A 72,089-nucleotide genomic window follows, 5' to 3' on the forward strand; every position below is an offset into this window, starting at 1 on the left:
GTGCTTCACTTCAGGTTTACTGTATCCCTTGGACCTTCTTATTGACGATGAAACACAGAAATTGCATCGGAATTAAATAGAAAAAGCACAATGCCGACTTAAGTACAAGAAGACTGACTCTTCCCACTGTCTATGTTTTGAACCATTCCTGTGACACTAGTTATAGATTCCGATGCTTCACTTCAGGTTTACTGGATCGCTTGGACCGTCCTATTGACGATGAAACACTGAAATTGCATCGGAATTAAATACGAAAGGCACAGTGCCGACTTAAGTACAAGAAGACTGACTCTTCCTACAGTCTATGTTTTGAACCATTCCTGTGTCACTAGTTATAGAGTCCGATGCTTCACCCTAGGTTTACTGTATCCCTTGGACCAGCTTATTGACGATGAAACACAGAAATTGCATCGGAATTCAATACAAAAGGCACAATGCCGACTTAACTACAAGAAGACTGACTCTTCCTACTGTCTATGTTTTGAACCATTCCTGTGAAACTAATTTTGGATTCCGATGCTTCACTTCGGGTTTGCTGTATCCCTCTGACCTTCTTATTGACGATGAAACACAGAAATTGCATCGGAATTAAATAGAAAAGGCACAATGCCGACTTAAGTACAAGAAGACTGACTCTTCCTACTGTCTATGCTTTGAACCATTCCTGTGACACTAGTTATGGATTCCGATGCTTCACTTCAGGTTTACTGTATCCCTTGGACCTGCTTATCGACGCTGAAACACAGAAATTGCCTCGGAATTAAATACAAAATGCACAATGCCGACTTAAGTACAAGAACACTGACTCTTCCTACCGTCTATGTTTTGAACCATTCCTGTGACACCAGTTTTAGATTCCGATGCTTCACTTCAGGTTTGCTGTATCCCTCTGACCTTCTTATTGACGATGAAACACAGAAATAGCGTCGGAATTAAATAGAAAAGGCACAATGTCGACTTAAGTACAAGGAGACTGACTCTTCTTACTGTCTATTTTTTGAACCATTGCTGTGACACTAGTTACAGATTCCAATGCTTCACTCCAGGTTTACTGTATCCCTTGGACCTGCTTATTCACGATGAAGCACAGAAATTGCATCGGAATTAAATACAAAAGGCACAATGCCAACTTAAGTACATGAAGACCGACTCTTCCTACTGACGATGTTTTGAACCATTCCTGTGACACTAGTTATAGATTCCGATGCTTCACTTGAGGTTTACTGTATCCCTTGGACCTTCTTATTGACGATGAAACACAGAAGTTGCATCGGAATTAAATACAAAAGGCACAACGCCGACTTAAGGACAAGAAGACTGACTCTTATTAATACTGACTACTATTTTGAACCATTCCTGTGACACTAGCTATAGATTCCGATGCTTCACTTCAGGTTTACTGTATCCCCTGGACATTCTTATTGACGATGAAACACAGAAATTGCATCGGAATTAAATACAAAAGGCAAATTGCCGACTTAAGTACACGAAGTCTGACGCTTCTTACATTCTATGATTTGAACCATTCCTGTGACACTAGTTATAGACTCCTATGCTACACTCCAGGTTTACTGTATCCCATGGACCTTCTTATTGACGATGAAAAACAGAAATTGCATCGGAATTAAATACAAAAGGCACAATGCCGACTTAAGCATAAGAAGACTGGCTCTTCTTACTGACTTTGTTTTGAACCATTCCTGTGACACTAGTTATAGATTCCGATGCTTCACTTGAGGTTTACTGTATCCCTTGGACCTTCTTATTGACGACGAAACACAGAAATTGCATCGGAATTAAATGCAAAAAGCACAATGCCGACTTAAGTACAAGAAGACTGACTCTTCTTACTGTCTATGTTTTGAACCACTCCTGTGACACTAGTTATAGATTCCGATGCTTCACTCCAGGTTTACTGTATCCCTTGGACCTTCTTATTGACGATGAAACACAGAAATTGCATCGGAATTAAATACAAAAGGCACAACGCCGACTTAAGGACAAGAAGACTGACTCTTATTACTGACTATGTTTTGAACCATTCCTGTGACAATAGTTAAAGATTCCGATGCTTCACCTCAGGTTTACTGTATCCCTTGGATCTTCTTATTGACGATGAACCACAGAAATTGCATCGGAAATAAATAGAAAATGCACAATGAAGACATAAGTACAAGAAGACTGACTCTTCTTACTGACTATGTTTTGAACCATTCCTGTGACACTAGTTATAGATTCCGATGCTTCACTTCAGGTTTACTGTATACCTTGGACCTTCTTATTGACGATGAAACACAGAAATTGCATCGGAATGAAATACAAAAGGCACAATGCCGACTTAAGTACGAAAAGACTGACTCTTCCTACTGTCTATGTTTTGAACCATTCCTGTGTCACTAGTTATAGATTCCGATGCTTCACTTAAGGTTTACTGTATCCCTCTGACCGTATTGCCGATGAAACACAGAAATTGCATCGGAATTAAATACAAAAGGCACAATGCCGACTTAAGGACAAGAAGACTGACTCTTCTTGCTGACTATGCTTTGAACCAATCCTGTGACACTAGTTATAGATTCCGATGCTTCACTTTAGGTTTACTGTATCCCTCTGACCTTCCTATTGACGATGAAACACAGAAATTGCATCGGAATTATATACAAAAGGCACAATGCAAACTTAAGTACAAGTAGACTGACTCTTCTTACTGACTATGTTTTGAACCATTCCTGTGACAGTAGTTATAGATTCCGATGCTTCACTTCAGGTTTACTGTATCCCTTGGACCTACTTATTGACGATGAAACACAGAAATTGCATCGGAATTCAATACAAATGGCACAATGCCGACTTTCGCACAAGAAGACTGACTCTTTTTACTGACTATGCTTTGAACCATTCCTGTGACACTAGTTATAGATTCCGATGCTTCACTTCAGGTTTACTGTAACCCCTTGGACCTTCTTATTGACGATGAAACACAGAAATTGCATCGGAATTAAATACAAAAGGCACAATGCCGACTTAAGTACAAGAACACTGACTCTTCTTACTGACTATGTTTTGAACCATTCTTGTGACGCAAGTTACGGATTCCGATGCTTCACATCAGGTTTACTGTATCCTTCTGACCTTCTTATTGACGATGAAATACAGAAATTGCATCGGAATTAAATACAAAAGGCACAATGCCGAATTAAGTACAAGAAGACTGACTCTTCTTACTGTCTATTTTTGAACCAGTCCTGTGACACTAGTTATAGACTCCGATGCTTCACTCCAGGTTTACTGTATCCCGTGGACCTTCTTATGGGCGATGAAACACAGATATTGCATCGGAATTAAATACAAAAGGCACAATGCCGACTTAAGTAAAAGAAGTCTGACTCTTCTTACTGTCTATGATTTGAACCATTCCTGTGACACTAGTTATAGATTCCGATGCTTCACTCCAGGTTTACTGTATCCCTTGGACCTTCTTATTGACGATGAAACACAGAAATTGCATCGGAATCAAATAGAATATGCACAATGATGACTTCAGTGCAAGAAGACTTACTATTCTTACTGACTATGTTTTGAACCATTCCTGTGACACTAGTTATAGATTCCGATGCTTCACTTCAGGATTACTGTGTACCTCTGACCTTCTTATTGACGATGAAACACAGAAATTGAATCGGAATGAAATACAAAAGGCACAATGCCGACTTAAGTACAAGAAGACTGACTCTTCTTACTATGTTTTGAACCTTTCCTGTGACACTAGTTTTAAATTCCGATGCTTCACAACAGGTTTACTGTATCCCTTGGACCTTCTTATTGACGATGAAACACAGAAATTGCACCGGAATTAAATACAAAAGGCACAATGCAGAATTAAGTACAAGAAGACTGACTCTTCTTATTGTCTATGTTTTGAACCATTCCTGTGACTCTAGTTATAGATTCCGATGCTTCACTCCAGGTTTACTGTATCCCTTGGACCTTCTTATTGACGATGAAACACAGAAATTGCATCGGAATTAAATAGAAAAGGTACAATGCCGACTTAACTACAAGAAGACTGACTCTTATTACTGACTATGTTTTGAACCATTCCTGTGACAATAGTTATAGATTCCGATGCTTCACCTCAGGTTTACTGTATCCCTTGGATCTTCTTATTGACGATGAACCATAGAAATTTCATCGGAGTTAAATACAACAGGCAAAATGCCGACTTAAGTACACGAGGACTGACTCTTCTTACTGTCTATGATTTGAACCATTCCTGTGTCACTAGTTATAGATTCCCATGCTACACTCCAGGTTTACTGTATCCCTCTGACCTTCTTATTGACGATGAAACACAGAAATTGCATCGGAATTAAATACAAAAGGCACAATACCGATTTAAGGACATGAAGACTGACTCTTCTTACTGGCTTTGTTTTGAACCATTCCTGTGACACTAGTTATAAATTCAGATGCTTCACTTCAGGTTTATTGTGTCCCTCTGACCTTCTTATTGACGATGAAACACAGAAATTCCATCGGAATTAAATAGAAATGGCACAATGACGACTTAAGTACAAGAAGACTGACTCTTCTTACTGTCTATGTTTTGAACCATTCCTGTGACACCAGTTATAGAATCCGATGCTTCACTACAGGTTGACTGTATCCCTTGGACCAGCTTATTGACGATGAAACACAGAGATTGCATCGGAATTCAATACAAAAGGAACAATGCCGACTTAGCTACAAGAAGACTGACTCTTCCTACTGTCTATGTTTTGAACCATTCGTGTGACACTAGTTTTGGATTCCGATGCTTCACTTCAGGTTTACTGTATCCCTCTGACCTTCTTATTGACGATGAAACATAGAAATTGCATCGGAATTAAATAGAAAAGGCACAATGTCGACTTACGTACAAGAAGACTGACTCTTCTTACTGTCTATTCTTTGAACCATTCCTGTGACACTAGTTATAGATTCCAATGCTTCACTCCAGGTTTACTGTATCCCTTGGACCTGCTTATTGACGATGAAACACAGAAATTGCATCGGAATTAAATACAAAAGGCACAACTCCGACTTAAGGACAAGAAGACTGACTCTTATTACTGACTATACTTTGAACCATTCCTGTGACACTAGCTATAGATTCCGATGCTTCACTTCATGTTTACTGTATCCCCTGGACCTTCTTATTGACGATGAAACACAGAAATTGCATCGTAATTAAATACAAAAGGCACAATGCCGACATAAGTACATGAAGACCAACTCTTCCTACTGACTATGTTTGAACCGTTCCTGTGACACTAGTTATAGATTCCGATGCGTCACTTCAGGTTTACTGTATCCACTGGACCTCCTTATTGACGGTGAAACACAGAAATTGCATCGGAATTAAAAAGGCACAATGCCGACTTAAGGATAAGAAGACTGGCTCATCTTACTGACTTAGTTTTGAACCATTCCTGTGACACTAGTTATAGATTCCGATGCTTCACTTCAGGTTTACTGTATCCCTTGGACCTTCTTATTGACGATGAATCACAGAAATTCCATCGGAATTAAATACAAAACGCACAACGCCGTCTTAAGTACAAGAACACTGACCCTTCTTACTGTCTATGTTTTGAACCATTCCTGTGACACTAGTTATAGATTCCGATGCGTTATTTCAGGTTTACTGTATCCCTTGGACCTGCTTATTTACGATGAAATACAGAAATTGCATCGGAATTAAACACAAAATGCACAATGCCGACTTAAGTACAAAAAGAAGGACTCCTCTTACTGACTATGATTTGAACCATTCCTGTGACACTAGTTATAGATTCCGTTGCTTCACTTCAGGTTTACTGTATCCCTCTGACCTTCTTTTTGACGATGAAACACAGAAATTGCATCGGAATTAAATAGAAAAGGCACAATGCCGACTTAAGTACAAGAAAACTGACCCTTCCCACTGTCTATGTTTTGAACCATTCCTGTGACACTAGTTATAGATTCCGATGCTTCACTTGGGGTTTACTGTATCCCTTGGACCTTTTTATTGACGATGAAACACAGAAATTGCATCGGAATTAAATAGAAAAAGCACAATGCCGACTTAAGTACAAGAAAACTGACTCTTCCCACTGTCTATGTTTTGAACCATTCTTGTGACACTAGTCATAGATTCCGATGCTTCACTTGAGGTTTACTGTATCCCCTGGACCTTCGTATTGACGATGAAACACAGAAATTGCATCGTAATTAAATACAAAAGGCACAATGCCGACATAAGTACATGAAGACCAACTCTTCCTACTGACTATGTTTGAACCGTTCCTGTGACACTAGTTATAGATTCCGATGCTTCACTTGAGGTTAACTGTATCCCTTGGACCTTCTTATTGACGATGAAACACAGAAATTGCATCGGAATTAAATACAAAAGGCACAATGCCAACTTAAGTACAAGAAGACTGACTCTTATACTGTCAATGTTTTGAACCATTTCTGTGACACTAGTTATTGAGTCCGGTGGTTCACTTCAGGTTTACTGTATCCCTTGGACCTTCTTATTGACGAAGAAACAGAGATATTGCATCGGAATTAAATAGAAAAGGCACAATGCCGACTTAAGTACAAGAAGACTGACTCTTCCCACTGTCTATGTTTTGAACCATTCCTGTGACACTAGTTATAAATTCCGATGCTTCACTTCAGGTTTACTGTATCGCTTGGACCGTCCTATTGACGATGAAACACTGAAATTGCATCGGAATTAAAAACAAAAGGCACAGTGCCGACTTAAGTACAAGAAGACTGACTCTTCCTACAGTCTATGTTTTGAACCATTCCTGTGTCACTAGTTATAGAATCCGATGCTTCACCCTAGGTTTACTGTATCCCTTGGACCAGCTTATTGACGATGAAACACAGAAATTGCATCGGAATTCAATACAAAAGGCACAATGCCGACTTAACTACAAGAAGACTGACTCTTCCTACTGTCTATGATTGAACCATTCCTGTGAAACTAGTTTTGGATTCCGATGCTTCACTTCAGGTTTGCTGTATCACTCTGACCTTCTTATTGAAGATGAAACACAGAAATTGCATCGGAATTAAATAGAAAAGGCACAATGCCGACTTAAGTACAAGAAGACTGACTCTTCCTACTGTCTATGATTTGAACCATACCTGTGACACTAGTTATAGATTCCGATGCTTCACTTCAGGTTTACTGTATCCCTTGGACCTGCTTATTGACGATGAAACACAGAAATTGCCTCGGAATTAAATACAAAATGCACAATGCCGACTTAAGTACAAGAAGACTGACTCTTCTTACTGTCTATTTTTTGAACCATTCCTGTGACACTAGTTACAGATTCCAATGCTTCACTCCAGGTTTACTGTATCCCTTGGACCTGCTTATTGACGATGAAGCACAGAAATTGCATCGGAATTAAATACAAAAGGCACAATGCCAACTTAAGTACATGAAGACCGACTCTTCCTACTGACGATGTTTTGAACCATTCCTGTGACACTAGTTATAGATTCCGATGCTTCACTTGAGGTTTACTGTATCCCTTGGACCTTCTTATTGACGATGAGACAGAGAAATTGCATCGGAATTAAATGCATAAGGCACAATGCCGACTTAAGTACAAGAAGACTGACTCTTCTTACTGTCTATGTTTTGAACCACTCCTGTGACACTAGTTATAGATTCCGATGCTTCACTCCAGGTTTACTGTATCCCTTGGACCTTCTTATTGACGATGAAACACAGAAATTGCATCGGCATTTAATACAAAACGCACAACGCCGACTTAAGGACAAGAAGACTGACTCTTATTACTGACTATATTTTGAACCATTCCTGTGACACTAGCTATAGATTCCGATGCTTCACTTCAGGTTTACTGTATCCCCTGGACCTTCTTATTGACGATGAAACACAGAAATTGCATCGGAATTAAATACAAAAGGCACAATGCCGACTTAAGGGTAAGAAGACTGGCTCTTCTTACTGACTTTGTTTTGAACCATTCCTGTGACACTAGTTATACATTCCGATGCTTCACTTCAGGTTTACTGTATTCCTCTGACCTTATTGCCGATGAAACACAGAAATTGCATCGGAATTAAATAAAAAGGCACAATGCCGACTTAAGGACAAGAAGACTGACCCTTCTTACTGACTCTGTTTTGAACCATTCCTGAGACTCCAGTTATAGATTCCGATGCTTCACTTCAGGTTTACTGTATCCCTTGGACCTTCTTATTGACGATGAAACACAGAAATTGCATCGGAATTAAATACAAAGGACACAATGCCGACTTCAGTACAAGAAGACTGACTCTTCTTACTCTCTATGCTTTGAACCATTCCTGTGACACTAGTTATAGATTCCGATGCTTCACTTCAGGTTTACTGTAGCCCTTGGACCTTCTTATTGACGATGAAACTCAGAAATTGCATCGGAATTAAATACAAAAGACACAATGCCTACTTCAGTACAAGAATACTGACTCATCTTACTGTCTATGTTTTGAACCGTCCCTGTGACACTAGTTATAGATTCCGATGCTTCACTCCAGGTTTACTGTATCCCTTGGTCCTTCGTATTGACGACGAAACACAGAAATAGCTTCGGAATTAAATACAAAAGGCACAATGCCGACTTAAGTACAAGAAGACTGACTCTTCTTACTATGTTTTGAACCTTTCCTGTGAAACTAGTTATAAATTCCGATGCTTCACGTCAGGTTTGCTGTATCCCTAGGACCTTCATATTGACGATGAAACACAGAAATTGAATCGGAATTAAATACAAAAGGCACAATGCAGAATTAAGTACAAGAAGACTGACTCTTCTTACTGACTATGTTTTGAACCATTCCTGTGACTCTAGTTGTAGATTCCGATGCTTCACTCCTGGTTTACTGTATCCCTTGGACCTTCTTATTGACGATGAAACACAGAAATTGCATCGGAATTAAATACAAAAGGCACAACGCCGACTTAAGTACAAGATGACTGACTCTTATTACTGACTATGATTTGAACCATTCCTGTGACAATTGTTATAGATTCCGATGCTTCACCTCAGTTTTACTGTATCCCTTGGATCTTCTTATTGACGATGAACCACAGAAATTGCATCGGAATTAAATACAAAAGGCAAAATGCCGACTTAAGTACACGAGGACTGACTCTTCTTACTGTCTATGATTCGAACCATTCATGTGACACTAGTTATAGATTCCGATGCTACACTCCAGGTTTACTGTATCCCTCTGACCTTCTTATTGACGATGAAAAACAGAAATTGCGTCAGAATTAAATACAAAGGGCACAATGCCGACTTAAGGGCAAGAAGACTGACTCTTCTTACTGGCTTTTTTTTGAACCATTCCTGTGACACTAGTTATAGATCCCGATGCTTCACTTCAGGTTTATTGTATCCCTCTGACCTTCTTATTGACGATGAAACACAGAAATAGCATCGGAATTAAATAGAAAAGGCACAATGCCGACTTAAGTACAAGAAGACTGACACTTCCTACTGTCTATGTTTTGAACCATTCCTGTGACACTAGTTATGGATTCCGATGCGTCATTTCAGGTTTACTGTATCCCTTGGACCTTCTTATGTACGATGAAACACAGAAATTGCATCGGAATTAAATAGAAAAGGCACAATGCCGACTTAAGTACAAGAAGACTGACCCTTCCCACTGTCTATGTTTTGAACCATTCCTGTGACACTAGTTGTAGATTCCGATGCTTCACTTGAGGTTTACTGTATCCCTTGGGCCTTCTTAGTGACGATGAATCACAGAAATTGCATCGGAATTAAATACAAAAGGCACAATGCCGACTTAAGTACATGAAGACTGACTCTTCTTACTGTCTATGTTTTGAACCATTCCATTGACACTAGTTATAGATTACGATGCTTCACTCCAGGTTTACTGTATCCCTTGGACCTTGTTATTGACGATGAAACACAGAAATTGCATCGGAATTAAATACAAAAGTCACAATGCCGACATAAGTACATGAAGACCAACTCTTCCTACTGAATATGTTTGAACCGTTCCTGTGACACTAGTTATGGATTCCGATGCTTCACTTGAGGTTTACTGTATCCCTTGGACCTTCTTATTGACAATGAAACACAGAAATTGCATCGGAATTAAATAGAAAAAGCACAATGCCGACTTAAGTAAAAGAAGACTGACTCATCCCACTGTCTATGTTTTGAACCATTCTTGTGACACTAGTTATAGATTCCGATGCTTCACTTGAGGTTTACTGTATCCCCTGGACCTTCTTATTGACGATGAAACACAGAAATTGCATCGTTATTAAATACAAAATGCACAATGCCGACATAAGTACATGAAGACCAACTCTTCCTACAGACTATGTTTGATCCGTTCCTGTGACACTAGTTATAGATTCCGATGCTTCACTTGAGGTTTACTGTATCCCTTGGACCTTCTTATTGACGATGAAACACAGAAATTGCATCGGAATTAAATACAAAAGGCACAATGCCGACTTAAGTACAAGACGACTGACTCTTCTACTGTCAATGTTTTGAACCATTTCTGTGACACTAGTTATAGAGTCCGATGCTTCACTTCAGGTTTCCTGTATCCCTTGGGCCTTCTTAGTGACGATGAATCACAGAAATTGCATCGGAATTAAATACAAAAGGCACAATGCCGACTTAAGTACAAGAAGACTGACTCTTCTTACAGTCTATATTTTGAACCATTCCTGTGACACTAGTAATCGATTCCGATGCTTCACTGCAGGTCTACTGTATCCCTTGGGTCTTCTTTTTGACGATGAAACACAGAAATTGCATTTGAATTAAATACAAAAGGCACAATGCCGACTTAAGTACAAGACGTCTGACTCTTCTTACTGTCTATGTTTTGAACCATTACTGTGACACTAGTTATAGATACCGATGCTTCACTCCAGGTTTACTGTAACCCCTTGGACCTTCTTATTGACGATGAAACATAGAAATTGCATCGGAATTAAATACAAAAGGAAGAATGCCGACTTAAGTACAAGAAGACTGACTCTTCTTACTGTCTATGTTTTGAACCATTCCATTGACACTAGTTATAGATTCCGATGCTTCACTCCAGGTTTACTGTATCCCTTGGACCTTGTTATTGACGATGAAACACAGAAATTGCATCGGAATTAAATACAAAAGACACAATGCCTACTTCAGTACAAGAATACTGACTCATCTTACTGTCTATGTTTTGAACCGTCCCTGTGACACTAGTTATAGATTCCGATGCTTCACTCCAGGTTTACTGTATCCCTTGGTCCTTCTTATTGACGACGAAACACAGAAATAGCTTCGGAATTAAATACAAAAGGCACAATGCCGACTTAAGTACAAGATGACTGACCTTACTGACTATGTTTTGACCATTCCTGTGACACTAGTTATAGATTCCGATGCTTCACTTGAGGTTTACTGTGTCCCTCTGTCCTTCTTAATGACGATGAAACACAGAAATTGCATCGTAATTAAATACAAAAGGCACAATGCCGACATAAGTACATGAAGACCAACCCTTCCTACTGACTATGTTTGAACCGTTCCTGTGACACTAGTTATAGACCCCGATGCTTCACTTGAGGTTTACTGTATCCCTTGGACCTTCTTATTGACGATGAAACACAGAAATTGCGTCGGAATTAAATAGAAAAAGCACAATGCCGACTTAAGTACAAGAAGACTGACTCTTCCTACTGTCTATGTTTTGAACCATTCTTGTGACACTAGTTATCGATTCCGATGCTTCACTTGAGGTTTACTGTATCCCCTGGACCTTCTTATTGACGATGAAATACAGAAATTGCATCGTAATTAAATACAAAAGGCACAACGCCGACATAAGTACATGAAGACCAACTCTTCCTACTGATTATGTTTGAACCGTTCCTGTGACACTAGTTATAGATTCCGATGCTTCACGTGAGGTTTACTGTATCCCTTGGACCTTCTTATTGACGATGAAACACAGAAATTGCGTCGGAATTAAATACAAAAGGCACTATGCCGACATAAGTACAAGAAGACTGACTCTTATACTGTCAATGTTTTGAACCATTTCTGTGACACTAGTTATAGAGTCCGATGCTTTACTTCAGGTTTACTGTATCCCTTGGGCCTTCTTAGTGACGATGATTCACAGAAATTGCATCGGAATTAAATACAAAAGGCACAATGCCGACGTAGGTACAAGAAGACTGACTCTTCTTACTGTCAATATTTTGAACCATTCCTGTGACACTAGTAATCGATTCCGATGCTTCACTGCAGGTCTACTGTATCCCTTGGGTCTTCTTTTTGACGATGAAACACAGAAATTGCATTAGAATTAAATACAAAAGGCACAATGCCGACTTAAGTACAAGACGTCTGACTCTTCTTACTGTCTATGTTTTGAACCATTACTGTGACACTAGTTATAGATTCCGATGCTTCACTGCAGGTTTACTGTAACCCCTTGGACCTTCTTAATGACGATGAAACACAGAAATTGCATCAAATTAAATACAAAAGGAAGAATGCCGACTTAATTACAAGAAGACTGACTCTTCTTACTGTCTATGTTTTGAACCATTCCATTGACACTAGTTATAGATTCCGATGCTTCACTCCAGGTTTACTGTATCCCTTGGACCTTGTTATTGACGATGAAGCACAGAAATTGCATCGGAATTAAATAGAAAAGGCACAATGCCGACTTAAGTACAAGAAGACTGACTCTTCTTACTGACTATGTTTTGACCATTCCTGTGACACTAGTTATAGATTCCGATGCTTCACTTCAGTTTTACTGTATCCCCTGGACCTTCTTATTGACGATGAAACACAGAAAATGCATCGGAATTAAATACAAAAGGCACAATGCAGACTTAAGGTCAGAAGACTGGCTCTTCTTACTGACTTTGCTTTGAACCATTCCTGTGACACTAGTTATAGATTCCGATGCTTCACTTCAGGTTTACTGTATCGCGTGGACCGTCCAATTGACGATGAAACACAGAAATTGCATCGGAATTAAATACAAAAGGCACAGTGCCGACATAAGTACATGAAGACAAACTCTTCCTACTGACTATGTTTTAACCGTTCCTGTCACACTAGTTATAGATTCTGATGCTTCACTTCAGGTTTACTGTATCCCTTGGACCAGCTTATTGACGATGAAACACAGAAATTGCATCGGAATTCAATACAAAAGGCACAATGCCGACTCAAGTACAAGAAGACTGACTCTTCCTACTGTCTATGTTTTGAACCATTCCTGTAACACTAGTTATAGATTCCGATGCTTCACTTCAGGTTTACTGTATCCCTTGGACCTGCTTATTGACGATGAAACACAGATATTGCCTCGGAATTATATACAAAAGGCACAATGCCGACTTAAGTACAAGAACACTGACTCTTGCTACTGTCTATGATTTGAACCATTCCTGTGACACTAGTTTTAGATTCCGATGCTTCACTCCAGGTTTGCTGTATCCCTCTGACCTTCCTATTGACGATGAAGCACAGAAATTGCATCGGAATTAAATAGAAAAGGCACAATGTCGACTTAAGTACAAGAAGACTGACTCTTCTTACTGTCTATTTTTTGAACCATTCCTGTGACACTACTTACAGATTCCAATGCTTCACTTGAGGTTTACTGTATCCCTTGGACCTTCTTATTGACGATGAGACACAGAAATTGCATCGGAATTAAATAGAAAAGGCACAATGCCGACTTAAGTACATGAAGACAGACTCTTCCTACTGACGATGTTTTGAACCATTCCTGTGACACTAGTTATAGATTCCGATGCTTCACTTGAGGTTTACTGTATCCCTTGGACCTTCTTATTGACGATGAGACACAGAAATTGCATCGGAATTAAATACAAAAGGCACAACGCCGACTTAAGGATAAGAAGACTGACTCTTATTACTGACTATATTTTGAACCATTCCTGTGACACTAGCTATAGATTCCGATGCTTCACTTCAGGTTTACTGTATCCCCTGGACCTTCTTATTGACGATGAAACACAGAAATTGCATCGGAATTAAATACAAAAGGCACAATGCCGACTTAAGTACAAGACGACTGACTCTTCTACTGTCAATGTTTTGAACCATTTCTGTGACACTAGTTATAGAGTCCGATGCTTCACTTCAGGTTTCCTGTATCCCTTGGGCCTTCTTAGTGACGATGAATCACAGAAATTGCATCGGAATTAAATACAAAAGGCACAATGCCGACTTAAGTACAAGAAGACTGACTCTTCTTACTGTCTATATTTTGAACCAATCCTGTGACACTAGTAATCGATTCCGATGCTTCACTGCAGGTCTACTGTATCCCTTGGGTCTTCTTTTTGACGATGAAACACAGAAATTGCATTTGAATTAAATACAAAAGGCACAATGCCGACTTAAGTACAAGACGTCTGACTCTTCTTACTGTCTATGTTTTGAACCATTACTGTGACACTAGTTATAGATACCGATGCTTCACTCCAGGTTTACTGTAACCCCTTGGACCTTCTTATTGACGATGAAACATAGAAATTGCATCGGAATTAAATACAAAAGGAAGAATGCCGACTTAAGTACAAGAAGACTGACTCTTCTTACTGTCTATGTTTTGAACCATTCCATTGACACTAGTTATAGATTCCGATGCTTCACTCCAGGTTTACTGTATCCCTTGGACCTTGTTATTGACGATGAAACACAGAAATTGCATCGGAATTAAATACAAAAGACACAATGCCTACTTCAGTACAAGAATACTGACTCATCTTACTGTCTATGTTTTGAACCGTCCCTGTGACACTAGTTATAGATTCCGATGCTTCACTCCAGGTTTACTGTATCCCTTGGTCCTTCTTATTGACGACGAAACACAGAAATAGCTTCGGAATTAAATACAAAAGGCACAATGCCGACTTAAGTACAAGATGACTGACTATTCTTACTGACTATGTTTTGACCATTCCTGTGACACTAGTTATAGATTCCGAAGCTTCACTTGAGGTTTACTGTGTCCCTCTGTCCTTCTTAATGACGATGAAACACAGAAATTGCATCGTAATTAAATACAAAAGGCACAATGCCGACATAAGGACATGAAGACCATCCCTTCCTACTGACTATGTTTGAACCGTTCCTGTGACACTAGTTATAGACCCCGATGCTTCACTTGAGGTTTACTGTATCCCTTGGACCTTCTTATTGACGATGAAACACAGAAATTGCGTCGGAATTAAATAGAAAAAGCACAATGCCGACTTAAGTACAAGAAGACTGACTCTTCCTACTGTCTATGTTTTGAACCATTCTTGTGACACTAGTTATCGATTCCGATGCTTCACTTGAGGTTTACTGTATCCCCTGGACCTTCTTATTGACGATGAAATACAGAAATTGCATCGTAATTAAATACAAAAGGCACAACGCCGACATAAGTACATGAAGACCAACTCTTCCTACTGATTATGTTTGAACCGTTCCTGTGACACTAGTTATAGATTCCGATGCTTCACGTGAGGTTTACTGTATCCCTTGGACCTTCTTATTGACGATGAAACACAGAAATTGCGTCGGAATTAAATACAAAAGGCACAATGCCGACATAAGTACAAGAAGACTGACTCTTATACTGTCAATGTTTTGAACCATTTCTGTGACACTAGTTATAGAGTCCGATGCTTTACTTCAGGTTTACTGTATCCCTTGGGCCTTCTTAGTGACGATGATTCACAGAAATTGCATCGGAATTAAATACAAAAGGCAGAATGCCGACGTAGGTACAAGAAGACTGACTCTTCTTACTGTCAATATTTTGAACCATTCCTGTGACACTAGTAATCGATTCCGATGCTTCACTGCAGGTCTACTGTATCCCTTGGGTCTTCTTTTTGACGATGAAACACAGAAATTGCATTAGAATTAAATACAAAAGGCACAATGCCGACTTAAGTACAAGACGTCTGACTCTTCTTACTGTCTATGTTTTGAACCATTACTGTGACACTAGTTATAGATTCCGATGCTTCACTCCAGGTTTACTGTAACCCCTTGGACCTTCTTAATGACGATGAAACACAGAAATTGCATCGGAATTAAATACAAAAGGAAGAATGCCGACTTAAGTACAAGAAGACTGACTCTTCTTACTGTCTATGTTTTGAACCATTCCATTGACACTAGTTATAGATTCCGATGCTTCACTCCAGGTTTACTGTATCCCTTGGACCTTGTTATTGACGATGAAGCACAGAAATTGCATCGGAATTAAATAGAAAAGGCACAATGCCGACTTAAGTACAAGAAGACTGACTCTTCGTACTGACTATGTTTTGACCATTCCTGTGACACTAGTTATAGATTCCGATGCTTCACTTCAGTTTTACTGTATCCCCTGGACCTTCTTATTGACGATGAAACACAGAAAATGCATCGGAATTAAATACAAAAGGCACAATGCAGACTTAAGGTCAGAAGACTGGCTCTTCTTACTGACTTTGGTTTGAACCATTCCTGTGACACTAGTTATAGATTCCGATGCTTCACTTCAGGTTTACTGTATCGCGTGGACCGTCCAATTGACGATGAAACACAGAAATTCCATCGGAATTAAATACAAAAGGCACAGTGCCGACATAAGTACATGAAGACAAACTCTTCCTACTGACTATGTTTTAACCGTTCCTGTCACACTAGTTATAGATTCTGATGCTTCACTTCAGGTTTACTGTATCCCTTGGACCAGCTTATTGACGATGAAACACAGAAATTGCATCGGAATTCAATACAAAAGGCACAATGCCGACTCAAGTACAAGAAGACTGACTCTTCCTACTGTCTATGTTTTGAACCATTCCTGTAACACTAGTTATAGATTCCGATGCTTCACTTCAGGTTTACTGTATCCCTTGGACCTGCTTATTGACGATGAAACACAGATATTGCCTCGGAATTATATACAAAAGGCACAATGCCGACTTAAGTACAAGAACACTGACTCTTGCTACTGTCTATGATTTGAACCATTCCTGTGACACTAGTTTTAGATTCCGATGCTTCACTCCAGGTTTGCTTTATCCCTCTGACCTTCCTATTGACGATGAAGCACAGAAATTGCATCGGAATTAAATAGAAAAGGCACAATGTCGACTTAAGTACAAGAAGACTGACTCTTCTTACTGTCTATTTTTTGAACCATTCCTGTGACACTACTTACAGATTCCAATGCTTCACTTGAGGTTTACTGTATCCCTTGGACCTTCTTATTGACGATGAGACACAGAAATTGCATCGGAATTAAATAGAAAAGGCACAATGCCGACTTAAGTACATGAAGACAGACTCTTCCTACTGACGATGTTTTGAACCATTCCTGTGACACTAGTTATAGATTCCGATGCTTCACTTGAGGTTTACTGTATCCCTTGGACCTTCTTATTGACGATGAGACACAGAAATTGCATCGGAATTAAATACAAAAGGCACAACGCCGACTTAAGGATAAGAAGACTGACTCTTATTACTGACTATATTTTGAACCATTCCTGTGACACTAGCTATAGATTCCGATGCTTCACTTCAGGTTTACTGTATCCCCTGGACCTTCTTATTGACGATGAAACACAGAAATTGCATCGGAATAAAATACAAAAGGCAAAATGCCGACTTAAGTACACGAAGACTGACTTTTCTTACATTCTATGATTTGAACCATTCCTGTGACACTAGTTATAGACTCCGATGCTACACTCCAGGTTTAGTGTATCCCATGGACCTTCTTATTGACGATGAAACACAGAAATTGCATCGGAATTAAATACAAAAGGCACAATGCCAACTAAGGGACAAGAAGACTGACTCTTCTTACTGACTATGTTTTGAACCATTCCTGAGACACTAGTTATAGATTGCGATGCTTCACTTCAGGTTTACTGTATCCCTCTGACCTTCTTATTGGTGTGAAACACAGAAATTGCATCGGAATTTAATACGAAAGGCACAATGCAAACTTAAGAACAAGTAGACTGACTCTTCTTACTGACTATGTTTTGAACCATTCCTGTGACAGTAGTTATAGATTCCGATGCTTCACTTCAGGTTTACTGTATCCCTCTGACCTTATTGACGATGAAACACAGAAATTGCATCAGAATTAAATAGAAAAGGCACAATGCCGACTTAAGTACAAGAAGACTGACTCTTCTTACTGTCTATGTTTTGAACCATTCCTGAGACACTAGTTGTAGATTCCGATGCTTCACTTCAGGTTTACTGATCCCTTGGACCTTTTTATTGACGATGAAACACAGAAATTGCATCGGAATTAAATACAAATGACACAATGCTGACTTAAGTACAAGAAGACTGACTCTTCTTACTGTCTATGCTTTGAACCATTCCTGTGACACTAGATATAGATTCCGATGCTTCACTTCAGGTTTACTGTTTCCCTTGGACCTACTTATTGACGATGAAACACAGAAATTGCATCGGAATTCAATACAAAAGGCACAATGCCGACTTAAGCACAAGAAGACTGACTCTTCTTACTGAGTACGCTTTGAACCATTCCTGTGACACTAGTTATAGATTCCGATGCTTAACTTCAGGATTACTGTATCCCTCTGACCTTCTTAGTGACGATGAAACACAGAAATTGCATCGGAAATAAATACAAAAAGCACAACGCCGACTTAAGTACAAGAATACCGACTCATCTTACGGTCTATGTTTTGAAACGTCCCTGTGACACTAGTTACAGATTCCGATGCTTCACTCCAGGTTTACTGTATCCCTTGGACCTTCTTTTAGACGATGAAACACAGAAATTGCATCGGAATTAAATACAAAAGGCACAATGCCGACTTAAGTACAAGAAGTCTGACTCTTCTTACTGACTATGTTTTGAACCATTCTTGTGACACAAGTTACGGATTCCGATGCTTCACTTCAGGTTTACTGTATCCTTCTGACCTTCTTATTGACGATGAAACATAGATATTGCATCGGAATTAAATACAAAAGGCACAATGCCGAATTAAGTATAAGAAGACTGACTCTTCTTACTGTCTATTTTTGAACCAGTCCTGTGACACTAGTTATAGACTCCGATGCTTCACTCCAGGTTTACTGTATCCCGTGGAAATTCTTATTGGCGATGAAACACAGAAATTGCATCGGAATTAAATACAAAAGGCACAATGCCGACTTAAGTAAAAGAAGTCTGACTCTTCTTACTGTCTACGATTTGAACCATTCCTGTGACACTTGTTATAGATTCCGATGCATCACTCCAGGTTTACTGTATCCCTTGGACCTTCTTATTGACGATGAAACACAGAATTTGCATCAGAATAAAATAGAATATGCACAATGATGACTTTAGTGCAAGAAGACTTACTATTCTTACTGACTATGTTTTGAACCATTCCTGTGACACTAGTTATAGATTCCGATGCTTCACTTCAGGATTACTGTATTCCTCTGACCTTCTTATTGACGATGAAACACAGAAATTGAATCGGAGTTAAATACAAAAGGCACAATGCCGACTTAAGTACAAGAAGACTGACTCTTCTTACTGTCTATGTTTTGAACCATCCCTGTGACACTAGTTATAGATTCCGATGCTTCACTTCAGGTTTACTGTATCCCTCTGACCTTCTTATTGACGAAAAAACCCAGAAATTGCATCGGAATTAAATACAAAAATCACAATGCCGACTTAAGTACAAGAAGACTGACTCTTCTTACTGTCTATGTTTTGAACCATTCCATTGACACTAGTTATAGATTCTGATGCTTCACTCCAGGTTTACTGTATCCCTTGGACCTTGTTATTGACGATGAAACATAGAAATCGCATCGGAATTAAATAGAAAAGGTACAATGCCGACTTAAGTACAAGAAGACTGACTCTTATTACTGACTATGTTTTGAACCATTCCTGGGACAATAGTTATGGATTCCGATGCTTCACCTCAGGTTTACTGTATCCCTTGGATCTTCTTATTTACGATGAACCACAGAAATTGCATCGGAATTAAATACAAAATGCAAAATGCCGACTTAAGTACGCGAGGACTGTCTCTTCTTACTGTCTATGATTTGAACAATTCCTGTGACACTAGTTATAGATTCCGATGCTACACTCCAGGTTTACTGTATCCCTCTGACCTTCTTATTGACGATGAAACACAGAAATTGCATCGGAATTAAACACAAAGAGCAAATTGCTGACTTAAGGACAAGAAGACTGACACTTCTTACTGGCTTTTTTTTGAACCATTCCTGTGACACTAGTTATAGATCCCGATGCTTCACTTCAGGTTTATTGTGTCCCTCTGACCTTCTTATTGACGATGAAACACAGAAATTCCATCGGAATTAAACGGAAATGGCACAATGTCGACTTAAGTACAAGAAGACTGACTCTTCTTACTGTCTATGATTTGAACCATTCCTGTGACACTATTTATAGAATCCGATGCTTCACTCCAGGTTTACTGTATCCCTTGGACCAGCTTATTGACGATGATACACAGAAATTTCATCGGAATTCAATACAAAAGGAACAATGCCGACTTAACTACATGAAGACTGACTCTTCCTACTGTCTATGATTTGAACCATTCGTGTGACACTAGTTTTGGATTCCGATGCTTCACTTCAGGTTTACTGTATCCCTCTGACATTCTTATTGACGATGAAACACAGAAATTGCATCGCAATTTAATAGAAAAACACAATGCCGACTTAAGTACAAGAAGACTGACACTTCATACTGTCTATGTTTTGAACCATTCCTGTGACACTAGTTATAGATTACGATGCTTCACTTCAGGTTTACTGTATCCCTTGGACCTTTTTATTGACCATGAAACACAGAAATTGCATCGGAATTAAATACAAAAGGCACAATGCCGACTTAAGTACAAGAAGACTGACTCTTCTTACTGTCTATTTTTTGAACCATTCCTGTGACACTACTTACAGATTCCAATGCTTCACTTGAGGTTTACTGTATCCCTTGGACCTTCTTATTGACGATGAGACACAGAAATTGCATCGGAATTAAATAGAAAAGGCACAATGCCGACTTAAGTACATGAAGACAGACTCTTCCTACTGACGATGTTTTGAACCATTCCTGTGACACTAGTTATAGATTCCGATGCTTCACTTGAGGTTTACTGTATCCCTTGGACCTTCTTATTGGCGATGAGACACAGAAATTGCATCGGAATTAAATACAAAAGGCACAATGCCGACTTAAGTAAAAGAAGTCTGACCCTTCTTACTGTCTATGATTTTAACCATTCCTGTGACACTAGTTATAGATTCCGATGCATCACTCCAGGTTTACTGTATCCCTTGGACCTTCTTATTGACGATGAAACACAGAATTTGCATCAGAATCGAATAGAATATGCACAATGATGACTTTAGTGCAACAAGACTTACTATTCTTACTGACTATGTTTTGAACCATTCCTGTGACACTAGTTATAGATTCCGATGCTTCACTTCAGGATTACTGTATTCCTCTGACCTTCTTATTGACGATGAAACACAGAAATTGAATCGGAATTAAATACAAAATTCACAATGCCGATTTAAGTACAAGAAGACTGACTCTTCTTACTGTCTATGTTTTGAACCATTCCATTGACACTAGTTATAGATTCTGATTCTTCACTACAGGTTTACTGTATCCCTTGGACCTTGTTATTGACGATGAAACATAGAAATCGCATCGGAATTAAATAGAAAAGGTACAATGCCGACTTAAGTACAAGAAGACTGACTCTTATTACTGACTATGTTTTGAACCATTCCTGTGACAATAGTTATGGATTCCGATGCTTCACCTGAGGTTTACTGTATCCCTTGGATCTTCTTATTGACGATGAACCACAGAAATTGCATCGGAATTAAATACAAAATGCAAAATGCCGACTTAAGTACACGAGGACTGACTCTTCTTACTGTCTATGATTTGAACAATTCCTGTGACACTAGTTATAGATTCCGATGCTACACTCCAGGTTTACTGTATCCCTCTGACCTTCTTATTGACGATGAAACACAGAAATTGCATCGGAATTAAATACAAAGAGCACAATGCCGACTTAAGGACAAGAAGACTGACTCTTCTTACTGGCTTTTATTTGAACCATTCCTGTGACACTAGTTATACATTCCGATGCTTCACTCCAGGTTTACTGTATCCCTTGGACCAGCTTATTGACGATGATACACAGAAATTTCATCGGAATTCAATACAAAAGCAACAATGCCGACTTAACTACAAGAAGACTGACTCTTCGTACTGTCTATGATTTGAACCATTCGTGTGACACTAGTTTTGGATTCCGATGCTTCACTTCAGGTTTACTCTGTCCCTCTGACCTTCTTATTGACGATGAAACACAGAAATTGCATCGGAATTTAATAGAAAAGGCACAATGCCGACTTAAGTACAAGAAGACTGACACTTCATACTGTCTATGTTTTGAACCATTCCTGTGACACTAGTTATAGATTACGATGCTTCACTTCAGGTTTACTGTATCCCTTGGACCTGCTTATTGACGATGAAACACAGAAATTGCATCGGAATTAAATACAAAACGCACAATGCCGACTTAAGTACATGAAGACCGACTCTTCCTACTGACAATGCTTTGAACCATTCCTGTGACACTAGTTTTAGATTCCGATGCTTCACTTTAGGTTTGCTGTATCCCTCTGACCTTCTTATTGACGATGAAAAACAGAAATTGCATCGGAATTAAATAGAAAAGGCACAATGTCGACTTCCGTACAAGAAGACTGACTCTTCTTACTGTCTATTATTTGAACCAATCCTGTGACACTAGTTATAGATTCCGATGCTACACTCCAGGTTTACTGTATCCCTCTGACCTTCTTATTGACGATGAAACACAGAAATTGCATCGGAATTAAACACAAAGAGCAAATTGCTGACTTAAGGACAAGAAGACTGACACTTCTTACTGGCTTTTTTTTGAACCATTCCTGTGACACTAGTTATAGATCCCGATGCTTCACTTCAGGTTTATTGTGTCCCTCTGACCTTCTTATTGACGATGAAACACAGAAATTCCATCGGAATTAAACGGAAATGGCACAATGTCGACTTAAGTACAAGAAGACTGACTCTTCTTACTGTCTATGATTTGAACCATTCCTGTGACACTAGTTATAGAATCCGATGCTTCACTCCAGGTTTACTGTATCCCTTGGACCAGCTTATTGACGATGATACACAGAAATTTCATCGGAATTCAATACAAAAGGAACAATGCCGACTTAACTACATGAAGACTGACTCTTCCTACTGTCTATGATTTGAACCATTCGTGTGACACTAGTTTTGGATTCCGATGCTTCACTTCAGGTTTACTGTATCCCTCTGACATTCTTATTGACGATGAAACACAGAAATTGCATCGCAATTTAATAGAAAAACACAATGCCGACTTAAGTACAAGAAGACTGACACTTCATACTGTCTATGTTTTGAACCATTCCTGTGACACTAGTTATAGATTACGATGCTTCACTTCAGGTTTACTGTATCCCTTGGACCTTTTTATTGACCATGAAACACAGAAATTGCATCGGAATTAAATACAAAAGGCACAATGCCGACTTAAGTACAAGAAGACTGACTCTTCTTACTGTCTATTTTTTGAACCATTCCTGTGACACTACTTACAGATTCCAATGCTTCACTTGAGGTTTACTGCATCCCTTGGACCTTCTTATTGACGATGAGACACAGAAATTGCATCGGAATTAAATAGAAAAGGCACAATGCCGACTTAAGTACATGAAGACAGACTCTTCCTACTGACGATGTTTTGAACCATTCCTGTGACACTAGTTATAGATTCCGATGCTTCACTTGAGGTTTACTGTATCCCTTGGACCTTCTTATTGGCGATGAGACACAGAAATTGCATCGGAATTAAATACAAAAGGCACAATGCCGACTTAAGTAAAAGAAGTCTGACCCTTCTTACTGTCTATGATTTGAACCATTCCTGTGACACTAGTTATAGATTCCGATGCATCACTCCAGGTTTACTGTATCCCTTGGACCTTCTTATTGACGATGAAACACAGAATTTGCATCAGAATCGAATAGAATATGCACAATGATGACTTTAGTGCAACAAGACTTACTATTCTTACTGACTATGTTTTGAACCATTCCTGTGACACTAGTTATAGATTCCGATGCTTCACTTCAGGATTACTGTATTCCTCTGACCTTCTTATTGACGATGAAACACAGAAATTGAATCGGAATTAAATACAAAATTCACAATGCCGATTTAAGTACAAGAAGACTGACTCTTCTTACTGTCTATGTTTTGAACCATTCCATTGACACTAGTTATAGATTCTGATTCTTCACTACAGGTTTACTGTATCCCTTGGACCTTGTTATTGACGATGAAACATAGAAATCGCATCGGAATTAAATAGAAAAGGTACAATGCCGACTTAAGTACAAGAAGACTGACTCTTATTACTGACTATGTTTTGAACCATTCCTGTGACAATAGTTATGGATTCCGATGCTTCACCTGAGGTTTACTGTATCCCTTGGATCTTCTTATTGACGATGAACCACAGAAATTGCATCGGAATTAAATACAAAATGCAAAATGCCGACTTAAGTACACGAGGACTGACTCTTCTTACTGTCTATGATTTGAACAATTCCTGTGACACTAGTTATAGATTCCGATGCTACACTCCAGGTTTACTGTATCCCTCTGACCTTCTTATTGACGATGAAACACAGAAATTGCATCGGAATTAAATACAAAGAGCACAATGCCGACTTAAGGACAAGAAGACTGACTCTTCTTACTGGCTTTTATTTGAACCATTCCTGTGACACTAGTTATACATTCCGATGCTTCACTCCAGGTTTACTGTATCCCTTGGACCAGCTTATTGACGATGATACACAGAAATTTCATCGGAATTCAATACAAAAGCAACAATGCCGACTTAACTACAAGAAGACTGACTCTTCGTACTGTCTATGATTTGAACCATTCGTGTGACACTAGTTTTGGATTCCGATGCTTCACTTCAGGTTTACTCTGTCCCTCTGACCTTCTTATTGACGATGAAACACAGAAATTGCATCGGAATTTAATAGAAAAGGCACAATGCCGACTTAAGTACAAGAAGACTGACACTTCATACTGTCTATGTTTTGAACCATTCCTGTGACACTAGTTATAGATTACGATGCTTCACTTCAGGTTTACTGTATCCCTTGGACCTGCTTATTGACGATGAAACACAGAAATTGCATCGGAATTAAATACAAAACGCACAATGCCGACTTAAGTACATGAAGACCGACTCTTCCTACTGACAATGCTTTGAACCATTCCTGTGACACTAGTTTTAGATTCCGATGCTTCACTTTAGGTTTGCTGTATCCCTCTGACCTTCTTATTGACGATGAAAAACAGAAATTGCATCGGAATTAAATAGAAAAGGCACAATGTCGACTTCCGTACAAGAAGACTGACTCTTCTTACTGTCTATTATTTGAACCAATCCTGTGACACTAGTTATAGATTCCAATGCTTCACTCCAGGTTTACTCTATCCCTTGGACCTGCTTATTGACGATGAAGCACAAAATTTGCATCGGAATTAAATACAAAAGGCACAATGCCGACTTAAGTACATGAAGACCGACTCTTCCTACTGACGATGCTTTGAACCATTCCTGTGACACTAGTTATAGATTCCGATGCTTCACTTGAGGTTTACTGTATCCCTTGGACCTTCTTATTGACGATGAGACACAAAATTGCATCGGAATTAAATACAAAAGGCACAATGCCGACTTAAGTACAAGAAGACTGACTCTTCTTACTGACTATGTTTTGATCCATTCTTGTGACACAAGTTACGGATTCCGATGCTTCACTTCAGGTTTACTGTATCCTTCTGACCTTCTTATTGACGATGAAACACAGAAATTGCATCGGAATTAAATACAAAAGGCACAACGCCGACTTAAGGACAAGAAGACTGACTCTCATTACTGACTATACTTTGAACCATTCCTGTGACACTAGTTATAGATCCCGATGCTTCACTTCAGGTTTATTGTGTCCCTCTGACCTTCTTATTGACGATGAAACACAGAAATTCCATCGGAATTAAACGGAAATGGCACAATGTCGACTTAAGTACAAGAAGACTGACTCTTCTTACTGTCTATGATTTGAACCATTCCTGTGACACTAGTTATAGAATCCGATGCTTCACTCCAGGTTTACTGTATCCCTTGGACCAGCTTATTGACGATGATACACAGAAATTTCATCGGAATTCAATACAAAAGGAACAATGCCGACTTAACTACATGAAGACTGACTCTTCCTACTGTCTATGATTTGAACCATTCGTGTGACACTAGTTTTGGATTCCGATGCTTCACTTCAGGTTTACTGTATCCCTCTGACATTCTTATTGACGATGAAACACAGAAATTGCATCGCAATTTAATAGAAAAACACAATGCCGACTTAAGTACAAGAAGACTGACACTTCATACTGTCTATGTTTTGAACCATTCCTGTGACACTAGTTATAGATTACGATGCTTCACTTCAGGTTTACTGTATCCCTTGGACCTTTTTATTGACCATGAAACACAGAAATTGCATCGGAATTAAATACAAAAGGCACAATGCCGACTTAAGTACAAGAAGACTGACTCTTCTTACTGTCTATTTTTTGAACCATTCCTGTGACACTACTTACAGATTCCAATGCTTCACTTGAGGTTTACTGTATCCCTTGGACCTTCTTATTGACGATGAGACACAGAAATTGCATCGGAATTAAATAGAAAAGGCACAATGCCGACTTAAGTACATGAAGACAGACTCTTCCTACTGACGATGTTTTGAACCATTCCTGTGACACTAGTTATAGATTCCGATGCTTCACTTGAGGTTTACTGTATCCCTTGGACCTTCTTATTGGCGATGAGACACAGAAATTGCATCGGAATTAAATACAAAAGGCACAATGCCGACTTAAGTAAAAGAAGTCTGACCCTTCTTACTGTCTATGATTTGAACCATTCCTGTGACACTAGTTATAGATTCCGATGCATCACTCCAGGTTTACTGTATCCCTTGGACCTTCTTATTGACGATGAAACACAGAATTTGCATCAGAATCGAATAGAATATGCACAATGATGACTTTAGTGCAACAAGACTTACTATTCTTACTGACTATGTTTTGAACCATTCCTGTGACACTAGTTATAGATTCCGATGCTTCACTTCAGGATTACTGTATTCCTCTGACCTTCTTATTGACGATGAAACACAGAAATTGAATCGGAATTAAATACAAAATTCACAATGCCGATTTAAGTACAAGAAGACTGACTCTTCTTACTGTCTATGTTTTGAACCATTCCATTGACACTAGTTATAGATTCTGATTCTTCACTACAGGTTTACTGTATCCCTTGGACCTTGTTATTGACGATGAAACATAGAAATCGCATCGGAATTAAATAGAAAAGGTACAATGCCGACTTAAGTACAAGAAGACTGACTCTTATTACTGACTATGTTTTGAACCATTCCTGTGACAATAGTTATGGATTCCGATGCTTCACCTGAGGTTTACTGTATCCCTTGGATCTTCTTATTGACGATGAACCACAGAAATTGCATCGGAATTAAATACAAAATGCAAAATGCCGACTTAAGTACACGAGGACTGACTCTTCTTACTGTCTATGATTTGAACAATTCCTGTGACACTAGTTATAGATTCCGATGCTACACTCCAGGTTTACTGTATCCCTCTGACCTTCTTATTGACGATGAAACACAGAAATTGCATCGGAATTAAATACAAAGAGCACAATGCCGACTTAAGGACAAGAAGACTGACTCTTCTTACTGGCTTTTATTTGAACCATTCCTGTGACACTAGTTATACATTCCGATGCTTCACTCCAGGTTTACTGTATCCCTTGGACCAGCTTATTGACGATGATACACAGAAATTTCATCGGAATTCAATACAAAAGCAACAATGCCGACTTAACTACAAGAAGACTGACTCTTCGTACTGTCTATGATTTGAACCATTCGTGTGACACTAGTTTTGGATTCCGATGCTTCACTTCAGGTTTACTCTGTCCCTCTGACCTTCTTATTGACGATGAAACACAGAAATTGCATCGGAATTTAATAGAAAAGGCACAAAGCCGACTTAAGTACAAGAAGACTGACACTTCATACTGTCTATGTTTTGAACCATTCCTGTGACACTAGTTATAGATTACGATGCTTCACTTCAGGTTTACTGTATCCCTTGGACCTGCTTATTGACGATGAAACACAGAAATTGCATCGGAATTAAATACAAAACGCACAATGCCGACTTAAGTACATGAAGACCGACTCTTCCTACTGACAATGCTTTGAACCATTCCTGTGACACTAGTTTTAGATTCCGATGCTTCACTTTAGGTTTGCTGTATCCCTCTGACATTCTTATTGACGATGAAACACAGAAATTGCATCGCAATTTAATAGAAAAACACAATGCCGACTTAAGTACAAGAAGACTGACACTTCATACTGTCTATGTTTTGAACCATTCCTGTGACACTAGTTATAGATTACGATGCTTCACTTCAGGTTTACTGTATCCCTTGGACCTTTTTATTGACCATGAAACACAGAAATTGCATCGGAATTAAATACAAAAGGCACAATGCCGACTTAAGTACAAGAAGACTGACTCTTCTTACTGTCTATTTTTTGAACCATTCCTGTGACACTACTTACAGATTCCAATGCTTCACTTGAGGTTTACTGTATCCCTTGGACCTTCTTATTGACGATGAGACACAGAAATTGCATCGGAATTAAATAGAAAAGGCACAATGCCGACTTAAGTACATGAAGACAGACTCTTCCTACTGACGATGTTTTGAACCATTCCTGTGACACTAGTTATAGATTCCGATGCTTCACTTGAGGTTTACTGTATCCCTTGGACCTTCTTATTGGCGATGAGACACAGAAATTGCATCGGAATTAAATACAAAAGGCACAATGCCGACTTAAGTAAAAGAAGTCTGACCCTTCTTACTGTCTATGATTTGAACCATTCCTGTGACACTAGTTATAGATTCCGATGCATCACTCCAGGTTTACTGTATCCCTTGGACCTTCTTATTGACGATGAAACACAGAATTTGCATCAGAATCGAATAGAATATGCACAATGATGACTTTAGTGCAACAAGACTTACTATTCTTACTGACTATGTTTTGAACCATTCCTGTGACACTAGTTATAGATTCCGATGCTTCACTTCAGGATTACTGTATTCCTCTGACCTTCTTATTGACGATGAAACACAGAAATTGAATCGGAATTAAATACAAAATTCACAATGCCGATTTAAGTACAAGAAGACTGACTCTTCTTACTGTCTATGTTTTGAACCATTCCATTGACACTAGTTATAGATTCTGATTCTTCACTACAGGTTTACTGTATCCCTTGGACCTTGTTATTGACGATGAAACATAGAAATCGCATCGGAATTAAATAGAAAAGGTACAATGCCGACTTAAGTACAAGAAGACTGACTCTTATTACTGACTATGTTTTGAACCATTCCTGTGACAATAGTTATGGATTCCGATGCTTCACCTGAGGTTTACTGTATCCCTTGGATCTTCTTATTGACGATGAACCACAGAAATTGCATCGGAATTAAATACAAAATGCAAAATGCCGACTTAAGTACACGAGGACTGACTCTTCTTACTGTCTATGATTTGAACAATTCCTGTGACACTAGTTATAGATTCCGATGCTACACTCCAGGTTTACTGTATCCCTCTGACCTTCTTATTGACGATGAAACACAGAAATTGCATCGGAATTAAATACAAAGAGCACAATGCCGACTTAAGGACAAGAAGACTGACTCTTCTTACTGGCTTTTATTTGAACCATTCCTGTGACACTAGTTATACATTCCGATGCTTCACTCCAGGTTTACTGTATCCCTTGGACCAGCTTATTGACGATGATACACAGAAATTTCATCGGAATTCAATACAAAAGCAACAATGCCGACTTAACTACAAGAAGACTGACTCTTCGTACTGTCTATGATTTGAACCATTCGTGTGACACTAGTTTTGGATTCCGATGCTTCACTTCAGGTTTACTCTGTCCCTCTGACCTTCTTATTGACGATGAAACACAGAAATTGCATCGGAATTTAATAGAAAAGGCACAATGCCGACTTAAGTACAAGAAGACTGACACTTCATACTGTCTATGTTTTGAACCATTCCTGTGACACTAGTTATAGATTACGATGCTTCACTTCAGGTTTACTGTATCCCTTGGACCTGCTTATTGACGATGAAACACAGAAATTGCATCGGAATTAAATACAAAACGCACAATGCCGACTTAAGTACATGAAGACCGACTCTTCCTACTGACAATGCTTTGAACCATTCCTGTGACACTAGTTTTAGATTCCGATGCTTCACTTTAGGTTTGCTGTATCCCTCTGACCTTCTTATTGACGATGAAAAACAGAAATTGCATCGGAATTAAATAGAAAAGGCACAATGTCGACTTCCGTACAAGAAGACTGACTCTTCTTACTGTCTATTATTTGAACCAATCCTGTGACACTAGTTATAGATTCCAATGCTTCACTCCAGGTTTACTCTATCCCTTGGACCTGCTTATTGACGATGAAGCACAAAATTTGCATCGGAATTAAATACAAAAGGCACAATGCCGACTTAAGTACATGAAGACCGACTCTTCCTACTGACGATGCTTTGAACCATTCCTGTGACACTAGTTATAGATTCCGATGCTTCACTTGAGGTTTACTGTATCCCTTGGACCTTCTTATTGACGATGAGACACAAAATTGCATCGGAATTAAATACAAAAGGCACAATGCCGACTTAAGTACAAGAAGACTGACTCTTCTTACTGACTATGTTTTGATCCATTCTTGTGACACAAGTTACGGATTCCGATGCTTCACTTCAGGTTTACTGTATCCTTCTGACCTTCTTATTGACGATGAAACACAGAAATTGCATCGGAATTAAATACAAAAGGCACAACGCCGACTTAAGGACAAGAAGACTGACTCTCATTACTGACTATACTTTGAACCATTCCTGTGACACTAGCTATAGATTCCGATGCTTTACTTCATGTTTACTGTATCCCCTGGACCTTCTTATTGACGATGAAACACAGAAATTGCATCGGAATTAAATACAAAAGGCACAATGCCGACATAAGTACATGAATACCAACTCTTCCTACTGACTAAGTTTGAACCGTTCCTGTGACACTAGTTATAGATTCCGATGCTTCACTTGAGGTTTACTGTATCCCTTGGACCTTCTTATTCACGATGAAACACAGAAATATCATCGGAATCAAATAGAAAAGGCACAATGCCGACGTAAGTACAAGAAGACTGACTCTTCTTACTGACTATGTTTTGACCATTCCTGTGACACTAGTTATAGATTCCGATGCTTCACTTCAGGTTTACTGTATCCCCTGGACCTTCTTATTGACGATGAAACACAGAAATTGTATCGGAATTAAAAAGGCACAATGCCGACTTAAGGATAAGGAGACTGGCTCTTCTTACTGACTTTGTTTGAACCATTCCTGTGACACTAGTTATAGATTCCGATGCTTCACTTGAGGTTTACTGTATCCCTTGGACCTTCTTATTGTCGATGAATCACAGAAATTGCATCGGAATTAAATACAAAAGGCACAACGCCGTCTTAAGTACAAGAAGACAGACCCTTCTTACTGTCTATGTTTTGAACCATTCCTGTGACACTAATTATAGATTCCGATGCGTCATTTCAGGTTTACTGTATCTCTTGGACCTTTTTATTTACGATGAAACACAGAAATTGCATCGGAATTAAATAGAAAAGGCACAATGCCGACTTAAGTATAAGAAGACTGACCCTTCCCGCTGTCTATGTTTTGAACCATTCCTGTGACACTAGTTATGATTCTGACGCTTCACTTGAGGTTTACTGTATCACTTGGACCTTCTTATTGACGATGAAACACAGATATTGCATCGGAATTAAATAGAAAAAGCACAATGCCGACTTAAGTACAAGAAGACTGACTCTTTCCTCTGTCTATGATTTGAACGATTCTTGTGACACTAGTTATAGATTCCGATGCTTCACTTGAGGTTTACTGTATCCCCTGGACCCTCTTATTGACGATGAAACACAGAAATTGCATCGTAATTAAATACAAATGGCACAATGCCGACATATGTACATGAAGACCAACTCTTCCTACTGACTATGTTTGAACCGTTCCTGTGACACTAGTTATAGATTCCGATGCTTCACTTGAGGTTTACTGTATCCCTTGGACCTTCTTATTGACGATGAACCACAGAAATTGCATCGGAAATAAACACAAAAGTCACAATGCCGACTTGAGTACAAGAAGACTGACTCCTATACTGTCAATGTTTTGAACCATTTCTGTGTCACTAGTTATAGAGTCAGATGCTTCACTTCAGGTTTACTGTATCCCATGGACCTTCTTATTGACGATGAAACACAGAAATTGCATCGGAATTAAATACAAAAGGCACAATGCCGACTAAGGGACAAGAAGACTGACTCTTCTTACTGACTATGTTTTGAACCATTCCTGAGACACTAGTTATAGATTGCAATGCTTCACTTCAGGTTTACTGTATCCCTCTGACCTTCTTATTGGTGTGAAACACAGAAATTGCATCGGAATTAAATACGAAAGGCACAATGCAAACTTAAGTACAAGTAGACTGACTCTTCTTACTGACTATGTTTTGAACCATTCCTGTGACAGTATTTATAGATTCCGATGCTTCACTTCAGGTTTACTGTATCCCTCTGACCTTATTGACGATGAAACACAGAAATTGCATCAGAATTAAATAGAAAAGGCACAATGCCAACTTAAGTACAAGAAGACTGACTCTTCTTACTGTCTATGTTTTGAACCATTCCTGAGACACTAGTTGTAGATTCCGATGCTTCACTTCAGGTTTACTGTATCCCTTGGACCTTCTTATTGACGATGAAACACAGAAATTGCATCGGAATTAAATACAAAAGACACAATGCTGACTTAAGTACAAGAAGACTGACTCTTCTTACTGTCTATGCTTTGAACCATTCCTGTGACACTAGTTATAGATTCCGATGCTTCACTTCAGGTTTACTGTTTCCCTTGGACCAACTTATTGAAGATGAAACACAGAAATTGCATCGGAATTCAATACAAAAGGCACAATGCCGACTTAAGCACAAGAAGACTGACTCTTCTTACTGAGTAAGCTTTGAACCATTCCTGTGACACTAGTTATTGATTCCGATGCTTAACTTCAGGATTACTGTATCCCGCTGACCTTCTTAGTGACGATGAAACACAGAAATTGCATCGGAATAAATACAAAAAGCACAACGCCGACTTAAGTACAAGAATACCGACTCATCTTACGGTCTATGTTTTGAACCGTCCCTGTGACACTAGTTATAGATTCCGATGCTTCACTCCAGGTTTACTGTATCCCTTGGACCTTCTTTTAGACGATGGAACACAGAAATTGCATCGGAATTAAATACAAAAGGCACAATGCCGATTTAAGTACAAGAAGTCTGACTCTTCCTACTGACTATGTTTTGAACCATTCTTGTGACACAAGTTACGGATTCCGATGCTTCACTTCAGGTTTACTGTATCCTTCTGACCTTCTTATTGACGATGAAACACAGATATTGCATCGGAATTAAATACAAAAGGCACAATGCCGAATTAAGTATAAGAAGACTGACTCTTCTAACTGTCTATTTTTGAACCAGTCCTGTGCAACTAGTTATAGACTCCGATGCTTCACTCCAGGTTTACTGTATCCCGTGGACCTTCTTATTGGCGATGAAACACAGAAATTGCATCGGAATTAAATACAAAAGGCACAATGCCGACTTAAGTAAAAGAAGTCTGACTCTTCTTACTGTCTACGATTTGAACCATTCCTTTGACACTAGTTATAGATTCCGATGCATCACTCCAGGTTTACTGTATCCCTTGGACCTTCTTACTGACGATGAAACACAGAATTTGCATCAGAATCAAATAGAATATGCACAATGATGACTTTAGTGCAAGAAGACTTACTATTCTTACTGACTATGTTTTGAACCATTCCTGTGACACTAGTTATAGATTCCGATGCTTCACTTCAGGATTACTGTATTCCTCTGACCTTCTTATTGACGATGAAACACAGAAATTGAATCGGAATTAAATAGAAAAGGCACAATGCCGACCTAAGTACAAGAAGACTGACTCTTCTTACTGTCTATGTTTTGAACCATCCCTGTGACACTAGTTATAGATTCCGATGCTTCACTTCAGGTTTACTGTATCCCTCTGACCTTCCTATTGACGAAAAAACCCAGAAATTGCATCGGAATTAAATACAAAAATCACAATGCCGACTTAAGTACAAGAAGACTAACTCTTCTTACTGTCTATGTTTTGAACCATTCCATTGACACTAGTTATAGATTCTGATGCTTCACTCCAGGTTTACTGTATCCCTTGGACCTTGTTATTGACGATGAAACATAGAAATCGCATCGGAATTAAATAGAAAAGGTACAATGCCGACTTAAGTACAAGAAGACTGACTCTTATTACTGACTATGTTTTGAACCATTCCTGGGACAATAGTTATGGATTCCGATGCTTCACCTCAGGTTTACTGTATCCCTTGGATCTTCTTATTTACGATGAACCACAGAAATTGCATCGGAATTAAATACAAAATGCAAAATGCCGACTTAAGTACGCGAGGACTGACTCTTCTTACTGTCTGTGATTTGAACAATTCCTGTGACACTAGTTATGGATTCCGATGCTACACTCCAGGTTTACTGTATCCCTCTGACCTTCTTATTGACAATGAAACACAGAAATTGCATCGGAATTAAATACAAAGAGCAAATTGCTGACTTAAGGACAAGAAGACTGACACTTCTTACTGGCTTTTTTTTGAACCATTCCTGTGACACTAGTTATAGATCCCGATGCTTCACTTCGGGTTTATTGTGTCCCTCTGACCTTCTTATTGACGATGAAACACAGAAATTCCATCGGAATTAAACGGAAATGGCACAATGTCGACTTAAGTACAAGAAGACTGACTCTTCTTACTGTCTATGATTTGAACCATTCCTGTGACACTAGTTATAGAATCCGATGCTTCACTATAGGTTTACTGTATCCCTTGGACCAGCTTATTGACGATGATACACAGAAATTTCATCGGAATTCAATACAAAAGGGACAATGCCGACTTAACTACAAGAAGACTGACTCTTCCTACTGTCTATGATTTGAACCATTCGTGTGACACTAGTTTTGGATTCCGGTGCTTCACTTCAGGTTTACTGAATCCCTATGACATTCTTATTGACGATGAAACACAGAAATTGCATCGCAATTTAATAGAAAAAGCACAATGCCGACTTAAGTACAAGAAGACTGACACTTCATACTGTCTATGTTTTGAACCATTCCTGTGACACTAGTTATAGATTACGATGCTTCACTTCAGGTTTACTGTATCCGTTGGACCTTTTTATTGACGATGAAACACAGTAATTGCATCGGAATTAAATACAAAAGGCACAATGCCGACTTAAGTACAAGAAGACCGACTCTTCCTACTGACGATGCTTTGAACCATTCCTGTGACTCTAGTTTTAGATTCCGATGCTTCACTTCAGGTTTGATGTATCCCTCTGACCTTCTTATTGACGCCGAAACACAGAAATTGCATCGGAATTAAATAGAAAAGGCACAATGTCGACTTACATACAAGAAGACTGACTCTTCTTACTGTCTATTTTTTGAACCATTCCTGTGACACTAGTTACAGATTCCAATGCTTCACTCCAGGTTTACTGTATCCCTTGGACCTGCTTACTGACGATGAAACACAGAAATTGCATCGGAATTAAATACAAAAGGCACAATGCCGACTTAAGTACATGAAGACCGACTCTTCCTACTGACGATGTTTTCAACCATTCCTGTGACACTAGTTATAGATTCCGATGCTTCACTTGTGGTTTACTGTATCCCTTGGACCTTCTTATTGACGATGAGACACAGTAATTTCATCGGAATTAAATGAAAAAGACACAATGCCGACTTAAGTACAAGAAGACTGACTCTTCTTACTGTCTATGATTTGAACCACTCCTGTGACACTAGTTATAGATTCCGACGCTTCACTCCAGGTTTCCTGTATCCCTTGGACCTTCTTATTGACGATGAAACACAGAAATTGCATCGGAATTAAATACAAAAGGCACAACGCCGAATTAAGGATAAGAAGACTGACTCTAATTACTGACTATATTTTGAACCATTCCTGTGACACTAGCTATGGATTCCGATGCTTCACTTCAGGTTTACTGTATCCCCTGGACCTTCTTATTGACGATGAAACACAGAAATTGCATCGGAATTAAATACAAAAGGCAAAATGCCGACTTAAGTACACGAAGACTGACTCTTCTTACATTCTATGATTTGAACCATTCCTGTGACACTAGTTATAGACTCCGATGCTACACTCCAGGTTTACTGTATCCCATGGACCTTCTTATTGACGATGAAACACAGAAATTGCATCGGAATTATATACAAAAGGCACAATGCCGACTTAAGGATAAGAAGAGTGGCTCTTCTTACTGACTTTGTTTTGAACCATTCCTGTGACACTAGTTATACAATTCCGATGCTTCACTTCAGGTTTACTGTATTCCTCTGACCTTATTGCCGATGAATCACAGAAATTGCATCGGAATTAAATACAAAAGGCACAATGCCGACTAAAGGACAAGAAGACTGACTCTTCTTACTGACTATGTTTTGAACCATTCCTGAGACACTAGTTATAGATTGCGATGCTTCACTTCAGGTTTACTGTATCCCTCTGACCTTCTTATTGGTGTGAAACACAGAAATTGCATCGGAATTAAAAACGAAAGGCACAATGCAACTTAAGTACACGTAGACTGACTCTTCTTACTGACTATGTTTTGAACCATTCCTGTGACAGTAGTTATAGATTCCGATGCTTCACTTCAGGTTTACTGTATCCCTCTTACCTTATTGACGATGAAACACAGAAATTGCATCTGAATTAAATAGAAAAGGCACAATGCCGACTTAAGTACAAGAAGACTGACTCTTCTTACTGACTATGTTTTGAACCATTCTTGTGACACAAGTTACGGATTCCGATGCTTCACTTCAGGTTTACTGTATCCTTCTGACCTTCTTATTGACGATGAAACACAGAAATTGCATCGGAATTAAATACAAAAGGCACAATGCCGAATTAAGTATAAGAAGACTGACTCTTCTTACTGTCTATTTTTGAACCAGTCCTGTGACACTAGTTATAGACTAAGATGCTTCACTCCAGGTTTACTGTATCCCGTGGACCTTCTTATTGGCGATGAAACACAGAAATTGCATCGGAATTAAATACAAAAGGCACAATGCCGACTTAAGTACAAGAAGACTGACTCTTCTTACTGTCTATGTTTTGAACCATTCCATTGACACTAGTTATAGATTCTGATGCTTCACTCCAGGTTTACTGTATCCCTTGGACCTTGTTATTGACGATGAAACATAGAAATCGCATCGGAATTAAATAGAAAAGGCACAATGCCGACTTAAGTACAAGAAGACTGACTCTTATTACTGACTATGTTTTGAACCATTCCTGGGACAATAGTTATGGATTCCGATGCTTCACCTCAGGTTTACTGTATCCCTTGGATCTTCTTATTTACGATGAACCACAGAAATTGCATCGGAATTAAATACAAAATGCAAAATGCCGACTTAAGTACGCGAGGACTGACTCTTCTTACTGTCTATGATTTGAACAATTCCTGTGACACTAGTTATAGATTCCGATGCTACACTCCAGGTTTACTGTATCCCTCTGACCTTCTTATTGACGATGAAACACAGAAATTGCATCGGAATTAAATACAAAGAGCAAATTGCTGACTTAAGGACAAGAAGACTGACACTTCTTACTGGCTTTTTTTTGAACCATTCCTGTGACACTAGTTATAGATCCCGATGCTTCACTTCACGTTTATTGTGTCCCTCTGACCTTCTTATTGACGATGAAACACAGAAATTCCATCGGAATTAAACGGAAATGGCACAATGTCGACTTAAGTACAAGAAGACTGACTCTTCTTACTGTCTATGATTTGAACCATTCCTGTGACACTAGTTATAGAATCCGATGCTTCACTCCAGGTTTACTGTATCCCTTGGACCAGCTTATTGACGATGATACACAGATATTTCATCGGAATTCAATACAAAAGGAACAATGCCGACTTAACTACAAGAAGACTGACTCTTCCTACTGTCTATGATTTGAACCATTCGTGCGACACTAGTTTTGGATTCCGATGCTTCACTTCAGGTTTACTCTATCCCTCTGACATTCTTATTGACGATGAAACACAGAAATTTCATCGCAATTTAATAGAAAAAGCACAATGCCGACTTAAGTACAAGAAGACTGACACTTCATACTGTCTATGTTTTGAACCATTCCTGTGACACTAGTTATAGATTACGATGCTTCACTTCAGGTTTACTGTATCCCTTGGACCTTTTTATTGACGATGAAACACAGAAATTGCATCGGAATTAAATACAAAAGCACAATGCCGACTTAAGTACAAGAAGACCTACTCTTCCTACTGACGATGCTTTGAACCATTCCTGTGACTCTAGTTTTAGATTCCGATGCTTCACTTCAGGTTTGCTGTATCCCTCTGACCTTCTTATTGACGCCGAAACACAGAAATTGCATCGGAATTAAATAGAAAAGGCACAATGTCGACTTACATACAAGAAGACTGACTCTTCTTACTGTCTATATTTTGAACCATTCCTGTGACACTAGTTACAGATTCCAATGCTTCACTCCAGGTTTACTGTATCCCTTGGACCTGCTTATTGACGATGAAACACAGAAATTGCATCGGAATTAAATACAAAAGGCACAATGCCGACTTAAGTACATGAAGACCGACTCTTCCTACTGACGATGTTTTGAACCATTCCTGTGACACTAGTTATAGATTCCGATGCTTCACTTGAGGTTTACTGTATCCCTTGCACCTTCTTATTGACGATGAGACACAGAAATTGCATCGGAATTAAATGAAAAAGGCACAATGCCGACTTAAGTACAAGAAGACTGACTCTTCTTACTGTCTATGTTTTGAACCACTCCTGTGACACTAGTTATAGATTCCGATGCTTCACTCCAGGTTTACTGTATCCCTTGGACCTTCTTATTGACGATGAAACACAGAAATTGCATCGGAATTAAATACAAAAGGCACAACGCCGACTTAAGGATAAGAAGACTGACTCTTATTACTGACTATATTTTGAACCATTCCTGTGACACTAGCTATAGATTCCGATGCTTCACTTCAGGTTTACTGTATCCCCTGGACCTTCTTATTGACGATGAAACACAGAAATTGCATCGGAATTAAATAGAAAAGGCAAAATGCCGACTTAAGTACACGAAGACTGACTCTTCTTACATTCTATGATTTGAACCACTCCTGTGACACTAGTTATAGACTCCGATGCTACACTCCAGGTTTACTGTATCCCATGGACCTTCTTATTGACGATGAAACACAGAAATTGCATCGGAATTATATACAAAAGGCACAATGCCGACTTAAGGATAAGAAGAGTGGCTCTTCTTACTGACTTTGTTTTGAACCATTCCTGTGACACTAGTTATACATTCCGATGCTTCACTTCAGGTTTACTGTATTCCTCTGACCTTATTGCCGATGAATCACAGAAATTGCATCGGAATTAAATACAAAAGGCACAATGCCGACTAAAGGACAAGAAGTCTGACTCTTCTTACTGACTATGTTTTGAACCATTCGTGTGACACTAGTTTTGGATTCCGATGCTTCACTTCAGGTTTACTCTATCCCTCTGACCTTCTTATTGACGATGAAACACAGAAATTGCATCGGAATTTAATAGAAATTTCACAATGCCGACTTAAGTACAAGAAGACTGACACTTCATACTGTCTATGTTTTGAACCATTCCTGTGACACTAGTTATAGATTACGATGCTTCACTTCAGGTTTACTGTATCCCTTGGACCTGCTTATTGACGATGAAACACAGAAATTGCGTCGGAATTAAATACAAAACGCACAATGCCGACTTAAGTACATGAAGACCGACTCTTCCTACTGACGATGCTTTGAACCATTCCTGTGACACTAGTTTTAGATTCCGATGCTTCACTTTAGGTTTGCTGTATCCCTCTGACCTTCTTATTGACGATGAAACACAGAAATTGCATCGGAATTAAATAGAAAAGGCACAATGTCGACTTCCGTACAAGAAGACTGACTCTTCTTACTGTCTATTATTTGAACCATTCCTGTGACACTAGTTATAGATTCCAATGCTTCACTCCAGGTTTACTCTATCCCTTGGACCTGCTTATTGACGATGAAGCACAGAAATTGCATCGGAATTAAATACAAAATGCACAATGCCGACTTAAGTACATGAAGACCGACTCTTCCTACTGACGATGCTTTGAACCATTCCTGTGACACTAGTTATAGATTCCGATGCTTCACTTGAGGTTTACTGTATCCCTTGGACCTTCTTATTGACGATGAGACACAGAAATTGCATCGGAATTAAATGCAAAAGGCACAATGCCGACTTAAGTACAAGAAGACTGACTCTTCTTACTGTCTATAATTTGAACCACTCCTGTGACACTAGTTATAGATTCCGATGCTTCACTCCAGGTTTACTGTATCCCTTGGACCTTCTTATTGACGATGAAACACAGAAATTGCATCGGAATTAAATACAAAAGGCACAATGCCGAATTAAGTATAAGAAGACTGACTCTTCTTACTGTCTAATTTTGAACCAGTCCTGTGACACTAGTTATAGACTCCGATGCTTCACTCCAGGTTTACTGTATCCCGTGGACCTTCTTATTGGCGATGAAACACAGAAATTGCATCGGAATTAAATACAAAAGGCACAATGCCGACTTAAGTAAAAGAAGTCTGACTCTTCTTACTGTCTATGATGTGAACCATTCCTGTGACACTAGTTATAGATTCCGATGCATCACTCCAGGTTTACTGTATCCCTTGGACCTTCTTATTGACGATGAAACACATAATTTGCATCAGAATCAAATAGAATATGCACAATGATGACTTTAGTGCAAGAAGACTTACTATTCTTACTGACTATGTTTTGAACCATTCCTGTGACACTAGTTATAGATTCCGATGCTTCACTTCAGGATTACTGTATTCCTCTGACCTTCTTATTGACGATGAAACACAGAAATTGAATCGGAATTAAATACAAAAGGTACAATGCCGACTTAAGTACAAGAAGACTGACTCTTCTTACTGTCTATGTTTTGAACCATCCCTGTGACACTAGTTATAGATTCCGATGCTTGACTTCAGGTTTACTGTATCCCTCTGACCTTCTTATTGACGAAGAAACCTAGAAATTGCGTCGGAATTAAATACAAAAATCACAATACCTACTTAAGTACAAGAAGACTGACTCTTCTTACTGTCTATGTTTTGAACCATTCCATTGACACTAGTTATAGATTCTGATGCTTCACTCCAGGTTTACTGTATCCCTTGGACCTTGTTATTGACGATGAAACATAGAATTCGCATCGGAATTAAATAGAAAAGGTACAATGCCGACTTAAGTACAAGAAGACTGACACTTATTACTGACTATGTTTTGAACCATTCCTGTGACACTAGTTATAGATCCCGATGCTTCACTTCAGGTTTATTGTGTCCCTCTGACCTTCTTATTGACGATGAAACACAGAAATTCCATCGGAATTAAATGGAAATGGCACAAAGTCGACTTAAGTACAAGAAGACTGACTCTTCTTAATGGCTATGATTTGAAGCATTCCTGTGACACTAGTTATAGAATCCGATGCTTCACTCCAGGTTTACTGTATCCATTGGACCTTCTTATTGACGATGAAACACAGAAATTGCATCGGAATTAAATACAAGAGGCACAACGCCGACTTAAGGACAAGAAGACTGACTCTTATTACTGACTATACTTTGAACCATTCCTGTGACACTAGCTATTGATTCCGATGCTTCACTCCAGGTTTACTGTATCCCTTGGACCTTCTTATTGACGATGAAACACAGAAATATCATCGGAATTAAATACAAAAGGCACAATGCCGACGTAAGTACAAGAAGACTGACTCTTCTTACTGACTATGTTTTGACCATTGCTGTTACACTAGTTATAGATTCCGATGCTTCACTTCAGGTTTACTGTATCCCCTGGACCTTCTTATTGACGATGAAACACAGAAATTGCATCGGAATTAAAAAGGCACAATGCCGACTTAAGGATAAGGAGACTGGCTCTTCTTACTGACTTTGTTTTGAACCATTCCTGTGACACTAGTTATAGATTCCGATGCTTCACTTGAGGTTTACTGTATCCCTTGGACCTTCTTATTGTCGATGAATCACAGAAATTGCATCGGAATTAAATACAAAAGGCACAACGCCGTCTTAAGTACAAGAAGACTGACCCTTCTTACTGTCTATGTTTTGAACCATTCCTGTGACACTAGTTATAGATTCCGATGCGTCATTTCAGGTTTACTGTATCCCTTGGACCTTTTTATTTACGATGAAACACAGAAATTGCATCGGAATTAAATAGAAAAGGCACAATGCCGACTTAAGTACAAGAAGACTGACCCTTCCCGCTGTCTATGTTTTGTACCATTCCTGTGACACTAGTTATAGATTCCGATGCTTCACTTGAGGTTTACTGTATCCCTTGGACCTTCTTATTGACGATGAAACACAGATATTGCATCGGAATTAAATAGAAAAAGCACAATGCCGACTTAAGTACAAGAAGACTGACTCTTTCCTCTGTCTATGATTTGAACGATTCTTGTGACACTAGTTATAGATTCCGATGTTTCACTTGAGGTTTACTGTATCCCCTGGACCTTCTTATTGACGATGAAAACACAGAAATTGCATCGTAATTAAATACAAATGGCACAATGCCGACATATGTACATGAAGACCAACTCTTCCTACTGACTATGTTTGAACCGTTCCTGTGACACTAGTTATAGATTCCGATGCTTCACTTGAGGTTTACTGTATCCCTTGGACCTTCTTATTGACGATGAACCACAGAAATTGCATCGGAAATAAATACAAAAGGCACAATGCCGACTTAAGTACAAGAAGACTGACTCCTATACTGTCAATGTTTTGAACCATTTTTGTGTCACTAGTTACAGAGTCAGATGCTTCACTTCAGGTTTACTGTATCCCTTGGGCCTTCTTAGTGACGATGAATCACAGAAATTGCATCGGAATTAAATACAAAAGGCACAATGCCGACTTAAGTACAAGAAGACTGACTCTTCTTACTGTCTATATTTTGAACCATTCCTGTGACACTAGTACTGGATTCCGATGCTTCACTGCAGGTCTACTGTATCCCTTGGGTCTTCTTTTTGACGATGAAACACAGAAATTGCATTGGAATTAATTAAAAAGGCACAATGCCGACTTAAGTTCAAGACGTCTCACTCTTCTTACTGTCTATGTTTTGAACCATTCCTGTGTCACTAGTTATAGATTCCGATGCTTCACTCCAGGTTTACTGTAACCCCTTGGACTTCTTATTGACGATGAAACACAGAAATTGCATCGGAATTAAATACAGAAGGCACAGTGCCGACATAAGTACATGAAGACAAACTCTTCCTACTGACTACGTTTTAACCGTTCCTGTGACACTAGTTATAGATTCCGATGCTTCACTTGAGGTTTACTGTATCCCTTAGATCTTCTTATTGACGATGAAACACAGAAATTCCATCGGAATTAAATAGAAAAGGCACAATGCCGACTTAAGTACAAGACGACTGACTTTTCTTACTGTCTATGTTATGAACCATTCCTGTGACACTAGTAATAGATTCTGATGCTTCACTTCAGGTTTACTGTATCCCTTGGACCCTCTTATTGACGATGAAACACAGAAATTGCATCGGAATTAAATACAAAAGGCACAATGCCGTCTTAAGTACAAGAAGACTGACCCTTCTTACTGTCTATGTTTTGAACCATTCCTGTGACACTAGTTAAAGATTCCGATGCGTCATTTCAGGTTTACTGTATCCCTCGGACCTTCTTATTGACGATGAAACACAGAAATTGCATCGGAATTAAATACAAAAGACTCAATGCCGACTTAAGTACAAGAAGACTGACTCGTATACTGTCTATGATTTGAGCCATTTCTGTGACACTAGTTATAGAGTCCGATGCTTCACTTCAGGTTTACTGTATCCCTTGGGCCTTCTTAGTGACGATGAATCACAGACATTGCATCGGAATTAAATACAAAAGGCACAATGCCGGACTTATGTACAAGAAGACTGACTCTTCTTACTGTCTATATTTTGAACCATTCCAGTGACACTAGTAATCGATTCCGATGCTTCACTGCAGGTCTACTGTATCCCTTGGGTCTTCTTTTTGACGATGAAACACAGAAATTGCATCGGAATTAAATACGAAAGGCACAATGGCGACTTAAGTACAAGAAGACTGACTCTTCTTACTGTCTATGTTTGAACCATTCCATTGACAGTAGTTATAGATTCCGATGCATCACTCCAGGTTTACTGTATCCCTTAGACCTTCTTATTGACGATGAAACACAGAAATTGCATCGGAATTAAATAGAAATGGCACAATGCCGACTTAAGTACAAGAAGACTGACTCTTCTTACAGACTATGTTTTGACCATTCCTGTGACACTAGTTATAGATTCCGATGCTTCACTTCAGGTTTATTGTGTCCCTCTGACTTTCTTATTGACGATGAAACACAGAAATTGCATCGGAATTAAATAGAAATGGCACACTGTCCGACTTAAGTACAAGAAGACTGACTCTTCTTACTGTCTATGTTTTGAACCATTCCTGTGACACAAGTTATAGAATCCGATGCTTCACTCCAGGTTTACTGTATCCCCTGGACCAGCTTATTGACGATGAAACACAGAAATTGCATAGGAATTCAATACAAATGGCACAATGCCGACTTAACTACAAGAAGACAGACTCTTCCTACTGTCTATGTTTTGAACCATTCCTGTGACACTAGTTTTGGATTCCGATGCTTCTCTTCAGGTTTGCTGTATCCCTCTGACCTTCTTATTGACGATGAAACACAGTAATTGCATCGGAATGAAATAGAAAAGGCACAATGCCGACTTAAGTACAAGAAGACTGACTCTTCGTACTGTCTATGTTTTGAACCATTCCTGTGACACTAGTTATAGATTCCGATGCTTCACTTCAGGTTTACTGTATCCCTTGGACCTGCTTATTGACGATGAAACACAGAAATTGCCTCGGAATTAAATACCAAAGGCCACTATGCCGACTTAAGTACAAGAAGACTGACTCTTCCTACTGTCTATGTTTCTGAACCATTCCTGTGACACTAGTTTTAGATTCCGATGCTTCACTTCAGGTTTGCTGTATCCCTCTGACCTTCTTATTGACGATGAAACACAGAAATTGCATCGGAATTAAATAGAAAAGGCACAATGTCGACTTAAGTAACATGAAGACCGACTCATCCTACTGACGATGATTTGAAACTATTCCTGTGACACTAGTTATAGATTCCGATGCTTCACTTGAGGTTTACTGTATCCCTTGGACCCTTCTTATTGACGATGAAACACAGAAACTGCATCGGAATGAAATGCAAAAGGCACAATGCCGACTTAAGTACAAGAAGACTGACTCTTCTTACTGTCTATGTTTGAACCACTCCTGTGACACTAGTTATATATTGCGATGCATCACTCCAGGTTTACTGTATCCCTTGGACCTTCTTATTGACGTTGAAACACAGAAATTGCATCGGAATTAAATGCAAGATGCACAATGCCGACTTAAGGACAAGAAGACTGACTCTTATTACTGACTATATATTGAACCATTCCTGTGACACTAGCTATAGATTCCGATGCTTCACTTCAGGTTTACTGTATCCCTCTGACCTTGTTATTGTCGAAGAAACACAGAAATTGCATCGGAATTAAATACAAAAGGAAGAATGCCGACTTAAGTACAAGAGGACTGACTCTTCTTACTGTCTATGTTTTGAACCATTCCATTGACACTAGTTGTAGCTTCCGATGCTTCACTCGATGTTTACTGTATCCCTTGGACCTTCTTATTGACGATGAAACACAGAAATTGCATCGGAATTAAATACAAAAGGCACAATGCCGACATAAGTACATGAAGACCAACTCTTCCTACTGGCAATGTTTGAACCGTTCCTGTGAGACTAGTTATAGATTCCGATGCTTCACTTGAGGTTTACTGTATCCCTTGGACCTTCCTCTTGACGATGAAACACAGAAATTGCATCGGAATTAAATAGAAAAGGCACAATGTCGACTTAAGTACAAGAAGACTGACCCTTCTTACAGTCTATGTTTTGAACCATTCCTGTGACACTAGTTATAGATTCCAATTCTTCACTCCAGGTTTACCGTATCCCTTGGACCTGCTTATTGACGATGAAACACAGAAATTGCATTGGAATTAAATACAAAAGGCACAATGCCGACTTAAGTACATGAAGACCGACTCTTCCTACTGACGATGTTTTGAACCATTCCTGTGACACTAGTTATAGATTCCGATGCTTCACTTGAGGTTTACTGTATCCCTTGGACCTTCTTATTGACGATGAAACACAGAAATTGCATCGGAACTAAATGCAAAAGGCACAATGCCGACTTAAGTACAAGAAGACTGACTCCTCTTACTGTCTATGTTTTGAACCACTCCTGTGACACTAGTTATAGATGGCGATGCTTCACTCCAGGTTTACTGTATCCCTTGGACCTTCTTATTGACGATGAAACACAGAAATTGCTTCGGAATTTAATACAAAAGGCACAATGCCAACTTAAGGACAAGAAGACTGACTCTTATTACTGACTATATTTTGAACAATTCCTGTGACACTAGCTATAGATTCCAATTCTTCACTTCAGGTTTACTGTATCCCTCTGACCTTCTTATTGTCGAAGAAACACAGAAATTGCATCGGAATTAAGTACATAAGGAAGAATGCCGACTTAAGTACAAGAAGACAGACTCTTCTTACTGTCTATGTTTTGAACCATTCCATTGATACTAGTTATAGCTTCCGATGCTTCACTCGACGTTTACTGTATCCCTTGGACCTTGTTATTGACGATGAAACACAGAAATTGCATCAGAATTAAATAGAAAAGGCACAATGCCTACTTAAGTACAAGAAGACTGACTCTTCTTACTGACTATGTTTTGACCATTCCTGTGACACTAGTTATAGATTCCGATGCTTCACTTCAGGTTTACTGTATCCCCTGGACCTTCTTATTGACGATGAAACACAGAAATTGCATCGGAATTAATACAAAATGCAAAATGACCACTTAAGTACACGAAGACTGACTCTTCTTACAGTCTATGATTTGAACCATTCCTGTGACACTAGTTATAGACTCCGATGCTACACTCCAGGTTTACTGTATCCCATGGACCTTCTTATTGACGATGAAACACAGAAATTGCATCGGAATTAAATACAAAAGGCGCAATGCCGACTTAGGGATAAGAAGACTGGCTCTTCTTACTGACTTTGTTTTAAACCGTTCCTGTGACACTAGTTATAGATTCCGATGCTTCACTTCAGGTTTACTGTATCGCTTGGACCGTCCTATTGGCGATGAAAACAGAAATTGCATCGGAATTAAATACAAAAGGCACAATGCCGACTTAAGGATAAGAAGACTGGCTCTTCTTACTGACTTTGTTTTAAACATTCCTGTGACACTAGTTATAGATTCCGATGCTTCACTCCAGATTTACTGTATCCCTTGGACCTTCTTATTGCCGATGAAGCACAGAAATTGCATCGGAATTAAATTCAAAATGCACAACGCCGTCTTAAGTACAAGAAGACTGACCCTTCTTACTGTCTATGTTTTGAACCATTCCTGTGACACTAGTTATTGATGCCGATGCGTCATTTCAGGTTTACTGTATCCCTTGGACCTTCTTATTTACGATGACATACAGAAATTGCATCGGAATTAAACACAAAAGGCACAATGCCGACTTAAGTACAAGAAGACTGACTCTTCCCACTGTCTATATTTTGAACCATTCCTGTGACACTAGTTATAGATTCCGATGCTTCTCTTGAGGTTTACTGTATCCCTTGGACCTTCTTATTGACGATGAAACACAGAAATTGCATCGGAATTAAATACAAAAGGCACAATGCCGACTTAAGTACAAGAAGACTGACTCTTCTTACTGTCTATATTTTGAACCATTCCAGTGACACTAGTAAAAATTTCCGATGCTTCACTGCAGGTCTACTGTATCCGTTGGGTCTTCGTGTTGACGATGAAACACAGAAATTGCATCGGAATTAAATACAAAAGGCATAATGCCGACTTAAGTACAAGACGTCTGACTCTTCTTACTGTCTATGCTTTGAACCATTACTGTGACACTAGTTATAGATTCCGATGCTTCACTCCAGGTTTACTGTAACCCCTTGGACCCTCTTATTGACGATGAAACACAGAAATTGCGTCGGAATTAAATACAAGAGGCACAATGCCGACTTAAGGACAAGAAGACTGACTCTTCTTACTGACTATGCTTTGAACCATTCCTGTGAAACTAGTTATAGATTCCGATGCTTCACTTCCGGTTTACTGTATCCCTTGGACCTTCTTATTGACGATGAAACACAGAAATGGCATCGGAATTTAATACAAAAGGCATGATGCCGACGTAACTACAAGAAGACTGACTCTTCTTACTGACTATGCTTTGAACCATTCCTGTGACACTAGTTATGGATCCCGATGCTTAACTTCAGGATTACTGTATCCCTTGGACCTTCTTAGTGACGATGAAACACAGAAATTGCATCGGAATTAAATACAATAGGCACAATGCCGACTTAAGTACAAGAAGACTGACTCTTCTTACGTTCTATGTTTTGAACCATTTCTGTGACACTAGTTATAGATTCCGATGTTTTACTCCAGGTTTACTGTATCCCTTGGACCCTCTTATTGACGATGAAACACAGAAATTGCATCGGAATTAAATGCAGAAGGCACAATGCCGACTTAAGGACAAGAAGACTGACTCTCCTTACTGACTTTGTTTTGAACCATTCCTGTGACACTAGTTATAGATTCCTATGCTTCACTTCAGGTTTATTGTGTCCCTCTGACCTTCTTATTGACGATGAAACACAGAAATTGCATCGGAATTAAATAGAAATGGCACAATGTCGACTTAAGTACAAGAAGACTGACTCATCTTACTGTCTATGATTTGAACCATTCCTGTCACACTAGTTATAGATTCCGATGCTTCACTCCAGGTTTACTGTATCCCTTGGACCTTCTTACTGAAGATGAAACACAGAAATTGCTTCGGAATTAAATACAAAAGGCACAATGCCGACCTAAGTATATGAAGACCGACTCTTCCTACTGACTATGTTTTGAACCATTCCTGTGACACTAGTTATAGATTCCGATGCTCCACTTGAGGTTTACTGTATCCCTTGGACCTTCTTTTTGACGATGAAACACAGAAATTGCATTGGAATAAATACAATAGGCACAATGCCGACTTAAGTACAAGAAGACTGACTCTTCTTACGTTCTACGTTTTGAAGCATTCCTGTGACACTAGTTATAGATTCCGATGCTCCACTTGAGGTTTACTGTATCCCTTGGACCCTCTTATTGACAATGAAACACAGAAATTGCATCGGAATTAAATAGAAAAGGCACAATGCCGACTTAAGTACAATAAGACTGACCCTTCTTACTGTCTATGTTTTGAACCATTCCTGTGACACTAGTTAAAGATTCCGATGCGTCATTTCAGGTTTACTGTATCCCTCGGACCTTCTTATTGGCGATGAAACACAGAAATTGCATCGGAATTAAATACAAAAGGCTCAATGCCGACTTAAGTACAAGAAGACCGACTCTTATACTGTCTATGTTTTGAGCCATTTCTGTGACACTAGTTATAGAGTCCGATGCTTCACTTCAGGTTTACTGTATCCCTTGGGCCTTCTTAGTGACGATGAATCACAGAAATTGCATCGGAATTAAATACAAAAGGCACAATGGCGACTTAAGTACAAGAAGACTGACTCTTCCTACAGACTATGTTTTGACCATTCCTGTGACACTAGTTATAGATTCCGATGCTTCACTTCAGGTTTATTGTGTCCCTCTGACTTTCTTATTGACGATGAAACACAGAAATTGCATCGGAATTAAATAAAAATTGCACAATGTCGGCTTAAGTACAAGAAGACTGACTCTTCTTACTGTCTATGTTTTGAACCATTCCTGTGACACTAGTTATAGAATCCGATGGTTCACTCCAGGTTTACTGTATCGCTTGGACCAGCTTAATGACGATGAAACACAGAAATTGCATCGGAATTCAATACAAATTGCACAATGCCGACTTAACTACAAGAAGACTGACTCTTCCTAATGTCTATGTTTTGGACCATTCCTGTGACACTAGTTTTGGATTCCGATGCTTCACTTCAGGTTTGCTGTATCCCTCTGACCTTCTTATTGACGATGAAACACAGTAATTGCATCGGAACTAAATAGAAAAGGCACAATGCCGACTTAAGTACAAGAAGACTGACTCTTCCTACTGTCTATGTTTTGAACCATTCCTGTGACACTAGTTATAGATTCCGATGCTTCACTTCAGGTTTACTGTATCCCTTGGACCTGCTTGTTGACGATGAAACACAGAAATTGCCTCGGAATTAAATACAAAAGGCACAATGCCGACTTAAGTACAAGAAGACTGACTCTTCCTACTGTCTATGTTTTGAACCATTCCTGTGACGCTAGTTTTAGATTCCGATGCTTCACTTCAGGTTTGCTGTATCCGTCTGACCTTCTTATTGTCGATGAAACACAGAAATTGCATCGGAATTTAATAGAAAACGCACAATGTCGACTTAAGTACAAGAAGACTGACTCTTCTTACAGTCTATGCTTTGAACCATTCCTGTGACACTAGTTATAGATTCCAATGCTTCACTCCAGGTTTACCGTAACCCTTGGCCCTGCTTATTGACGATGAAACACAGAAATTGCATTGGAATTAAATACAAAAGGCACAATGCCGACATAAGTACATGAAGACCGACTCTTCCTACTGACGATGTTTTGAGCCATTCCTATGACACTAGTTATAGATTCCGATGCTTCACTTGAAGTTTACTGTATCCCTTGGACCTTCTTGTTGACGATGAAACACAGAAATTGCATCGGAATTAAATACAAATGGCACAATGCCGACTTAAAGTCAAGAAGACTAACTCTTATTACTGACTATATTTTGAACCATTCCTGTGACACTAGCTATAGATTCCGATGCTTCACTTCAGGTTTACTGTATCCCTCTGACCTTCTTATTGTCGATGAAACACAGAAATTGCATCGGAATTAAATACAAAAGGAAGAATGCCGACTTAAGTACAAGAAGACTGACTCTTCTTACTGTCTATGTTTGGAACCATTCCATTGACACTAGTTATAGCTTCCGATGCTTCACTCGAGGTTTACTGTATCCCTTGGACCTTGTTATTGACGATGAAACACAGAAATTGCATCGGAATTAAATAGAAAAGGCACAATGCCTACTTAAGTACAAGATGACGGACTCTTCTTACTGACTATGTTTTGACCATTCCTGTGACACTAGTTATAGATTCCGATGCTTCACTTCAGGTTTACTGTATCCCCTGGACCTTCTTATTGACGATGAAACACAGAAATTGCATCGGAATTAAATACAAAAGGCACAATGATGACATAAGTACATGAAGACTAACTCTTCCTTCTGGCAATGTTTGAACCGTTCCTGTGACACTAGCTATAGATTCCGATGCTTCACTTCAGGTTTACTGTATCCCTCTGACCTTCTTATTGTCGATGAAACACAGAAATTGCATCGGAATTAAATACAAAAGGAAGAATGCCGACTTAAGTACAAGGAGACTGACTCTTCTTACTGTCTATGTTTTGAACCATTCCATTGACACTAGTTATAGCTTCCGATGCTTCACTCGAGGTTTACTGTATCCCTTGGACCTTGTTATTGACGATGAAACACAGAAATTGCATCGGAATTAAATGCAATAGGCACAACGCCGTCTTAAGTACAAGAACACAGACTCTTCTTACTGTCTATGTTTGGAACCTTTCCTGTGACACTAGTTATAGATTCCGATGCTTCACTCGAGAATTACTGTATCCCTTGGACCTTCTTATTGACGATGAAGCACAGAAATTGCATCGGAATTAAATACAAAAGGCACAACGCCGTCTTAAGTACAAGAAGACTGACTCTTCCTACTGTCTATGTTTTGAACCATTCCTGTGACACTAGTTTTGGATTCCGATGCTTCACTTCAGGTTTGCTGTATCCCTCTGACCTTCTTATTGACGATGAAACACAGTAATTGCATCGGAATTAAATAGAAAAGGCACAATGCCGACTTAAGTACAAGAAGACTGACTCTTCCTACTGTCTATGTTTTGAACCATTCCTGTGACACTAGTTATAGATTCCGATGCTTCACTCCAGGAATACTGTATCCCTTGGACATGCTTATTCACGATGAAACACAGAAATTGCCTCGGAATTAAATACAAAAGGCACAATGCCACTTAAGTACAAGAAGACTGACTCTTCCTACTGTCTATGTTTTGAACCATTCCTGTGACACTAGTTTTAGATTCCGATGCTTCACTTCAGGTTTGCTGTATCCCTCTGACCATTTTATTGACGATGAGACACAGAAATTGCATCGGAATTAAATACAAAAGGCACAATGCCGACTTAAGTACAAGAAGACTGACTCTTCTTACTGACTATGTTTTGATCCATTCTTGTGACACAAGTTACGGATTCCGATGTTTCACTTCAGGTTTACTGTATCCTTCTGACCTTCTTATTGACGATGAAACACAGAAATTGCATCGGAATTAAATACAAAAGGCACAATGCCGAATTAAGTATAAGAAGACTGACTCTTCTTACTGTCTAATTTTGAACCAGTCCTGTGACACTAGTTATAGACTCCGATGCTTCACTCCAGGTTTACTGTATCCCGTGGACCTTCTTATTGGCGATGAAACACAGAAATTGCATCGGAATTAAATACAAAAGGCACAATGCCGACTTAAGTAAAAGAAGTCTGACTCTTCTTACTGTCTATGATTTGAACCATTCCTGTGACACTAGTTATAGATTCCGATGCATCACTCCAGGTTTACTGTATCCCTTGGACCTTCTTATTGACGATGAAACACATAATTTGCATCAGAATCAAATAGAATATGCACAATGATGACTTTAGTGCAAGAAGACTTACTATTCTTACTGACTATGTTTTGAACGATTCCTGTGACACTAGTTATAGATTCCGATGCTTCACTTCAGGATTACTGTATTCCTCTGACCTTCTTATTGACGATGAAACACAGAAATTGAATCGGAATTAAATACAAAAGGCACAATGCCGACTTAAGTACAAGAAGACTGACTCTTCTTACTGTCTATGTTTTGAACCATCCCTGTGACACTAGTTATGGATTCCGATGCTTCACTTCAGGTTTACTGTATCCCTCTATAGTATTAGATTCTGATGCTTCACTCCAGGTTTACTGTATCCCTTGGACCTTGTTATTGACGATGAAACATAGAAATCGCATCGGAATTAAATAGAAAAGGTACAATGCCGACTTAAGTACAAGAAGACTGACACTTATTACTGACTATGTTTTGAACCATTCCTGTGACACTAGTTATAGATCCCGATGCTTCACTTCAGCTTTATTGTGTCCCTCTGCCCTTCTTATTGACGATGAAACACAGAAATTCCATCGGAATTATATGGAAATGGCACAATGTCGACTTAAGTACAAGAAGACTGACTCTTCTTACTGGCTATGATTTGAACCATTCCTGTGACACTAGTTATAGAATCCGATGCTTCACTCCAGGTTTACTGTATCCCATGGACCAGCTTATTGACGATGATACACAGAAATTTCATCGGAATTCAATACAAAAGGAACAATGCCGACTTAACTACAAGAAGACTGACTCTTCCTACTGTCTATGATTTGAACCATTCGTGTGCCACTAGTTTTGATTCCGATGCTTCACTTCAGGTTTACTGTATCCCTCTGACCTTCTTATTGACGATGAAACACAGAAATTGCATCGGAATTTAATAGAAAAGGCACAATGCCGACTTAAGTACAAGAAGACTGACACTTCATACTGTCTATGTTTTGAACCATTCCTGTCACACTAGTTATAGATTCCGATGCTTCACTTCAGGTTTACTGTATCCCTTGGACCTGCTTATTGACGATGAAACACAGAAATTGCATCGGAATTAAATACAAAAGGCACAATGCCGACTTAAGTACATGAAGATCGACGCTTCCTACTGACGAAGCTTTGAACCATTCCTGTGACACTAGTTTTAGATTCCGATGCTTCACTTCAGGTTTGCTGTATCCCTCTGACCTTCTTATTGACGATGAGACACAGAAATTGCATCGGAATTAAATGCAAAAGGCACAATGCCGACTTAAGTTCAAGAAGACTGACTCTTCTTACTGTCTATGATTTGAACCACTCCTGTGACACTAGTTATAGATTCCGATGCTTCACTCCAGGTTTACTGTATCCCTTGGACCTTCTTATTGACGATGAAACACAGAAATTGCATCGGAATTAAATACAAAAGGCACAACGCCGACTTAAGGACAAGAAGACTGACTCTTATTACTGACTATACTTTGAACCATTCCTGTGACACTAGCTATAGATTCCGATGCTTTACTTCATGTTTACTGTATCCCCTGGACATTTTTATTGACGATGAAACACAGAAATTGCTTCGGAATTAAATACAAAAGGCACAATGCCGACATAAGTACATGAATACCAACTCTTCCTACTGACTATGTTTGAACCGTTCCTGTGACACTAGTTATAGATTCCGATGCTTCACTTGAGGTTTACTGTATCCCTTGGACCTTCTTATTGACGATGAAACACAGAAATTGCATCGGAATCAAATAGAAAAGGCACAATGCCGACGTAAGTACAAGAAGACTGACTCTTCTTACTGACTATGTTTTGACCATTCCTGTGACACTAGTTATAGATTCCGATGCTTCACTTCAGGTTTACTGTATCCCCTGGACCTTCTTATTGACGATGAAACACAGAATTGCATCGGAATTAAAAAGGCATAATGCCGACTTAAGGATAAGGAGACTGGCTCATCTTACTGACTTTGTTTTGAACCATTCCTGTGACACTAGTTACAGATTCCGATGCGTCATTTCAGGTTTACTGTATCCCGTTTACCTTTTTATTTACGATGAAACACAGAAATTGCATCGGAATTAAATAGAAAAGGCACAATGCCGACTTAAGTACAAGAAGACTGACCTTTCCCGCTGTCTATGTTTTGAACCATTCCTGTGACACTAGTTATAGATTCCGATGCTTCACTTGAGGTTTACTGTATCCCTTGGACCTTCTTATTGACGATGAAACACAGAAATTGCATCGGAATTAAATAGAAAAAGCACAATGCCGACTTAAGTACAAGAAGACTGACTCTTCCTACTGTCTATGTTTTGAACCATTCCTGTGACACTAGTTTTGGATTCCGATGCTTCACTTCAGGTTTGCTGTATCCCTCTGACCTTCTTATTGACGATGAAACACAGTAATTGCATCGGAATTAAATAGAAAAGGCACAATGCCGACTTAAGTACAAGAAGACTGACTCTTCCCACTGTCTATGTTTTGAACCATTCCTGTGACACTAGTTATAGATTCCGATGCTTCACTCCAGGAATACTGTATCCCTTGGACATGCTTATTCACGATGAAACACAGAAATTGCCTCGGAATTAAATACAAAAGGCACAATGCCACTTAAGTACAAGAAGACTGACTCTTCCTACTGTCTATGTTTTGAACCATTCCTGTGACACTAGTTTTAGATTCCGATGCTTCACTTCAGGTTTGCTGTATCCCTCTGACCATTTTATTGACGATGAGACACAGAAATTGCATCGGACTTAAATAGAAAAGGCACAATGTCGACTTAAGTACAAGAAGACTGACTCTTCTTACAGTCTATGTTTTAAACCATTCCTGTGACACTAGTAATAGATTCCAATGCTTCACTCCAGGATTACCGTATCCCTTGGACCTGCTTATTGACGATGAAACACAGAAATTGCATTGGAATTAAATACAAAAGGCACAATGCCGACTTAAGTACATGAAGACCGACTCTTCCTACTGACGATGCTTTGAAACATTCCTGTGACACTAGTTATAGATTCCGTTGCTTCACTTGAGGTTTACTGTATCCCTTGGACCTTCTTATTGACGATGAGACACAGAAATTGCATCGGAATTAAATGCAAAAGGCACAATGCCGACTTAAGTACAAGAAGACTGACTCTTCTTACTGTCTATGATTTGAACCACTCCTGTGACACTAGTTATAGATTCCGATGCTTCACTCCAGTTTTACTGTATCCCTTGGACCTTCTTATTGACGATGATACACAGAAATTGCATCGGAATTAAATACAAAAGGCACAATGCCGACTTAAGTACAAGAAGACTGACTCTTCTTACTGACTATGTTTTGATCCATTCTTGTGACACAAGTTACGGATTCCGATGTTTCACTTCAGGTTTACTGTATCCTTCTGACCTTCTTATTGACGATGAAACACAGAAATTGCATCGGAATTAAATACAAAAGGCACAATGCCGAATTAAGTATAAGAAGACTGACTCTTCTTACTGTCTAATTTTGAACCAGTCCTGTGACACTAGTTATAGACTCCGATGCTTCACTCCAGGTTTACTGTATCCCGTGGACCTTCTTATTGGCGATGAAACACAGAAATTGCATCGGAATTAAATACAAAAGGCACAATGCCGACTTAAGTAAAAGAAGTCTGACTCTTCTTACTGTCTATGATTTGAACCATTCCTGTGACACTAGTTATAGATTCCGATGCATCACTCCAGGTTTACTGTATCCCTTGGACCTTCTTATTGACGATGAAACACATAATTTGCATCAGAATCAAATAGAATATGCACAATGATGACTTTAGTGCAAGAAGACTTACTATTCTTACTGACTATGTTTTGAACGATTCCTGTGACACTAGTTATAGATTCCGATGCTTCACTTCAGGATTACTGTATTCCTCTGACCTTCTTATTGACGATGAAACACAGAAATTGAATCGGAATTAAATACAAAAGGCACAATGCCGACTTAAGTACAAGAAGACTGACTCTTCTTACTGTCTATGTTTTGAACCATCCCTGTGACACTAGTTATGGATTCCGATGCTTCACTTCAGGTTTACTGTATCCCTCTATAGTATTAGATTCTGATGCTTCACTCCAGGTTTACTGTATCCCTTGGACCTTGTTATTGACGATGAAACATAGAAATCGCATCGGAATTAAATAGAAAAGGTACAATGTCGACTTAAGTACAAGAAGACTGACTCTTCTTACTGGCTATGATTTGAACCATTCCTGTGACACTAGTTATAGAATCCGATGCTTCACTCCAGGTTTACTGTATCCCATGGACCAGCTTATTGACGATGATACACAGAAATTTCATCGGAATTCAATACAAAAGGAACAATGCCGACTTAACTACAAGAAGACTGACTCTTCCTACTGTCTATGATTTGAACCATTCGTGTGCCACTAGTTTTGATTCCGATGCTTCACTTCAGGTTTACTGTATCCCTCTGACCTTCTTATTGACGATGAAACACAGAAATTGCATCGGAATTTAATAGAAAAGGCACAATGCCGACTTAAGTACAAGAAGACTGACACTTCATACTGTCTATGTTTTGAACCATTCCTGTCACACTAGTTATAGATTCCGATGCTTCACTTCAGGTTTACTGTATCCCTTGGACCTGCTTATTGACGATGAAACACAGAAATTGCATCGGAATTAAATACAAAAGGCACAATGCCGACTTAAGTACATGAAGATCGACGCTTCCTACTGACGAAGCTTTGAACCATTCCTGTGACACTAGTTTTAGATTCCGATGCTTCACTTCAGGTTTGCTGTATCCCTCTGACCTTCTTATTGACGATGAGACACAGAAATTGCATCGGAATTAAATGCAAAAGGCACAATGCCGACTTAAGTTCAAGAAGACTGACTCTTCTTACTGTCTATGATTTGAACCACTCCTGTGACACTAGTTATAGATTCCGATGCTTCACTCCAGGTTTACTGTATCCCTTGGACCTTCTTATTGACGATGAAACACAGAAATTGCATCGGAATTAAATACAAAAGGCACAACGCCGACTTAAGGACAAGAAGACTGACTCTTATTACTGACTATACTTTGAACCATTCCTGTGACACTAGCTATAGATTCCGATGCTTTACTTCATGTTTACTGTATCCCCTGGACATTCTTATTGACGATGAAACACAGACATTGCTTCGGAATTAAATACAAAAGGCACAATGCCGACATAAGTACATGAATACCAACTCTTCCTACTGACTATGTTTGAACCGTTCCTGTGACACTAGTTATAGATTCCGATGCTTCACTTGAGGTTTACTGTATCCCTTGGACCTTCTTATTGACGATGAAACACAGAAATTGCATCGGAATCAAATAGAAAAGGCACAATGCCGACGTAAGTACAAGAAGACTGACTCTTCTTACTGACTATGTTTTGACCATTCCTGTGACACTAGTTATAGATTCCGATGCTTCACTTCAGGTTTACTGTATCCCCTGGACCTTCTTATTGACGATGAAACACAGAATTGCATCGGAATTAAAAAGGCATAATGCCGACTTAAGGATAAGGAGACTGGCTCATCTTACTGACTTTGTTTTGAACCATTCCTGTGACACTAGTTACAGATTCCGATGCGTCATTTCAGGTTTACTGTATCCCGTTTACCTTTTTATTTACGATGAAACACAGAAATTGCATCGGAATTAAATAGAAAAGGCACAATGCCGACTTAAGTACAAGAAGACTGACCTTTCCCGCTGTCTATGTTTTGAACCATTCCTGTGACACTAGTTATAGATTCCGATGCTTCACTTGAGGTTTACTGTATCCCTTGGACCTTCTTATTGACGATGAAACACAGAAATTGCATCGGAATTAAATAGAAAAAGCACAATGCCGACTTAAGTACAAGAAGACTGACTCTTCTTACTGACTATGTTTTGACCTATCCTGTGACAATAGTTGTAGATTCCGATGCTTCACTTCAGTTTTATTGTATCCCCTGGACCTTCGTATTGACGATGGAACACAGAAAATGCATCGGAATTAAATACAAAAGTCACAATGCAGACTTAAGGATAAGAAGACTGGCTCTTCTTACTGACTTTGCTTTGAACCATTCCTCTGACACTAGTTATAGATTACGATGCTTCACTTCAGGTTTACTGTATCGCTTGGACCGTCCTATTGACGATGAAACACTGAAATTCCATCGGAATTAAATACAAAATGCACAGTGCCGACTTAAGTACAACAAGACTGACTCTTCCTACAGTCTATGTTTTGAACCATTCCTGTGTCACTAGTTATAGATTCCGATGCTTCACCCCAGGTTTACTGTAACCCCTTGGACCTTCTTATTGACGATGAAACACAGAAATTGCATCGGAATTAAATACAAAAGGCACAGTGCCGTCATAAGTACATGAAGACAAACTCTTCCTACTGACTATGTTTTAACCGTTCCTGTGACACTAGTTATAGATTCCGATGCTTCACTTGAGGTTTACGGTATCCCTTAGACCTTCTTATTGACGAAGAAACACAGAAATTGCATCGGAATTAAATAGAAAAGGCACAATGCCGACTTAAGTACAAGACGACTGACTTCTCTTACTGTCTATGTTATGAACCATTCCTGTGACACTAGTAATAGGTTCAGATGCTTCACTTCAGGTTTACTGTATCCCTTGGACCCTCTTATTGACGATGAAACACAGAAATTGCATCGGAATTAAATACAAAAGGCACAATGCCGTCTTAAGTACAAGAAGACTGACCCTTCTTACTGTCTATGTTTTGAACCATTCCAGTGAGACTAGTTAAAGATTCCGATGCGTCATTTCAGGTTTACTGTATCCCTCGGACCTTCTTATTGACGATGAAACACAGAAATTGCATCGGAATTAAATACAAAAGGCTCAATGCCGACTTAAGTACAAGAAGACCGACTCGTATACTGTCTATGATTTGAGCCATTTCTGTGACACTAGTTATAGAGTCCGATGCTTCACTTCAGGTTTACTGTATCCCTTGGGCCTTCTTAGTGACGATGAATCACAGAAATTGCATCGGAATTAAATACAAAAGGCACAATGCCGACTTATGTACAAGAAGACTGACTCTTTTTACTGTCTATATTTTGAACCATTCCAGTGACACTAGTAATCGATTCCGATGCTTCACTGCAGGTCTACTGAATCCCTTGGGTCTTCTTTTTGACGATGAAACACAGAAATTGCATTGGAATTAAATACAAAAGGCACAATGGCGACTTAAGTACAAGAAGACTGACTCTTCTTACTGTCTATGTTTTGAACCATTCCATTGACAGTAGTTATAGATTCCGATGCTTCACTCCAGGTTTACTGTATCCCTTACACCTTGTTATTGACGATGAAACACAGAAATTGCATCGGAATTAAATAGAAATGGCACAATGCCGACTTAAGTACAAGAAGACTGACTCTTCTTACAGACTATGTTTTGACCATTCCTGTGACACTAGTTATAGATTCCGATGCTTCACTTCAGGTTTATTGTGTCCCTCTGACTTTCTTATTGACGATGAAACACAGAAATTGCATCGGAATTAAATAGAAATGGCACAATGTCGACTTAAGTACAAGAAGACTGACTCTTCTTACTGTCTATGTTTTGAACCATTCCTGTGACACTAGTTATAGAATCCGATGCTCACTCCAGGTTTACTGTATCCCCTGGACCAGCTTATTGACGATGGAACACAGAAATTGCATAGGAATTCAATACAAATGGCACAATGCCGACTTAACTACAAGAAGACAGACTCTTCCTACTGTCTACGTTTTGAAGCATTCCTGTGACACTAGTTTTGGATTCCGATGCTTCTCTTCAGGTTTGCTGTATCCCTCTGACCTTCTTATTGACGATGAAACACAGTAATTGCATCGGAATTAAATAGAAAAGGCACAATGCCGACTTAAGTACATGAAGACCAACTCTTCCTACTGGCAATGTTTGAACCGTTCCTGTGACACTAGTTATAGATTCCGATGCTTCACTTGAGGTTTACTGTATCCCTTGGACCTTGTTATTGACGATGAAACACAGAAATTGCATCGGAATGAAATAGAAAAGGCACAATGCCGACTTAAGGATAAGAAGACTGGCTCTTCTTACTGACTTTGTTTTGAACCTTTCCTGTGACACTAGTTATACATTCCGATGCTTCACTTCAGGTTTACTGTATCGCTTGGACCGTCCTATTGACGATGAAACACAGAAATTGCATCGGAATTAAATACAAAGGGCACAGTGCCGACTTAAGTACAATAAGACAGACCCTTCCTACAGTCTATGTTTTGAACCATTCCTGTATCACTAGTTATAGATTACGATGCTTCATTTCAGGTTTACTGTATCCCTTGGACCTTCTTATTGACGATGAAACACAGAAATTGCATCGGAATTAAATACAAAAGGCACAATGCCGACATAAGTACATGAAGACCAACTCTTCCTACTGGCAATGTTTGAACCGTTCCTGTGACACTAGTTATAGATTCCGATGCTTCACTTGAGGTTTACTGTATCCCTTGGACCTTCTTATTGACGATGAAACACAGAAATTGCATCGGAATTAAATACAATAGGCACAACGCCGTCTTAAGTACAAGAAGACTGACTCTTCTTACTGTCTATGTTTGGAACCATTCCTGTGACACTAGTTATAGATTTCGATGCTTCACTCCAGATTTACTGTATCCCTTGGACCTTCTTATTGACGATGAAGCACAGAAATTGCACCGGAATTTAATACAAAAGGCACAACGCCGTCTTAAGTACAAGAAGACTGACTCTTCCTACTGTCTATGTTTTGAACCATTCCTGTGACACTAGTTTTGGATTCCGATGCTTCACTTCAGGTTTGCTGTATACCTCTGACCTTCTTATTGACGATGAAACACAGTAATTGCATCGGAATTAAATAGAAAAGGCACAATGCCGACATAAGTACAAGAAGACTGACTCTTCCTACTGTCTATGATTTGAACCATTCCTGTGACTGTAGTTATAGATTCCGATGCTTCACTTCATGTGTACTGTATCCCTTGGACCTGCTTATTGACGATGAAACACAGAAATTGCCTCGGAATTAAATACAAAAGGCACAATGCCGACTTAAGTACAAGAAGACTGACTCTTCGTACTGTCTATGTTTTGAACCATTCCTGTGACACTAGTTTTAGATTCCGATGCTTCACTTCAGGTTTGCTGTATCCCTCTGACCTTCTTATTGACGATGAAACACAGAAATTGCATCGGAATTAAATAGAAAAGGCACAATGTCGACTTAAGTACAAGAAGACTGACTCTTCTTACAGTCTATGTTTTGAACCATTCCTGTGACACTAGTTATAGATTCCAATGCTTCACTCCAGGTTTACCGTATCCCTTGGACCTGCTTATTGACGATGAAACACAGAAATTGCATTGGAATTAAATACAAAAGGCACAATGCCGACTTAAGTACATGAAGACCGACTCTTCCTACTGACGATGTTTTGAACCATTCCTGTGACACTAGTTATAGATTCAAATGCTTCACTTGAGGTTTACTGTATCCCTTGGACCTTCTTATTGACGATGAAACACAGAAATTGCATCGGAACTAAATGCAAAAGGCACAATGCCGACTTAAGTACAAGAAGACTGACTCTTCTTAGTGTCTATGTTTTGAACCACTCCTGTGACACTAGTTATAGATGGCGATGCTTCACTCCAGGTTTACTGTATCCCTTGGACCTTCTTATTGACGATGAAACACAGAAATTGCTTCGGAATTTAATACAAAAGGCACAATGCCGACTTAAGGACAAGAAGACTGACTCTTCTTACTGACTATGTTTTGACCATTCCTGTGACACTAGTTATAGATTCCGATGCTTCACTTCAGGTTTACTGTATCCCCTGGAACTTCTTATTGACGATGAAACACAGAAATTGCATCGGAATTAATACAAAATGCAAAATGACCACTTAAGTACACGAAGACTGACTCTTCTTACAGTCTATGATTTGAACCATTCCTGTGACACTAGTTATAGACTCCGATGCTGCACTCCAGGTTTACTGTATCCCATGGACCTTCTTATTGACGATGAAACACAGAAATTGCATCGGAATTAAATACAAAAGGCACAATGCCGACTTAAGGATAAGAAGACTGGCTCTTCTTACTGACTTTGTTTTAAACCATTCCTGTGACACTAGTTATAGATTCCGATGCTTCACTTCAGGTTTACTGTATCGCTTGGACCGTCCTATTAGCGATGAAAACATAAATTGCATCGGAATTAAATACAAAAGGCACAATGCCGACTTAAGAATAAGAAGACTGGCTCTTCTTACTGACTTTGTTTTAAACCATTCCTGTGACACTAGTTATAGATTCCGATGCTTCACTCCAGATTTACTGTATCCCTTGGACCTTCTTATTGACGATGAAGCACAGAAATTGCATCGGAATTAAATTCAAAATGCACAACGCCGTCTTAAGTACAAGAAGACTGACCCTTCTTACTGTCTATGTTTTGAACCATTCCTGTGACACTAGTTATTGATGCCGATGCGTCATTTCAGGTTTACAGTATCCCTTGGACCTTCTTATTTACGATGACATACAGAAATTGCATCGGAATTAAACACAAAAGGCACAATGCCGACTTAAGTACAAGAAGACTGACTCTTCCCACTGTCTATATTTTGAACCATTCCTGTGACACTAGTTATAGATTCCGATGCTTCTCTTGAGGTTTACTGTATCCCTTGGACCTTCTTATTGACGATGAAACACAGAAATTGCATCGGAATTAAATACAAAAGGCACACTGCCGACTTAAGTACAAGAAGACTGACTCTTCTTACTGTCTATATTTTGAACCATTCCAGTGACACTAGTAAAAGATTCCGATGCTTCACTGCAGGTCTACTGTATCCCTTGGGTCTTCGTTTTGACGATGAAACACAGAAATTGCATCGGAATTAAATACAAAAGGCATAATGCCGACTTAAGTACAAGACGTCTGACTCTTCTTACTGTCTATGCTTTGAACCATTACTGTGACATTAGTTATAGATTCCGATGCTTCACTCCAGGTTTACTGTAACCCCTTGGACCCTCTTATTGACGATGAAACACAGAAATTGCGTCGGAATTAAATACAAGAGGCACAATGCCGACTTAAGGACAAGAAGACTGACTCTTCTTACTGACTATGCTTTGAACCATTCCTGTGAAACTAGTTATAGATTCCGATGCTTCTCTTCCGGTTTACTGTATCCCTTGGACCTTCTTATTGACGATGAAACACAGAAATGGCATCGGAATTTAATACAAAAGGCACGATGCCGACGTAACTAGAAGAAGACTGACTCTTCTTACTGACTATGCTTTGAACCATTCCTGTGACACTAGTTATGGATCCCGATGCTTAACTTCAGGATTACTGTATCCCTTGGACCTTCTTAGTGACGATGAAACACAGAAATTGCATCGGAATTAAATGCAGAAGGCACAATGCCGACTTAAGGACAAGAAGACTGACTCTCCTTACTGACTTTGTTTTGAACCATTCCTGTGACACTAGTTATAGATTCCGATGCTTCACTTCAGGTTTATTGTGTCCCTCTGACCTTCTTATTGACGATGAAACACAGAAATTGCATCGGAATTAAATAGAAAAGGCACAATGTCGACTTAAGTACAAGAAGACTGACTCATCTTACTGTCTATGATTTGAACCATTCCTGTCACACTAGTTATAGATTCCGATGCTTCACTCCAGGTTTACTGTATCCCTTGGACCTTCTTACTGACGATGAAACACAGAAATTGCTTCGGAAATAAATACAAAAGGCACAATGCCGACCTAAGTATATGAAGACCGACTCTTCCTACTGACTATGTTTTGAACCATTCCTGTGACACTAGTTATAGATTCCGATGCTCCACTTGAGGTTTACTGTATCCCTTGGACCTACTTTTTGACGATGAAACACAGAAATTGCATTGGAATTAAATACAATAGGCACAATGCCGACTTAAGTACAAGAAGACTGACTCTTCTTACGTTCTATGTTTTGAAGCATTCCTGTGACACTAGTTATAGATTCCGATGCTCCACTTGAGGTTTACTGTATCCCTTGGACCCTCTTATTGACGATGAAACACAGAAATTGCATCGGAATTAAATAGATAAGGCACAATGCCGACTTAAGTACAATAAGACTGACTCTTCTTACTGTCTATGTTTTAGAACCATTCCTGTGACACTAGTTAAAGATTCCGATGCGTCATTTCAGGTTTACTGTATCCCTCGGACCTTCTTATTGACGATGAAACACAGAAATTGCATCGGAATTAAATACAGAAGGCTCAATGCCGACTTAAGTACAAGAAGACGGACTCTTATACTGTCTATGTTTTGAGCCATTTCTGTGACACTAGTTATAGAGTCCGATGCTTCACTTCAGGTTTACTGTATCCCTTGGGCCTTCTTAGTGACGATGAATCACAGAAATTGCATCGGAATTAAATACAAAAGGCACAATGGCGACTTAAGTACAAGAAGACTGACTCTTCTTACAGACTATGTATTGACCATTCCTGTGACACTAGTTATAGATTCCGATGCTTCACATCAGATTTATTGTGTCCCTCTGACTTCCTTAATGACGATGAAACACAGAAATTGCATCGGAATTAAATAAAAATGGCACAATGTCGACTTAAGTTCAAGAAGACTGACTCTTCTTAATGTCTATGTTTTGAACCATTCCTGTGACACTAGTTTTAGAATCCGATGGTTCACTCCAGGTTTACTGTATCCCTTGGACCAGCTAATTGACGATGAAACACAGAAATTGCATCGGAATTCAATACAAATTGCACAATGCCGACTTAACTACAGGAAGACTGACTCTTCCTAATGTCTATGTTTTGGACCATTCCTGTGACACTAGTTTTGGATTCCGATGCTTCACTTCAGGTTTGCTGTATCCCTCTGACCTTCTTATTGACGATGAAACACAGTAATTTCATCGGAACTAAATAGAAAAGGCACAATGCCGACTTAAGTACAAGAAGACTGACTCTTCCTACTGTCTATGTTTTGAACCATTCCTGTGACACTAGTTATAGATTCCGATGCTTCACTTCAGGTTTGCTGTATCCGTCTGACCTTCTTATTGACGATGAAACACAGAAATTGCATCGGAATTTAATAGAAGACGCACAATGTCGACTTACGTACAAGAAGACTGACTCTTCTTACAGTCTATGCTTTGAACCATTCCTGTGACACTAGTTATAGATTCCAATGCTTCACTCCAGGTTTACCGTAACTCTTGGACCTGCTCATTGACGATGAAACACAGAAATTGCATTGGAATTAAATACAAAAGGCACAATGCCGACATAAGTACATGAAGACCGACTCTTCCTACTGACGATGTTTTGAACCATTCCTATGACACTAGTTATAGATTCCGATGCTTCACTTGAGGTTTACTGTATCCCTTGGACCTTCTTGATGACGATGAAACACAGAAATTGCATCGGAATTAAATACAAAAGGCACAATGCCGACTTAAAGTCAAGAAGACTAACTCTTATTACTGACTATATTTTGAACCATTCCTGTGACACTAGCTATAGATTCCGATGCTTCACTTCAGGTTTACTGTATCCCTCTGACCTTCTTATTGTCGATGAAACACAGAAATTGCATCGGAATTAAATACAAAAGGAAGAATGCCGACTTAAGTACAAGAAGACTTACTCTTCTTACTGTCAATGTTTTGAACCTTTCCATTGACACTAGTTATAGCTTCCGATGCTTCACTCGAGGTTTACTGTATCCCTTGGACCTAGTTATTGACGATGAAACACAGAAATTGCATCGGAATTAAATAGAAAAGGCACAATGCCTACTTAAGTACAAGAAGACGGACTCTTCTTACTGACTATGTTTTGACCATTCCTGTGACACTAGTTATAGTTCCGATGCTGCACTTCAGGTTTACTGTATCCACTGGACCTTCTTATTGACGATGAAACACAGAAATTGCATCGGAATTAAATACAAAAGGCACAATGATGACATAAGTACATGAAGACTAACTCTTCCTTCTGGCAATGTTTGAACCGTTCCTGTGACACTAGTTATAGATTCCGATGCTTCGCTTGAGGTTTACTGTATCCCTTGGACCTTCTTATTGACGATGAAACACAGAAATTGCATCGGAATTAAATGCAATAGGCACAACGCCGTCTTAAGTACAAGAAGACAGACTCTTCTTACTGTCTATGTTTGGAACCTTTCCTGTGACACTAGTTATAGATTCCGATGCTTCACTCGAGATTTACTGTATCCCTTGGACCTTCTTATTGACGATGAAGAACAGAAATTGCATCGGAATTAAATACAAAAGGCACAACGCCGTCTTAAGTACAAGAAGACTGACTCTTCTTACTGTCTATGTTTTGAACCATTTCTGTGACACTAGTTTTGGATTCCGATGCTTCACTTCAGGTTTGCTGTATCCCTCTGACCTTCTTATTGACGATGAAACACAGAAATTGCAACGGAATTAAATAGAAAAGGCACAATGTCGACTTAAGTACAAGAAGACTGACTCCTCTTACAGTCTATGTTTTGAACCATTCCTGTGACACTAGTTATAGATTCCAATGCTTCACTCCAGGATTACCGTATCCCTTGGACCTGCTTATTGACGATGAAACACAGAAATTGCATTGGAATTAAATACAAAAAGCACAATGCCGACTTAAGTACATGAAGACCGACTCTTCCTACTGACGATGTTTTGAACCATTCCTGTGACACTAGTTATAGATTCCGATGCTTCACTTGAGGTTTACTGTATCCCTTGGACCTTCTTATTGACGATGAAACACAGAAATTGCATCGGAATTAAATGCAAGAGGCACAATGCCGACTTAAGTACAAGAAGACTGACTCTTCTTACTGTCTATGCTTTGAACCAATCCTGTGACACTAGTTATAGATTGCGATGCTTCACTCCAGGTTTACTGTATCCCTTGGACCTTCTTATTGACGATGAAACACAGAAATTGCATCGGAATTTAATACAAAAGGCACAATGCCGACTTAAGGACAAGAAGACTGACTCTTATTACTGACTATATTTTGAACCATTCCTGTGACACTAGCTATAGATTCCGATGCTTCACTTCAGGTTTACTGTATCCCTGTGACCTTCTAATTGTCGATGAAACACAGAAATTGCATCTGAATTAAATACAAAAGGAGGAATGCCGACTTAAGTACAAGAAGACTGACTCTTCTTACTGTCTATGTTTTGAACCATTCCATTGACACTAGTTATAGCTTCCGATGCTTCCCTCGAGGTTTACTGTATCCCTTGGACCTTGTTATTGACGATGAAACACAGAAATTGCATCAGAATTAAATAGAAAAGGCACAATGCCCACTTAAGTACAAGAAGACTGACTCTTCTTACTGACTATGTTTTGCTCATTCCTGTGACACTAGTTATAGATTCCGATGCTTCACTTCAGGTTTACTGTATCCCCTGGACCTTCTTATTGACGATGAAACACAGAAATTGCATCGGAATTAATACAAAATGCAAAATGCCCACTTAAGTACACGAAGACTGACTCTTCTTACAGTCTACGATTTGAACCATTCCTGTGACACTAGTTATAGACTCCGATGCTACACTCCAGGTTTACTGTATCCCATGGACCTTCTTATTGACAATGAAACACAGAAATTGCATTGGAATTAAATACAAAATGCACAATGCCGACTTAAGGATAAGAAGACTGGCTCTTCTTACTGACTTTGTTTTGAACCATTCCTGTCACACTAGTTATAGATTCCGATGCTTCACTTCAGGTTTACTGTATCGCTTGGACCGTCCTTTTGACGATGAATTATAGAAATTGCATCGGAATGAAATACAAAAGGCACAGTGCCGACTTAAGTACAGTAAGACTGACTCTTCCTACAGTCTATGTTTTGAACCATTCCTGTGTCACTAGTTATAGATTACGATGCTTCATTTCAGGTTTACTGTATCCCTTGGACCTTCTTATAGACGATTATACACAGAAATTGCATCGGAATTAAATACAAAAGGCACAATTCCGACATAAGTACATGAAGACCAACTCTTCCTACTGGCAATGTTTGAACCGTTCCTGTGACACTAGTTATAGATTCCGATGCTTCACTTGAGGTTTACTGTATCCATTGGACCTTCTTATTTACGATGACATACAGAAATTGCATCGGAATGAAACACAAAAGGCACAATGCCGACTTAAGTACAAAAAGACTGACTCCTCTTACTGACTATGCATTGAACCATTACTGTGACACTAGTTATAGATTCAGATGCTTCACTCCAGGTTTACTGTAACCCCTTGGACCCTCTTATTGACGATGAAACACAGAAATTGCGTCGGAATTAAATACAAGAGGCACAATGCTGACTTAAGGACAAGAAGACTGACTCTTCTTACTGACTATGCTTTGTACCATTCCTGTGAAACTAGTTACAGATTCCGATGCTTCACTTCAGGTTTACTGTATCCCTTGGACCTTCATATTGACGATGAAACACAGAAATTGCATCGGAATTAAATACAATAACCACAATGCCGACTTAAGTACAAGAAGACTGACTCTTCTTACGTTCTATGTTTTGAACCATTCCTGTGACACTAGGATAGATTCCGATGTTTTACTATAGGTTTACTGTAACCCTTGGACCCTCTTATTGACGATGAAACACAGAAATTGCATCGGAATTAAATGCAGAAGGCACAATGCCGACTTAAGGACAAGAAGACTGACTCTCCTTACTGACTTTGTTTTGAACCATTCCTATGACACTAGTTATAGATTCCGATGATTCACTTCAGGTTTATTGTGTCCCTCTGACCTTCTTATTGACAATGAAACACAGAAATTGCATCGGAATTATATAGAAAATGCACAATGTCGACTTAAGTACAAGAAGACTTGCTCATCTTACTGTCTATGATTAGAACCATTCCTGTCACACTAGTTATAGATTCCGATGCTTCACTCCTGGTTTACTGTATCCTTTGGACCTTCTTACTGACGATGAAACACAGAAATTGCTTCGGAATTAAATACAAAAGGCACAATGCCGACATAAGTATATGAAGACCGACTCCTCTTACTGGCTATGTTTTGAACCATTCCTGAGACACTAGTTATAGATTCCGATGCTTCACTTGAGGTTTACTGTATCCCTTGGACCTTCTTATTGACGATGAAACACAAAAATTGCATTGGAATTAAATACAATAGGAACAATGCCGACTTAACTACAAGAAGACTGACTCTTCTTACGTTCTATGTTTTGAAGCATTCCTGTGACACTAGTTATAGATTCCGATGCTTTACTCCAAGTTTACTGTATCCCTTGGACCCTCTTATTGACGATGAAACACAGAAATTGCATCGGAATTAAACAGAAAAGGCACAATGCCGACTTAAGTACAAGAAGACTGACTCTTCTTACTGACTATGCTTTGAACCATTCCTGTGACACTAGTTATAGATTCCGATGCTTCACTTCAGGTTTACAGTATACCTTGGACCCTCTTATTGATGATGAAACACAGAAATTGCTTTGGAATTAAATACAAAAGGCACAATGCCGACTTAAGTACAAGAAGACTGACTCTTCCTACTGTCTATGTTTTGAACCATTCCTATGACACTAGTTATAGATTCCGATGCTTCACTTGAGGTTTACTGTATCCCTCTGACCTTCTTATTGGCGATGAAACACAGAAATTGCATCGGAATTAAATACAAAAAGCACAATGCCGACTTAAGTACAATAAGACTGACTCTTCTTACTGTCTGTGTTTTGAACCATTCCATTGACACTAGTTATAGATTCCGATGCTTCACTCCAGGTTTACTGTATCCCTTGGACATTGTTATTGACGATGAAACACAGCA

The sequence above is a fragment of the Schistocerca piceifrons genome, unplaced genomic scaffold (genome assembly GCF_021461385.2).
Source record: "Schistocerca piceifrons isolate TAMUIC-IGC-003096 unplaced genomic scaffold, iqSchPice1.1 HiC_scaffold_1718, whole genome shotgun sequence".
NCBI classification, from domain to species: domain Eukaryota; kingdom Metazoa; phylum Arthropoda; class Insecta; order Orthoptera; family Acrididae; genus Schistocerca; species Schistocerca piceifrons.